This window comes from Haplochromis burtoni, unplaced genomic scaffold (assembly GCF_018398535.1).
Source record: "Haplochromis burtoni strain Fernald_Lab_line unplaced genomic scaffold, NCSU_Asbu1 Contig_7, whole genome shotgun sequence".
In the NCBI taxonomy this organism is placed as follows: Eukaryota; Metazoa; Chordata; class Actinopteri; order Cichliformes; family Cichlidae; genus Haplochromis; species Haplochromis burtoni.
The window spans coordinates 262,790-317,811 of NW_024582368.1; the positions used below are offsets into that span (position 1 = coordinate 262,790).

The 55,022-nt window shown below is 40.9% G+C and overlaps 4 protein-coding genes across 5 annotated transcripts; 3 read left to right on the plus strand and 1 right to left on the minus strand.

The window, feature by feature from the left end:
* The first annotated feature begins 607 nt into the window (after nt 1-607).
* LOC102289943 (metal transporter CNNM1) lies at nt 608-16,541 on the plus strand. Its single transcript, XM_014336463.2, has 10 exons — nt 608-2,122; nt 6,585-6,728; nt 7,825-7,965; nt 8,080-8,249; nt 8,467-8,566; nt 10,066-10,211; nt 10,684-10,927; nt 12,939-13,043; nt 13,925-14,026; nt 14,407-16,541. The coding sequence occupies exons 1-10, from the start codon at nt 676-678 to the stop codon at nt 14,484-14,486; spliced, it is 2,679 nt and encodes an 892-aa protein (XP_014191949.1). The 5' UTR covers nt 608-675; the 3' UTR covers nt 14,487-16,541.
* Nucleotides 16,542-16,619: 78 nt separating this feature from the next.
* got1 (glutamic-oxaloacetic transaminase 1, soluble) lies at nt 16,620-29,218 on the minus strand. Of its 2 annotated transcripts, XM_042224603.1 has the most exons (10): nt 27,999-29,218; nt 21,484-21,573; nt 19,914-20,095; nt 19,706-19,829; nt 19,305-19,417; nt 19,108-19,212; nt 18,791-18,941; nt 18,265-18,430; nt 18,014-18,156; nt 16,620-17,819 (listed from the first exon to the last, which is right to left on the minus strand). In XM_042224603.1, exons 1-10 carry the CDS (start codon nt 28,072-28,074, stop codon nt 17,680-17,682), a joined length of 1,290 nt encoding a protein of 429 aa, XP_042080537.1. In that variant the 5' UTR covers nt 28,075-29,218; the 3' UTR covers nt 16,620-17,679. The 2 variants fall into 2 exon arrangements, with proteins under 2 accessions (XP_042080537.1, XP_005913955.1); XM_005913893.3 differs by lacking the exon at nt 27,999-29,218 and having other exon boundaries at nt 21,484-23,374.
* A 1,394-nt stretch (nt 29,219-30,612) lies between these two features.
* On the plus strand, nt 30,613-33,187 carry nkx2.3 (NK2 homeobox 3). Its single transcript, XM_005913894.3, has 2 exons — nt 30,613-31,319; nt 32,080-33,187. Exons 1-2 carry the CDS (start codon nt 30,929-30,931, stop codon nt 32,721-32,723), a joined length of 1,035 nt encoding a protein of 344 aa, XP_005913956.1. The 5' UTR covers nt 30,613-30,928; the 3' UTR covers nt 32,724-33,187.
* Nucleotides 33,188-36,077: 2,890 nt separating this feature from the next.
* nkx3.3 (NK3 homeobox 3) lies at nt 36,078-40,456 on the plus strand. Its single transcript, XM_005913895.2, has 2 exons — nt 36,078-36,700; nt 37,330-40,456. Exons 1-2 carry the CDS (start codon nt 36,457-36,459, stop codon nt 37,863-37,865), a joined length of 780 nt encoding a protein of 259 aa, XP_005913957.1. The 5' UTR covers nt 36,078-36,456; the 3' UTR covers nt 37,866-40,456.
* The last annotated feature ends 14,566 nt before the right edge of the window (nt 40,457-55,022 follow it).

Genomic DNA, 55,022 nt, shown 5'->3' on the forward strand with positions numbered 1-55,022 from the left:
GTGAGTGTTCTTTTAAAGTAGATTTAGATACAGCGACACTGTGTTTTAATTTGTTAAGGGATGCGGTTACTGAAACACAAACTATTATAACAGAGATTTTAGAAACACATTACATTTATGTGTTTATCCTGAAAGACAACAAGTACAGTTTTTCAAACTGTACTGCACCGAAAACAGGTGGCGATGCTGCCATCTAGTGGGGAGTTTAAAATTGTAAATGAAAAAATTACTAAAAATAATAATGAAGTCTGAGCTCTGCACTAACGCACAAACTGGCACACAACACAGCGCAGCATTTCTTTGTATTCATTTGCTTACTTGATACACATCCCAGTTTTTCTCATTTAGTTTCTTTTTTGTATTCAGCTTGTATATCTCTACTATTTAGCAAGTAAATATCTTCCTCTGGCGTAGCTGTAGGGGCTCTATCGCATGAATCATAAATGATTGGGCATTTCCTGCTTTCTATTTATAGAAAGCAGCAGAAAGCAAATAAGCGAGGCTTACGTCAGGATTTGTCATTTATATTTAAGGTGCCAGCTCACAAACACACACACTTGAATTCCTCTCTCTCTCTCTCTCTCTCTCTCTCTCCATGTTACCCAGCTGCTCCATCCATCCCATCCGCAAACCACGTGACCCAGTTCTCCCGTGTCCTTCAGCGGCTCATTCAGCATGATGGCTGCGGATGCTGCGGATGCTCTCTGCAGCATCCTGCATCCGCGCCGGCTCTCCCTCCTCTTTCTTACCGTCACCATCTCCTCCCTGCCGGCCAAGACAACGGCGCTGCTCGGCGTCCGGCCTGAAGACACCCAGAGCGGAGAACTGTCCGTGCAGGACGGGATACTGAGGGCTATCGAGGGGACCCGCTTCATGCTGAGGGTTTACTACTCCGCTTCTCCAGGTACCGAAAATCCCAACAGCCTGAACATCAGCGGCAGACCGGACGCAGCACCTGCCGCCCCGTGGATCGCGTTTATAGAGGAACCAGGTGGGGACAGTGGAGATGCAGAAAGTCCGCTTCTGTCCAGGGGAAATCCATGCGAAGAGGAGAATGCCCGGAGCTCAGACATCGAGCTGCTGGGTTCCTTCAGATCCACCTCAAGTCATAACTCAGTCTTAGTGGAGCTGCTCGCCAAAGACCTGCGCAGAGACGAGGTGATCAAATACTACTCCATGTGCGCGTTCGATGGAGTGAAATGGGAGCACTTGAGCACCAAAGACTTCTGGTTGGCGGTGGTGGAGAGACCTCCAGAGGCAGATGCTTGGCTGCAGGCAGGAGTCTCTGTGCTCTTGTTGGGGCTGTCTGCTCTGTGCAGCGGGCTGAATATTAGCATGCTGTCTCTGGACCCGGTCGAGTTGCGGGTCCTGCAGAACAGCGGCACAGAGAAAGAACAGAAATACGCGCGAAAAATAGAGTCAGTGCGTAAACATGGCAACTACATCCTTTGCACTGTGGTGCTAGGTAACGTGCTTACAAACACGTGTTTTGTGGTGTGGATGTGCCAGATCTTAGGAATGACCGCTCTCTCCACTGCCTCATGCACTTTGGGGATATTTTTTATTGGCGAGATTTTACCTCACTCGGTGGCATCCAGGCACAGTCTCGCCATCGCATCCAAGACCCTGTGCGCGACCCGCCTGTTGATGCTGATATTTTTCCCCATCGCCTACCCGGTCTCCAAGATTCTGGACATTATGCTGCACCAAGAGATCAGCAACTTTTACACGAGGGAGAAACTGGTGGCCATGCTGCGTGTCACAGACCCCTACCACGACCTGGTCAAAGAGGAGCTCAACATTATCCAGGGAGCCCTGGAGCTTAGGACCAAGACCGTAGAGGATGTGCTGACACCGCTGTCAGACTGTTACATGCTGTCCTCAGATGCTGCGCTGGACTTCTGCACCATGTCGGATGTGATGCAGAGCGGTTTCACACGCATCCCTGTTTATGAGAACGAAAGGTCCAACATTGTAGACATCCTTTTTGTCAAAGATTTAGCCTTTGTGGATCCTGACGATTGCACTCCTTTGAAAACAATTACTCAGTTTTACAAGCATCCCATGCACTGCGTCTTCAGTGACACCAAGCTGGACGTGATGCTGGAGGAATTTAAGAGAGGTAACTCACTTCACTTTAAATCATATCAGAGGTTTGGTCTCTGCAGTCTTCATATCTCCCTGTGTGTCCTGTCTAGGACCTCTACACAACTTATGAGTAAGAAGTCAGCTGAGCATGTGAGGCACCATATGTTTTAAAGCAACCTCCCACCAGTTAGGAGTTAAATGTTCTTTGAAGTGACTGTGCACTTAAGAACTACATTTTCAGTCCAGAAGTCAATGTATACATCAGCCCATTGGCTCAAAGTGGGCCTGCCAGTAAAGCCCTTTGATCCCCAGAGCAGTGAGAGACATATGTGAAATCTGATACTGTGTCACACAGTGTGTTTGGTTCAGCTAGAGTTTAGAGGCTACCATAATAGGGTTATCTTAAGAATTTATGTGATGAGAGAGATTTAAGTCGCCTTCCCATGACAACACTGTGAACTTCATCTGGCCCCAGGCTCGGTACCCATTTCTATGCAAGTATCAGTTATCGGCTCCTCACTTAAAATGCTTGAAATGCTAAACTGTATCAAAAAAGGAATTTTGCACGATTTGCCTACACCAGAATTCATCTTTCTCTCTTCTCTGATAGCCATCTTTGCTGATAAGTGAATTGACAGCATTGCCGCACATGCAGTGATAACATCAGTTTACTATAGAGGAAAAGTGCATTGCCTCTCTTTAGGGACTATGTTCAGTCTTGATAACATTAAATATGATTCAGATTTAGCGCTCAGTAGCGAAAACCTCTGACTCCTCAACTGAAAGTGTCAGATTGTAAAATAAAGACACACTGCCACAGCTGTTATGCAAGGAAATCTGTTTTATAGACAAAGAAAGGGCAATACATGTCTGCTGAATGCAGCTGGCCTTGGCAAGGTAATGAATTATGTTGCCACTTACAGTTCAGGAGGTCCACTACACTTCACCTTGCCTGGGATTATGAAATATAGCTTTGGTCTGGCACAAGTGATCCATGAGCTCACACTTGACCCACATGTGTGTCAGCATCGCTTGTGTGTCTCTCTTGGGTGTGAAGCCTGGTTTCACCTTTAAATTATTTGTGCACACTTAATTGTCAGCCCACTGTGACTTTGAAGTTCCTTCCACTCTGTAGGTCATCGCCAACCAACCCTGCAGAGCAACCATGAAAAATTCAGCTCCAACCTTTCCCTTCCTCTCTCACCTCCCTCCGACTTTGCTTTCATGGCTAAAAGCCTCCTGCTGGTCAGGAAGCCTGGCTGGAAGCTGTGATGATGTCTCACTGAAATGGTTGGTGGGCAGAGGTGAGGTCTGTGTTAGAGTAAAGAACGGAAATGTCACCAGGAAGATACTATCGTCTGCAAACATACTGTTGAATGGAGAACTTAGCCATGCAGACAGTTAGCATTTTTCAGTTTTTCAGGCCTCATAAACATTCAAGTTGAAATAGAAAGATTCTCCAGTCTCAGCTACAATTATCTTTTTTATTTTTTAAAGTTGTTTGGTAAAAAGGTGACAGAGCAAGTGAAAAGATAATGCAATCAAACAAGTAAAAATCTATCAGACAAATATAAGTCTTTCCAAAATCGATAGCAAAGAAGCTGCTTTTCTTGTGGATGTTCATGCTGAAGAAAAACCCCCCTTTATGATTGCACAGCAACTCAAAAATGCTTTCCACAGTGTTCTTTAGAGGCATGTTTTTCTTTGTCAGCCATCAACAAAGAGAATACTTAATGACCACAACCTCAGACAATTCAACACGAGATACAAAATTCTGCAAACATCTAAAATAAAAAAGATGGAATGCACTTTACAAAAACATACAAAAGGAAGGCCGGGGGAGTCGTGGAAAGCAAATCCTAAGGATTGTTGAAATAAACATCAGGCTCTATCCAAATGAAAGAGGAAATACCAGAGAATAAAAAGAAACAGTTCATGAGTCAAAGCATACCACCTCATATGTCAAGCATAGTGGTATTGCTCTTATGGCTTGGGTGTGTATGGCTGCCAAATGAACAGGCACGCTGGCTTTTATTTATAACTGTCTATTTATTCATTCTGCTGGTGAAGGGCCAGGATAAGTAGCCTGCTCACTCTGAATCATACGCATCAAAACTCTCAGGGTGAATTTTTATCATGCAACAGGACGGTTATTCTAAACACATGACAACAAAGAAATTTTCAGGGTGAAGAGGTGGGATATCCTTAGCTACCAATAAGCAGAATCAACTGATTCCTGAAGACCAGAATAAAGATAGTAAGACTTCACAACGAGTATGGCTCGTTTGAAGATGGCTGCAGTAAAATCCTGGAAAGCTTTACCATGGCACCTTCTTGTGTTTGTGGGTCAGAGCCTTCAGGCTGCAAAAGATTTTAAATATGACAATTATTATGTTATCGTTCATATTATTTGTGAACATCCAACCCTTGGAAAGTACACTATAAGAGGATTACATTCCCAAACAGTTGCTCGTATATTGATGCAAGCCTGCTCAATGTAAAGCATTTGGCAATCAAATTGACTGAGCTGATGTACGAAACCTGAACAGAGCAGACTTCCATTTATACATTTAGGCTTTTGCAGCCAGTGTTTTATGCTGCTGTAAATATTAGATTTTTATTAGGAAAAGGCAAGGTTATTATTCTTATATTATTCTTAAGTAATAGTAGCAACACCCCTATAAAAACACTGCATTATAAATTTTACTAGAATGCATTAAAGATAATAGGTTTTTCCTTTTAATATTGCTTTTGGTTGAACTCTAAACAACATTATATAGAATTATAACACATTTATCATGTGTGTGTATATATATATATACACACACACACACACACAAAGTATAGACTTGTATCTAAAAACAGAACTGAATAGATTCAATTACACATATTTTGGAAAATAAGCCACTTTAATACAGCATCATCCCTGCAACGACTCAATAGAGTGAATGTCACAAGAAGTCAACGCCGCAACTACACTACAAAAAATAGGCTCAGACTCAATTAACAAACCACAGAAGGTAGACACAGTTTAAAGCAACTGTTTTCATAAGCTGTTTGTGCACCAGTGTAGAGGAAAATTACTGCTCCGGAGACATAAAATGAAATATTTTATTCCAGATCTCATTTTGGCTTTAATGCTGTGGTTAAATAAGCAGATAGAAATAGGTACAAACATGCGCAATCTAAAACACAGTTTTCTAACATAGACTGACGGAGCCACAGAAAGTGGTAGAGGAGAAACGTTTTGCAAAAGGGACAACCATGGAGGACCCAGTTTTGCTCCGGGCATGTGTGTCTGCGTGTGTGAGTAAGTGTGCGTCATTCTGCAAGAGTATTATGTAACATATGAATGATGTAATGCGGTGCCCAGGCACATCAGCAGCTGAGAGCAAATCCGTCGCTGACTCACCTGAGCTCTGCAGAGACATAGACCTGAGTGAGTGCAACCTCACCATCCCAGTCAATCCCTCACAACCCAGAGGTTCATGTTTGGATATGACTGCCAGTCAGTCAATCAGATTTTTTTTTTTCTCTTGTTGCAGTGGATTAAAGCATTTGATCCATTTTATCCCTTGGCGGTGATCCCCTAAATCGGCCCATCTTATTTGAGCCACAGATTTTATTCAAAGTGAGGCTGGAGACTTTTTTTTTTATGTGTCTGTTGGAACCTGTGGTCTAGTGACATCATTTTGGTTAGGTAACTTATTTGGTCACCAGACTAACTCGTGTTGATAAAAGCAGAACAGACTGATGAGTTCAGCATATTTCAACATATCTGATTTTTAAGTGAGTGGAACAGAAAATAATGATAATAAAAAAAAATATCAATATAGAGCAACTTGTTTGTGTTGATAATTATTATTTTTTTTTACTTTTCTGTCCTTGTATGTTCAAGTTTGGTTGCGGCGTTGACTTCTTGTCACATTCGCTCTATCGAGTCGTTGCAAGGATGATGCTGGCGAGCTACGTCATTGTGTCCGACAGGCTTGTCGCGTTCAGCTAAACACAGTCGCAGTGAGCCCTCGGTTTGCTCATGGATGTGTACAGATGTGCTGTGGGTGTGTGTACGTGTGGGCATGAGTGTTTACCGAGGCGGCAGCAGCATGGGCAGTTTATTCAGCAGATGCAGGCATCCCCAGACTGATTGTGTAATCTCTGTGTTTACGTAAGGAAGCCAAGTCGTCCAACTGTCAAAGTGTCTGGAGACTAATCCCCCAATGTCCACTTTCTTTTTGTCTGAGAACACAAACAAGGGCAAGTCTGGCATTGAAGTCATTTTCAATTTAACCTCTGGGATAGATCCCTCAGGTTTTTAGTTGGTGAATTAATGCTGATTTTCATCTTGACTGCACAGAGCCAGTTGGAGGCTGTTGACTGGAGTTATTTTTATCTGCTCACTTTGCCTCTCAGCACATTGCACGAGCAGTTTTTAGCCCGAGCTCCCATTTTGAAAACATTCTAACCTGTCCTCTTCTCTTTTCTGATGACTGCAGGAAAGTCCCACCTCGCAGTGGTGCAGCGGGTGAACAGCGAAGGCGAGGGAGACCCCTTCTATGAAGTGATGGGCATCGTCACCCTTGAGGACGTTATAGAGGAGATCATCAAGTCTGAGATTGTGGATGAGACAGATCTGTACAGTATGTATAAACATAGTGTTTATGAAGCTCTGCATCAGGGCTATCTTATTGCTTCCAGCTCCCCTACTGAGAAGATTTTCGCTTAATTTATTGCAGCAGCTGTCACATTTTGTTCAGCTTTGTGCTCTCCAGCAGTCACTGGAAAATGCCCAGATAATCAGCATAAATTCCCATACCAGTTATTAGGACTGCAACTAATAATGCTGTAGTATGAATTGTGAATGGAATGGGTCTTTTTGTGGTCCATCTACTTTGCTATTTTCTCATCCCGCTATTGGTTCCACCTTCTCTCCCCTGTTGTTCCCAGCTCCTTCCTAATTCTTAATTAAATAATGTGACTAAATGACCCAGTCTCTTCAGATAATCGCCATAATCCCCTTATTTTTTAATTGGCTGGAAACACTCTCCACGGATTCAAATGAATTCAAATGCAAAGCTCCCTTCATTTCATATCTAGTCCAGTCTGCACCTGCTTTCGCTCACTGAATTTTAGTTTCCTTTGTTATTCTCCTGTACGTTTTCACAGCAGCCCCTGCTCTCAGAAGACAGCAAGATATAATATAAGTGTGCTGCAGCTGAAATTATATACAGTGTCTAAAGCAGTTTCTGTGAGTGGTGCACCTGTGTGTCTGCATATAATGTTTGTGTGTTTATATATAGCACGAGGGACCTAATCTCTTCGAGCTTTGTCATACAGTTTTTTCATGAACCCAGCTGTTCTAGAAATAATATTGTAGCAATAATGCATTTAATGAAAAATATATAAATATATATATATATATATAATACTCTGCAGAGGATAAGCCAATTTATCAGTCAGAGGTTACAGCACTGGATAATCTCCAGCTCTGTACAGCTTTAGATGAATATACTAAGCATGCAGGATATAGAAGTGCACCAATTAATTAGTGCCACATCAGAGTAGTTCCTAATTAATTATAGTGCAAACAAAAACATTGACCTCGCTCTGCATATATGGCACATTAAGTAATTAAACCTAATTAATGAGGTAAGAACTCTTTAGCTTCTCTAACCTATCATCAGAGAAAATGCTACATTTTTTTACGCACTTTCTCGGATTTGTTTCTGTTCATAGCTGATAATCGCACAAAAAGGCGCGTGTCCAACCATGAAAGGAAACAGCAGGACTTCTCTATCTTCAAAGTGGCAGAAAATGAGCTGAAGGTGAAGATCTCGGCCCAACTGTTGCTTGCAACACACCGTTTTTTGGCTACAGGTAGCATTTGTGTGTTTGTCTCCATGAGCTGAATGCTAAGCATTTGCAAATAACATGAGAACAAAGGCCAGGGGACGTGGTGTTTCTCCCTTGACTTGTGTTGTTTCACAACAGAGGTGGAGCCCTTCAGGCCGTGTCACCTGTCAGAAAAGATCTTGCTGCGGCTGATCAAACATCCCAGCGTTGTGCAGGACCTAAAGTTCGACCCCAAGAACAAGCACGCTCCTCAACACTACCTCTTCCAGAGAAACAAACCTGTTGACTACTTCATCCTGATCCTGCAGGTACTTCTAAACTGATAAAAAAAAGGGTTTGAATAAGAATTAGGAAGCAAGCAACAATTATCTGTGTGCTCAGCGTTGTTCTGGCAGTGAATTTGCATTTGAATGTGCATTTTTCCCTGCGTGGGATGCTCCATTAGATGAGTAATCAATTGACTGTTCACATTATTAGCACAGTGCTCAAACCTAATCCATGTAAATGGCTGTGTTAATCTTGCAGGGACGGGTGGAGGTGGAGATAGGAAAAGAGGCTCTTCGGTTTGAAAACGGAGCATTTTCCTACTATGGCATGCCAGCGGTCATCCCACCACTGCCTATTGGTAATTCACTGGAAATATGAAGCAATATGGATGAGTAATTTTGAAGGTTCTCGCATGATGAAAACATGCAGTGCATTGGGGGAGGTGAAGTGTATTTCCTGCCTTAATGCCACCCTGTGTCTGTATAGTGTCAGCCTGCTGAGCAGCAGCAGCCGTGGGAAGTAAGTAATTAAAAGAAGAGATTTCAGAGAATTTCCCAGTGGAAGGACATGACCTGCACAGGATTATATGAAATCCAGCTAAGACTGCAGAGCAAGTCTTTTGCTTTCTCTCCCTGGTTTCTTGTGGCGGTAGTGTGTACATTTTTTACGTGTGATGTTCAGGGTGAGTTTAAGCTATTTGCGAGGCCTCATTAAAAATCTGAAAATCCCTACTTAGGACATTTCAGAATTTTCTCTCAAACAGCTGCACAATCATCACATCTCAAAAGAGCAGCTTTTTACAGTTTTTTTTTCTCTCTTTCCGACTCATCGCTCTGCATTGAGCTGACAAAAATAGCTTTTCTCGCTATTACACTAGACAGTGCTGAACACAAAAACAGGCAGAAAACAGTGTAGATGAATTAAAAGGACATGCATGACCTTCCGTAAAGCATGCTCAGTTACTATTCAAACACAATTTTACTGCTCTCTTGTAAAGCAAGAGAGTGAGTCACTTAAAATGCATTTGGGGTTCAAATATGACTTCATTTTCCAAGCATGAGGTAAAAGATGAGGGTGGCCAGTGCAGCATACAGCACCATGGAGGGTCCTGTTGGACCACTTCACCCACTGTGTGAGCAAAAGTTGCAGCACAAGGGCTCAGTTTTTGACTTTTGCCTGTATTTTTAAGTTGTTACACACGAATCACATCATGAGAACGATTGTTGACGCTTTTAATTTTTATCAGTCCTAGAAGTCTTTTTTTAGCCTATTTTTCTGACAAAGACATTACCCGTGGCTGCTGTGCTACACTGAAATAAGATGATTAAGCCAAGGAGCTGAGCCAGTGTGTGTCTTTAATGTAGTGACAGCAGATTGATTAAATGTGGAAGACTGGCATGCACTGTTGAGATCGTGCCTAATTTCTCTTGACAGATTGCTGGTTATTCATCATTTGTTTTGCATATGAATGGCTCATTAAATGAGGACCTTTTTAACACTGAAGGAAAGAGATTAAAAAAAAAACATTATTATGCAATGGTTTTATTGTATAATAATAATATAATTTATGTTAGCTACAATTAAAGTACCTCAAGAATAACTAAAACTTGAAGGAGAGTTATGAGATTTGCTTAAATGAGCTTAGAAATATAACTCAAGACTTTTTCCTAACTGACAATTGAACATTTTGTTGAGGTATATAGAAGTTGAGGTATATAGAAGAAAAAGACATTATAACTTGGACTTGTTTGTGTGAACTCTTTATGCTTATTCTGGTTAAGGATTTTGACCTTTACAAATGATGTATGTAGAAAAAAACAGACCTCAAAATATGTTTCCTTCTTCTGCCCTGTTCAGGTCAGAGGTATAGCTCCCGGGCCAGCAGCCTGAACCAGTCGGATTCATTACTGAGCGGAGGCAGTGTGGGTCAGCTCACTGCAGGTGGAGGGGTCTATTTACCAGACTACTCAGTCCGGCAGCTCACAGACCTGCAGATCATCAAGGTTACAAACGGCTGCACACACATAACCCAGAAAAATATGAAGAAAACCACTGTTATTATAGGCTAAATTAAATCTCTAATTTCCTGCGCACTGAAGGAAAAACTTGGGACCACAAAGGAAGAAAATTTTTAAGCTCCCTCCATTTAATCTTAAAATTTCCCAAAAATGCTTCCGCTGCTGCTGGATTTGCCTTTGATATGTCCTGATCCCCATTTCTGACTGAACACAGACATCCTGTCTCTAACTCTCCCACCACACAGCCTCTTTCCGCTAATCACTGCGGATAATTGAGCTCCTTTTCAAGCATGAATATCTTAACCTTAAATGATACATGTGCCCTCTCACTTCACCTCGCCTCCCTTTTCTTAAACACAGTGCACGTTTCCTCTCGGCCAAATGCGCAACTCTTAACGGTGGCTGCACACACAGATCTAACGCTGATGATAATGGCAGATTTCTTGGCGGCCCACAGATCACCAGAAACCACTACCACAACGCCCTAACGGCCACCAGGATGGACAGCAGCCCACAGACACCAGAAGCGGTGGACCCTGATGGCAAAGGGAGGCCTCCGGTCCCAGAGGCCCGCTCACACAGCATCGCCCTCCCCCTCACGCACACACACACTCGACTGGGACTGGCACGCCTTGCACATCTCCATCCCCATGGTGGCCTTCGCAGCACCTCGCAGCTCAATGAAAGAAACCGTATTGTTCGTAAGTAATATAGATGCCTTTATTTAACAAGAAGTCAACTAAAAACTGTAATTTGTTCATGAGATTTTTCTCAGGCAGCACCAGGTTTTTACACCACCTAAACTTGAAGTATGAGGAATTTCCTTGTGTTGGTCAAATTTTCTTTCAAAGAGGAAAACAAGCTTTAAATGCACAAATTGAAGTTTGTGCATCTGAAAGCAGGGATAGAGAATTTTAAAGAAACACCATTGATTCATTTAACTATTTTAAACAAACATACTGATGGCCCGTGATGTGGAAACACAGCTTGATGTTCCCCATGTTGTTATTTGAAGATGAGCTATATAAATAATTATGGCAAAACTAAGAAATTAAATGAAATCAGCTGCTCATAATAATAAAAATTCCATCCTCTAATCATACCCTACTTGTTCATAAGTATGCATGTGTGAAATCAGCACATAACTTGGAACAAATAGTTTATTTTATACAGTACAAAGACTTCTGTCCCTGTACACCACTGCAGTGGACTGTAAGTCAACATGTGATTGAACTACAGACTTTCAACTTCACTTCAAGGGGTTTTACAAAACGTGTGCGCAAACTGTTTAAGAATTGCAGTCATTTTTATACACACTTTCCCAATTTCAGAGGTTCAAAACTAATTGGACATGCTGAAATAAATTTAAAGAGGTTTTTAACCCCTTAGCAGTCCTATTAGTCCCCTAAACCATCCAATGTCCCGTGGGCGGTACGTCCGACTGCTAACAGTTTAATACTTGAAAAATGAAAAAACTTGGCTGCCTAGAACACGCCAAACGTTACCAAATGTGTTTGCTCCCTTGAGATTCTCTGCCAGGCCTTTTCTGCAGCTGGTTGTTGCTTGTTTGTGGGTCATTCTGCATTCATCACGCACTGATGAGTTGAGATCAGGTGGCTGACTTGGCTGTCAAAGACTATCTAATTTCTTCACCTGGAGAAAGTCTTTGTTGCTTTTGCACATAATGAGCAGATAAACAGTGTGGCATGCTCTGGATCATGAGCCCTTTCTCTCCTTCTCCACATTTTTCTCTTCCCACCATAACCATACAAGTTCATCTTGTTTTCATCTGGTCGAGTGATTTTCTTTTTTTTTTTTTTCAGCACAGTGCAGGCCCTTTTAGAGGTTTTTTGGCAAAATCTAATCTGATCTTTCTATTCTGGAATGTAAACGATGCTTTGCACCTTGTTGTAAACCCTTGAATTTCCATTCATGAACAAGTCTCTTGATTGTAGGCTTTGACAGTGATACAAAACCTCCTCGAGACAGTTTTTGACTTGGTTAGATGATGTAAAGTTGTTCTTCAGCTAGGCCTTTTGGTGTTGCTGAGGTTACCAGTGCATTCACTCTTTTTAAGAATGTATCAGATTGTTGCTTTTACCATCTCTGTGAGGTTTTTACTGTCTCTAATGATGCGAAATGATGGTGTTTTTTTTACTTGCATTAACATTTCATTGGGCCTCATATTTGAAATCAGAGAAAAGCTTTAACACAGAAATTCAACACTTTGAATCAGATTCATTCAACATATTTATGGAGGGCACTGACAGACGTAAAGAATGACTCACAAACGGCAAATATTCAAAATGACTCACTCACAGGAGTCGTTCAAATGTGACATCAACCAATCTGTACTTGTTTCGAAGCTTAAAGGGGTCCCACATACCATCTGTCTTATGCAGTGTGTAGCCCGTCACCCACTTTTGTGTGCTTGTTAGTTCCATTAAGAAAAGTCGCGGACAGATGGCTCCACTCTGGTTGTCAAAAAAAAAGTGTTTACAGCTTTAAATTACCATGTAAGAATGAAACTTCCTCTGCTAGTTGTAGGTCCTCTTTTTTACTTTTAATCCTACACTGGGTACTATTTTTAATATTCAGCCTCCTCTTGGAGGCCCCCAAAACACTTAAATAATACTAAGCTCTCTAGCTCCCTCTTCAGGTAGAGTTACAAATATGCTGCTTCTCGTTTACTTGTTTAATTTCATTTTACAGGCAGTAAATCCGATGGGCAGAGAAGTCCAAATGATACCGTGTTCCTTCGCATGGATGAGATTCCCTATATCCATGAGGACCGGCCAGAAAGTCATGGAGAGGATGGTGAGTGCCGCTCGATACAGCCAACAATCAAACATTTAATTTTTTCATCTTCAAATGAAAAAAAAAAAGTTTCCAGAAAACGTTTTTTTCCATAAGTAAAGAGATGCATTCACTGGTCACTTTATTAGATACACCTGTTTCTGTTTAACACAAATATTTTTTCATGTAGCAGTAATTAGGCATGTAGACAATGTCTGGACAACCTGAGCATCAGAATTGGGAAGAGAGGTGACTTGTGTTGCATGGTTGTTGGTGCCAAAAACTGCTGATCCCCTGGAATTTTCCTACACAACCATGAATGATGATCAGAAAAAGAGAAAACATTCAGTGAGCGATGATTCTCTGGGAGAAAATGCCTTGTTGATGTCAGAGTTCAGAGGAGAATGGCCGGTCCCCTTAGTACCAACGTTTATAGGATAATGTGGCATGTCACAAATCTCAAATGATGTCAGACTGTTCTACTGAACATGACAGTGAGTTCACTATACCCAAATGGCCAGCATAGAGCTGAATCCAATAGAGGTCCATTTGGATGTGATGGAATGGGAGATTCATATTGTGGATGTAGAGTCAACAAATCTGCAGCAACTGGGTGGTGTAATCATGATCATTCCATAAAGAATTAAGGCAGTTCTGGAGGCAAGAGGGGGTCCAACATGGTACTAAGTGTACCTAGTAAAGTGGCCAGAGCGTGAATATAGCTCTGTATTTCCTGGTTTTCAAGCTGTGGAGGATGTGTTCATTTTTTTACTTACGTCACAAGTTAAGGAATCTCAGTTTAAAGCTACTCTACAAAATCTTTTGCAGAACTTGTCACCTAGTGTGGGCCGTGTATCTACGTAGCACCCCCCTCCCTTTCACTCTCGAACTTTCTCCCTCAGATGTGCCTACAGAGTCTCAGCCATCCACCTCTCCCTTCATAAGCTCTTTGTCTCTGTCCAGCTCTGAGGAGAACATTGGCAAGAAGCTATTGCGTAAATTGAGTGAGTAAGCCATTTGTCATAAACACTAATGCGACAGCACTCCCACACATGCTGTCAGATGTGCCCCAACTTTTCTGTCAGACATAGCGACGGTGCCGAGTGTATCTTAGCAACAGGTGATGTGCTACGTCTTTCTCAACAGCCTGCTGCTTCCTGCAAAGCTCATTCTCCAGATGCAACTAAGCCATTCTGGATCACATACAATATAACACAGTTACTTTTATCTATTTATTTGAGGCTGTAGTTCTGCTGTACTGTACATCTGATGTTATATCAGTTTGTGACAAGTTTAATTTAAAAGTAGTACAAGTATCATGCTTTTGGTCTTTATAAAAATGGGAGCTGCTGCATTTTCACAACATGTTCTCATCTGTTTCTAGGTAACAAGAGGAGGAAAAAGTCTCGGGATGGAGAAAACAGTTTGGAGGAAGGTTCAGAGCAACAGCCAGTGACGAGCTAGCACAGTGGCATGTAGGAAGAGGGATGACGCACACATCCTCTTCCTCTTTATCATTCACAAGATTAACTACATTAACTACAAACTCTTCGTATACCCCCTTCAACTCTCAGGATACTGAGCCATCTTATCTGCTGTAGCCATCTAAAATACTCAGGTCCCACCCTGGCCCACTTGATGTATAAAGCGTGATTGGACGGATCTAAACAGTAGTATTTGAGTTATCCAGCTTTGCACCAGTGCATCTTTTGTAGTTACTGGCACATCCTTCTTTTATATGTTAGCTCTATCCACAAGGTTAACATTTATTCATAACATTTAAACTGTAACTTGTTTTTGAATTTTGTCACTATAAACCCAACAAGGGCCTTAGATAGTATCTGAGCCAACTGATACACTGATATTTATTATTGAGTTGTCATGTTAACAAGGCAGTTTCCACATACTGTACTGAAACCACTGTTTGCACAGGGAACTGTCCTAATGTTGCCATAAGGCGGCAAACTACTGCCACACAACCCAACACACACTAACCAGTGGCGGAAATAGAAAGTCAAACAATAAGAGCACAACTTTTTTTTAAGAGAAACATTGTAACTATATACCTATATTTTAAAAAAAAAAAGCCACCAATTAATCCTCAGCTTGAAAGACTACTTGTTGTATTCAGTGACTCAGCAACGTAGAAGGTTATAGTCATATACCCGAGTTTTTATATGGAAGTGTGAGGAAAGTAATTTAAAGATAGCAATATAAGTCCTCCTAAATACTGTAAATCACTTGGACTTATCACTGCACTCCACGTTCATTCATAAAGTTCATAAATGTAGCTGTACAGACACACCTTACGTGTTTCTATCAAGCAACCACCATTCCACCTTTTTTCCTTGGTGTCTTCATATTTTAGATAAACAGTCATTAATCTGTTGTTTGATTGCATTCAGTAGAACACATTGTCTTTTGTGCATTTCTTAGGGAGCATAGAAAGTTGTCTATGTACAGTTCATTTCGCACAGGGTCACTCACTAAAGCTGCACACACCAATTAAAAATAAGCTAGGGGTTTATGGGATTTGGATCTTTGGGTTTGGGGATTCAGATGAACATTAGGGGCATTACTGAAGAAGAAGTTGCTACTTGCATGTTTCTCTGTGCTGCTTTTACTATAGAATTACCCCCTGCTTTTCCATATGCATGACTACGATGCATGACTAGGCTGCAGTACATTCTCAGAACTGAGACACTGTTTGACTTTCCTGAATCCTATGTAGATTTTAAGATGGCTTACACATAGGCAGCAGATTTTGGGTTTTAATTGCTAACGTTGAAAAGAATCAGCAAATGCTGCCAGCTAATGGAGAAGCACAAAACAAGGCTGCAGACTTCATTGAAGGTTCTGCTTTAACAGCTACTAATGATGTACACGGGGATTGGGGAATTCAGAGGAAGCACAAGAAGGCTGCTCAAGAAGGAACATTTTAATAAGAAACAGGAAATAATCTCCTACTGCAATAATAAACGAATTGATTCCATTTAAATTGTGAGTTAGTCCCCCAGTGGACTACGCTGATCTCTTTTCTTGAAATCTTGAACCTGAACAGAGGGAGATTTGCCTGACGAAAGCAATATGACATACACTGACGTCAAGCCACCGCCTCTTTTCAAATGCACACAAAGGTGGTGTTCTGGTACGCTCAGTGATTTAATTCAATCTGCCTGGTAAGGCTAAGTACAAAGGTTATTGCACTGCTAAGCTTTTTACAATGACCCCGCTGTACCAAACACGCTGGGGGAGTGTGTTTTGATCTGTTGACTCTAAGTGTGAATCTGGAACTTTAGGGGTGAGGCTTTTACAGAATTTGCAGTTGGTTTTCACCTCTTTATATTTGTAAGGATTGATGTAGTGTTTGTTTGGGGTAAACTAACAAAGATACATTTTGTAATGCAAAATTCAGAGGAATATATTAGCAACCCAAAGATATCAAGAAATGGATCAATCATTCTACACAAGGGTAAATTAATTTACTAATAAATCTACTGGAGTATTGCTCTTGTCTGCTTCATTTGTCTTGATCTGCAGGGCCTGCTAAAGGTCAGTGCTTATATGCAAACACTATCACTCAGTTTCACACACATCTGTTTGACAGTTTTTTATTGAAGTAGTTCATTCATTTGATCAGAATGTCTGAGGACATTTTCATTGCTAAACAATACGTCTGTTTCGTAAATGCCCTGCGTAGTAGTGCGACAGCAACCTGGTTGATCATTAGTTTGTTTGTGCTGTGACAAACGAATGTTGCGTAACAGTGCCCGGCTGCTATGAACAGTCAACGTCCACTGGCAGGTACCTGACAGAACCAGAAACATCAAAACCCTTCAGCATGCAGTGACGACCCCAGGTTCACGGCACCTGTTCAGAACGCTCAGTGTCATTTGTGCTCACTGAATGTCAACTGGAAGCAAAAAAAAAGACTCTACAAATACAGATTAAATGTGAGGTCATTAGCATAGAGCCTTGTCATGAATATGATTACATAGTTCAGGCTTAAATCCTCCTTAGAACATTTGTTCACATTTAATCTAGAAATGACAAACACTGTCTCTTTATTCTTCATTCATCGTCGGGGTGGTAAACACAAATATACAGATTAGTCATGTTAATATTCTCTTTTTCTCATTCCCCTTAACAACTCTTACTGCTGTCCACACAAATACTTCTATTTCACACTTTGAATGGATGAGTCATGAACAGTATAACATTTTTAGACTGTAGAGTCAGTGCTGCTGAGGAACCGTAATACAGCCACAGACTTGCTTCTAATGATGCATAAAACTTGAAATACCAAACGCATATTTTGAGCTACAAACAATACATTGGGGACTAAGATAAGGGTGAAAAATTATGAACACAATTACATAAGTACTCCAGAGTTTGGAAAATTGTGGCTCTTAAAAAAGATCCAAACGATCTTCGTGCAGTCTATAGAGAACTTGGTCCCAGCATGCATTTAGCCTAGCATAGCACAAATACTGAAAAAGAATGAGAAACCAGGGGCCTGTGAGCTCTCTGTGCACATGAGAAATTGTATTTGCTCCAGAAAAATCTGGAAACCTGGATGCAAACACATTCCCTGTGATCAGGATGGATCAGGAATGCAGCAGGAAGTGGTGAGAATTGGAGATATGGTGCCGTTCTTCTACTGGACCTTGGTGACGGCCTCGTGGATGGACTCGGCCACGTAGTCGATGTTCTTGGTGGTTAAACCGCACATGTTGATGCGACTGCTCGCCATTAAGTAGATATGTTTCTCCTTCACCAAATATTCCACTTGTTTGGCTGCAGGAAAATCACCAGATACTGGTTTAAGTTTTACTGACTGTGTTTGAATCTTTTAAAGATCTTTTTAAAATCGACCCCCCAAAAACTAAAACAACTTGGATACCATGAAATTGTTTGTTAAACTGACCAGTGGAATGTGCATTTTTACAGAGCTGTGATTGTGTGCAGAAGGAAGTGATTGCTGTACTCACGGTTGAGGCCTGTGAAGCTAAACATGCCGATCTGGTTTGTGATGTGGTCCCAGGTCCCTGGTGTCCCCAAAGCTTGGAGCTTAGCTTTCAGCTGAGACCTCATCAGCAAGACCCTGTTAGCCATGGTCTTCACATTCTCTTGCCTAAAGTCAGAGAATGAAAACACTCTGCATGTCTGATATCGACTGCTTTTTAATATTGCCTCATGCACAGGTATGAGTCATCGTTTAATGATGCTATTTTACACTTACCATTCACTAAAAAGCTCAGGTGAGGTAAGAGTGATGGTGACAATGCGAGCTCCTTGAGACGGTGGGTTGGACCAGGTGATCCTGACAATCTTCTCCATCTGGGAGAGAACTCGTTTCAGGTTATCTGCATCGCGAGCCACAACGGTCAGGTTGCCCACACGCTCGTCTGATGGGACAAAAACATGTCACAGTTAAACAATACAGCAGCTAATACCTGTTACCTGATGTGTAGGTGCAGTATCTGATAAACAGCTCCTCCTCTGGTGAATCTGAGACTTGCTTAATTTGAATTTTGTGGCTATTCCTTTCAATTTAACAGAGTTTTTGATGTATTCTGTGCACATTATACTCAGCATAATCTGAAAATAAGACCAATGTATATTAAGATGACTGGATGACTGAGAACCTTCACAGACAGATGTATATTAAGGTTACTCTTCCTGCAAAGTTTAATCCCTGCAGTTGATTTATCTTGGGATTTTCTGTAGATTCATACCAAGCACACTTTACACACAGGATCACTCACTGTAGAGTCCGAAGTTCTTGGAGAACGACTGGGCACAGAACATTTCAAAGCCCGAGGAAACAAAGTAGCGCACCGCCCAGGCATCTTTCTCCAGACTACCTGAGGCGAATCCCTGATAAGCCGAGTCAAAGAACGCAAACAGCTTCCTCCTCTGGGAGAGAACCGGATAAAAGATCAAAGGGTTATCATACTGAGATAAACACTGTGCATGCAAAATAATATCCTGTTTAAAATGACACCTTTTTGCCAGTAGTGGCAGTTCAGACCACAGTACAGACAATTTGTATATGTTTGCATGCACTTTATACGCATGTTACCATCATAACTTCAGCGATTTGTTTCCACTGCTCCTGCGTGGGGTCTGTGCCTGTCGGATTATGGGCACAAGCATGCAGGACAAAGACTGAGTGCTCTGGACAACTCTGTGGGAAACGGAGATATGAAGAAGCAATGTGAAACCCAGAAGACCAAAATGTAGTAATAAGTGAACAGTATGCTGCCACGCAGTACTTACTTCCAAGTCACCAAGGAAGCCAGCCAAATCAAGGCCTCTTTTCTCCGCGTCCCAGTACCTGTACGGACGAACATCCTCGAAGCCAGCGCTGCTGAACACAGCATTGTGATTTTCTGAGAAAAACAGTAAGAAAAACTCTGAGGGCAGCGTTCGATTTTTATCATTGCTTTCATTAGATAAAAGAGTGAATAATGCTTTTTTAAATACTCCTCACATCCGACCTGACAATACAGCCAGGCTCACTGATAACATGCAGCTGTAAGAAGACATTTATCAATAGAACACTTTATCAACAACTACAGTTTAAAGTCTGGGGAAAGTTCACAAAACAACCTGTAAATTAAAGTCCTCTACAGGTGTGTGCTACTTCACTGCTTGTTTGTGTGTGTGCTTGAATGTACCCCAGGTGGGTGCAGACACATAGATGGGTGTTTTGGTGTTGTTGCTCCCATTGTAGAACCGCCTTAGAAACTCTGCGCCTATCTTCAGAGCACCCGTACCACCCAGACACTGGACAGCCCCGACCTGGCAGTGACATTCGAACAGTCAGTTTAAATGTAAAAACATTAGAAATTCAAAGAGTGTCGTTTGGCTTTTGACTCCACAAACCCTGTTTTCCTGGATGGCAGGGCTGTTGTCTCCCAGTACTATTTTGGAGGCTGAGGATCTGAACTCAGGCAGGCCCAGGATTGGCAGGTACTCATGGTTTAGCCTGTCATCATGCACAATGATCTTCTCCACTTTTTTCACCACCGGCAAAACCCAGGGCTGGCCTTCATCTGTCCGATAGGCTGCAAGGAACAATGCGATTTAATGTTAAAGAAAAAAGTGAAAGAATGGCTTAATATAGTAGGAAGCGGCCCTTCCCTCCTGCATTGATATGTTGTTTTTTTAGTGAGTTTTAAGCAAAAAGAAACCTCTAAGTAAGATTAAATATAACATTCCTTAAATTGCTCAGTAAACAGATACAGCAGACAGAAGTGGTTAGCTTGCGAGCTTAACACCTGTACCTTGGTAATCCTGATGTTTGTGACTTTATGGGACTCTTGAGTCATAACAGAAGTGCAAAGATCACAGGGTTTTGTGACAGGCGCACTTTCAATATCTGTTGGGTGATTTAGCCAGGCGATGTCGATGATCTACCTTTTTCTCTCTGTTATGTCCACTAGCTGGAAAGGCACTGATTATCTGTAATAATACATCTAAATTAAGATCTAGGGCCGGTACTATAGTCACGTGTGACTGAAAAGTCACAGAAAAGCAGAAAATCCTTACAGTCAAGGATCTTTTTCAGATCTCTGTGTTTTTTTAGGTAGAGAGAAATGTGTGGCCTACATTTCCCAGCTGCCATGTAGCAGCTGACCATCTGGAGAAAGAAAGGGATTACGAGGCCTCAGCCTCCTCTGCTAATCACAGGACTCAGGTATCCTTGTCCTGCCAAAACAGAGCTAAGCGATCAACGCTTCTCACACTGTTCCTGTGCAATTCAAGCAGCGAAGAAATGACTCCTTGCAGAGAGGTTAGCACAGAAAACAGCTGCTCTCAAGGACGAAATGTGGCAGTGGTTTGTTTCGGAGAGAAGCACGACTGAGCTGTAATAAATTTAAACTCCTGCTTGTTCTTGTGTAATGACAGAACAGTAATCCAATCAGCTGCCTGGTCTGCTGAGTGAGAGGTGCAGGATAGCAGAGGACAGAGATGATTCAGCTCTCAGTGTCACACTAATTGCAGAACAAAGATATATTATCAACAGAGCTGCAATCAGTAGTTGGTGGGTGTGTGATGACTGAGCAGCCTGTAGCGCGGCCAGATTAACGGATACTCACAGTCTCTATGTTAATCCGAAAATGAATTTAAGCAATAGCAATAATTACAGCACAGGTGAACCATCACCATTCTGGACTGCCTGGTGTACTAAACTGATTAAAGTTACATCTAGATAGCTTCTGTTTCGATTTTACAGCTCAGATATCAGTCAGCAGGCTGTTTTAACTATTGCTGTGCTTAGTTTGAGGCTAGCAGTCAATTTTGTGTGACTTTCTGATTATAATGACAACAACTTGTTAGAAATTCATATGAGGGCACCATCATACAAACATAGATGAACTCGGTGTAAGACAGGCTGGAGAACCTTTCCCTCTGGGATGCAATGAATGACTGACAACAATGCACAACTTACCTCCTACTCCGAGGTTCACCTTATTTGGAAACTGGTCGTTATTGAAATCCTGCGTCAACTTGAAGACAGCCACAGGGGCAGCCTGGGGGACTTCAGAAAATAGCGACATTTTTTAAAATAAATATATATATATATATTTATTTATTTGTTTACTTTTTTTTTTTGCACTGTGGGAGGCTGCGGCAGCACGAAGAGACGAGCTGTCACTTGATCAGCTGGCTGAGCGGGATGATGGAAGACTTTCACCTTCAACTTGGATTTGGTCACTGCAAAGTGGGTGTGAGTGGATTTACCAATAGAAATCGCTCTCGGCGTTGATCCCTGTCAGTTCAAAGGTCAATAAAACAAACGCACAGGCGCTGTTGCCCAATGAACGCCGCGGGCAGGGGATTGACAAATCCTCTAGCTAATGTGTGGGGTTGAGGAAGCGTCACTGCGAGTGGGCGGTGCATGAGATTAGCGCATTTAATTTCTACGCCACAAGGTGGTGCTATAAACCTGCTTTAAAGCTCATATCTAGAGCATCTAAACAGAGCTTTAGTTGGCATGACTTGGTACAGAAAGAATTCTTCCATTAATAAATAATAGAACACAAATTAAGGTCAGAGCTCACAGACTGATTGCTGTATCATCGTCACATCATAAATGTAAATACGAACTCCGGCTGATCAGACAGCTATCACGCTTAGGTCACCACGCTCTGCAGACGAATATGTGCAAGTGTCCTAATCTGTTCTGTCCTGAGGGCCTAGGCTGAGCTGTGGTGTAAACACACTGGCTCCTCTGTGCTCTCCCCACAGCTGTCTGCAGGAGCTGAAGTGGTTGATAAATGAAGGCCACTCCAGCCTGCTCTCCGGGACCAGGAGGGCGACTTTGTGGGAAGACAAGACTTAGTTATGTTTTCTGTCTGGTATAATAAGAGTGCAGTTGCACGGCTCGACTTTAGTTTTTGTAGTTCAAAAGTTTCGCATTATGACAAATGATGGGTTATAAAAGTTTATGTGGGGTGAAATTAAATACACATATTTTTCTAGTACTGAAGTGCTGGCTTTGAGTGTTTTCATGCTACTTACATCTTTTTAAATAAATTATTTTCTTTTTTCTATTTTGTTTAACTGTAAGCCATTTTTAACATATCAAATTAAAAGATTTAAAACATGAACAATACAATCAGATGTTCCCATGCACTGATGGACTGTTATAGTTTAAAATGCTCATTAGAGTACAAAATACAATTTAGCTCCACTTTCTGCATGGACAACATAAAAATCACACTTACATGTCTTGGGTAATAATTTGTAATGTGCAACAATTTGCACAAAACGTATTTTAAGGAAATATATTTTTAACATTAATTTCTAGATTAGGAATATTTCTCTTCTCACATTAACAAGTGTGCATTTTAGCCTTTTTTGCAAAGGCATCCATACTATATTTGTAACAAGAAGTAACAAGAAGTATTTTGTGACAAACCAGTTATGTTGGTAATCTTATTGTAAGGAGAAGTTATATGTCATTAATTGCTGTTAATGTCTCTGACAGATAAAATAGAGAACACCACACGGACCAAGCCAATGTAGTTAAGACTGTGCTTATTATATTTCTATACTACCATTGGCTCAAATGACACCACCAAATCTGAAGCAGCTCACTTATAAACGCACTGACAACTGTCATCCTGCACTAGTTCTTCGTTTTTCTTTGTTTTGCTCCTGCAGCTTTGCTCTTTTTATTCAGTCCCAGGCCCATCTGCCTTGATTTTAGCTGCAGCAGGATATCTTCACTAAGAGGTTCTTACAGATCTCTTGCAAAATATTTGCCCAGCACTAAACAGAAGACAGACAGAGTTGGCAATGGTTATAATGAAACGTAATTGCTATAGATGATTTTCCCCCTCCCAGTACTTAGTGGAGACCACGAAAACAGAACGGGATTAAATACAAGCAGCAGAAATTTATTGTTATCATTAAATCATGTGATAAATATGTACACAGGTGTAAATAGTCTTAAATTGCTATAAGCTGATAATATACTGATATTATTTTTGAATATTGCTTCTGTTCCTACAGTTAACCAGGAAAAAATGCTTTAAAAAAAGTTTGTGGAATCCATTTATTCAAGGCATTCATGCTTTATGACTCAGAGAAGCACTACTATAGACAACCTTTTAGGTGGAGCAGTGGTTTGCTCTGTCTCCTCACATCGAGAAGGACTCTAGATTTGAACTTGCAGAGGCCTTGCTGTGTTTCAGTTTGCATGCTGTCCTTGTGATTTTGTGGGTACAAGAAGTACTGTGGGTGCTCAAGACAATTCCCAAGTATTTGTCTGGATTCTTGCATCCAGAGAAACTGAATCAACCTTCTGCAACACTGTAAGCATTCCTCCTTATACAAATGCATGGCTGTTATATTAATTAAGTGTGAATATGAAGTAATGCTTTTGGATATAAATTTGTCAAATTTATTTTCACAGTCTTCACCTCCTACCCTACCCCTCCTAATAAAATAAAATAAAATAAAATAAGATAATGATAATAACTAGCAACAAAGTCTAACTTCTGATCTTTCAGCCATGGACAAATCATTATTTAAGCCTTTTTATATCTTTGGTTAAGCCTTATGAACCCCTTACAAAAACATTCCTAGCTAAAGTGCTACAGTTAATCCCACACCTTGCTATCACACAACACCCAGTTACTATTTTCCCCAGTGTTTTGTCCCACATGTTGCTAACTTTCCTCACCACTTGGTCCCACCCCCACTCATCTCCTCACTTCACGCTGACAGTAGATGTTTTCATTCTTTCCAACCAGGTGAGGGTGTCTCATATGTTAGCTATCACTGTCAGCTCTGCAATTATGGGATTTGAGCTCCCTTAGAGCAAGGCTTGGGGGCCTGGGGCGGGGCTCAGTGTGTGCATACAGAGGAGGCCCAGGGCCACGATCTGGGCTGTGATGTGAAGCGTGAGTCAGAGCAGGGAGTGACAGAAGTAGCCTCTAGCAAGACAGTTTCTCCAAAGAGAGTGTGTCACAGCTAGATCGATCAATTACTCAGCCCAACGTTCACCTGCACTTTCTCTGCATTTCCCTGAGAAGGAAACACAGAACATTTGTTTTGGCATCCAGCAGAGTAACACAAATATGACAAAAAAGTCAAAGTGTGAATGGGGTTTTGTTTAATCTGATTTTTTTCTCTCTTTAAAATTTTGCATGCAGGTTATCAGCGCTGCTTATAGGAAGCTGACACTAAAACACACAAAGGCATTCAGGCACAAGACAGTCACATTCCAGCTGCGGTATCACAGAAACACAAACAAGAGCGTGTGCGCACACACCGCTGTGCATTCCTAGGGCAAAGTTTCAGCGCCGTTCACATGTTGCTCTGGCCCCGGTGTCTCTGGGTCAGAGAGCTGTGGTGAGTGACCACCTTTTTAGCTTCCCGCCTTGTTTGTTTTCTAAAGACAGTGTCATCAATTCTCTAACAAGGAACTAGACACAGCAACAACAAAGAGCACAGGACCTCCCTGTTGCTCCCTGAGCAGATCAGTGACTGACGGACCGTGCATGCAGTAATAGATATCAGTAATCTCTGTGTCAGACTACATTCCAACCAGGGTGCATGAGCGTTTGTCTGTGCAAGTTTAGGTTGCAAATGTCTTTTGTGCTCCATTTGATATCATGACATAAAATCTCCTTTTTTTGTGTGCATGCAGATTTCTACCCTGCTGACAAAAGATGACAACCTACAACTGGACTCAGTGAACTACCGTAGTATGAGCCACGAATACATCCAAGTGCAAACTTAGTTGAATTGTACTGGAAGATGCAAAATCTCAGACATCTCATGCCTAATATTGCTTTGACGGGGTCTGTATGTTCCACAAGTTCAAATGTATGGAACCCACAGTTAACAACATGGAGGCAAAAAGTAAACTCACTGACATAAGGGCTACACACCATTGGAAGAAGCCTGACAATTTAAGACTGCATGTGCCACTCACGCAAAATAAAACAACACCTAAGCACTAGTGAGCATATTTCAGATGGATAAGGTGATATATAGTCCTCTTGCACCTGACAATGCAGAAAAGGGCAAACTGCCAGTAGTTAGCTTAACACAACTGCTAGAAACAGATAATAAGATACAGGAACTCCTATATTTATTTTACATAACATTCTCCTGAAATTTGTCTTAATTAATCAAACATTTCCAAAAATACAGAGGTAAATTAAAAAAAAACATTAAAATGCCTTAGCTGTTTTGCTTGAGTATAAGTTGGTATGTATACATTCACATACAGTGAATAAGAAAGTGTACACACGGCAGTATGCAGTCTTGTGAAACATTCAGAGAAACTGCAGACAAACTAGAAAGCTAAATCTCAGACTCTACAGACGTTAATTAGCATGTTAAATGTTAAAGTTCACGACAGTACAATTATGAAAAGACTGAATGTGTATGGCTTATTTGGAAGAGTTTCCTCTTTCTAAAAAAGGACATGGCAGGATGGCTTAGGTTTACAAAGTTGGAGCTTGCACTCATTGAGTCGACATTGAACCCCTCTGAATAGCAAAGTATTGTAGAAACAAATGTGAGGCCATCTGTCTAAAAGCTAAAGCTTCGCTAAAACTGGGTCATACAACAAGACAGTGATTCCCGGCACAGCAGCAAATCCACAGCAGAATGGATGAAGAAGAAAAAAATAAATCAAGGCGTTGCAATGGCCCAGTCAAAGTCCTGACTTCAACCTGATTGAAATACTATAAAGGGATGTGCATAAATAAATGCCCACATGAACTGAAGCAATAATGTAAAAAAGAGTGGGCCAAAATTCCTTCTTAGCGATGTGAGAGACTGATAAAGTTAAAAAGAAAATTATAACTTCGAGTTACTGCTTCTAAAGGTAGCTGCTGAATCATTGGGTGTACTTTTTAACAGGACTGCATTTGGACTTTGAAGGAATATTAAAAATGGTTGTGTCTCATTGTTTTTCGCTGATGTGGCCTTCAAGCTGGGTGGAACCTCAAACACAAGGTCTACGTTGTGTTGTTCCACTTGATTGATTTTGTCTTTTTACCAACTCAGGCACTTTGGCTTTATACAAATATGCACGCTAAGACACAAAGACAGGAAGTGGAAGATGTTTTTTTACTTTTTTTTTTAACCCAAAGTACTTGCTTTTTTGTCTGGATTAGGTAAAGAGACACAAATATGATAAGTGACAAAGGAAACAAACTTTATCTTTCATGACTTCTAATTATGTTGTATATTTTGAATCCAGATGGGGAGACCAATTCTCCCTTTTGCTAGGAGGTCAAAGTTCAGGGTCAGCTACAGATCTGGGACTCTGTATCTTCATATATGAGGATGAATGCCTGCCAGCGCTGGAGCTTGTAGCAAAGCTGTCCGATTGAAGGCCTGGTCAGCTTTGATCCTAATGGTTAATCTGAGCATCAGCATTGCCAAAACCCGCTGCGTGCTGAAGCTGCATTGTTAGATATTTTATACAGTTAGTATTTACAAAAATGGGACTTTATTGATAACTAGTCAGATATTTGCCAAAACAGTCTGTCACTTTGATAGAAATACCACCGCGGTTGCTGGACAGATGCTAATATTTTCTCTCAAGGATGTTTACCTCTGGAAGCCAGGATGCACGCATACTTTTATTTTATGGTAACATTGTCCTTCCCAAGAGAGCTGTTACTGATTCAGCAAGTTAGAGAGAGTTCCTCCAGCAGCAAGCTGAACTTGATTCAACCTTTTGATAATTTTTAAAAAAAAATTTCACCAGCTCTAGCCAAGTGGGACAGCGTATATAAGCAACTAGAGGCACCTACATCCTCTCATTTGAAAGCCTGCCTCCCCGCACTGTCTTTATCTACATTGACTGCGTGGCAGCAGAGAGGATAAGCATATTTAGGTTGCTTGTTTCCTCCCAAACTACATTCCCAACACCGTAGATCATAGATATTACAACCCTTACATCCCCCTCTGTTCGCACTCATATATACAAACACACACCTGCTGGGGCAAGGCCGTCTGGGAGGGAATTACAGCAGCCTAATTTATGAGGCCCAAGGGAGGGCAAAGGGCAGGGGATCCAGACTGGCCTGACCTCACTTCCTCTTTTCATGGTCTCTAAGTTAGAACTGTGATACACAGAACAAGGTGTCAGCTCTCAAACAAATCACCCTCTCACTGTCTTTCAAACAAGACAGCTAATTAGGGTATCTTTTTTCCTAACCTGGTTAACACAATGAGCCCTGAGGGAGTGTTAACTATTATCATAGGCCTGCCTTTGTGGACTATATGGCTCTATCAGAGTCCAAAGTAAGTGGGTGAGAACAGGGTTTTTGCTGAAAAATCTGGCCCGACGCGGGCTCGCCTTTGGCCTCCTCATTTCCTCCAATGAGAAGGTGCTGTCATCCGTCACTCGGTTCCAGGCAGCGGCACAATAGCACAGTCTGGGTCCTGGCTACTGACACCACCACATGGGTTGCTGATAAGACTCACCTTCCGGGACCCAGAAGAACTGAGACATTACTGCCACACAACAGTTTGGTCCACTGCCATTCTTTCTGTTGACCATGAAATTAAAGGAAAACGGAAAGTTAATTATGAGCTACATGAGGCGGACACACTCTGTATCTGCTCTCACAATCTTTTCAAGTTTTTTTTTTCTGTAATGCACAGCCTCATTATTTACATATTACATGCCCTAATGCAAGATGATGGGGAAAGCGTCACACCCAGTTAAATAATCCTGTTGGACTTGTTGGACATTGGGGAAAACGCACTTGAGCTAATCTATTTTCCTAAAGTAGCAATCTATTGTTGTTATTGGCTGATTAAGAGCACTTTAAGACAAATGGATAGTCACACTTGAGTTCCTCATCACACACAGGCTGTTGGTAGAGCCTGTTAATAATCACCTCCATTGTAAAAGGATTGTAAGTGCTCTTCTACACAACTCTGTCAAGTCATAATTCTCTCATAAATAAACAGCTGTTTGCATCAACCAGTCAGACACAAAACCCAGAAGCAGCGATGATAAATGTTATTTCTTCAAACGTCTGGTCTGTGCTCTGTGCACCCTGTATCTCAGTGGTGTACTGTACACCTGCCCCTCTGATGCCGAAGCCCTGCTTCAGTATACGTTAGACTGCCAGAAATATGGAGATAAGGAGGGAAACAAGAAGAGACACGTTAAGCGCTGCTTGGCAAAACACTAACTTTGAAGAACTCACCAGAAAGTGAATTGTGCGGAGTGACTGAAATTTGACTCCCACGGAGGCAGAAAGCTGATCGGGTTTTTTTTAAGTTATTTTTCAAAATCCATTTAATTTTTTTAAGGCTTAGGCCTCTGCAGCCTGTATCCGCTCTGACCTCTGCTGTGGACTCGACCTTACCGAGGCTATCAAGACGATTCAGAAATGAAGATGATGTATTGGGGAGTCGCATTCACCAACGAGTCGCTCCTTGACACTCTCTGGGAGTCTGGGTTTTGTTAAAGGCAGGAAACAGACTCTTCCGCTCCGTAAACACGAGTCTTTACTTGGCCACTTTTGGACTGCCGGTGGCACGCGAAGCCCGTGATGATGGTCAGTGGGGGGCTTTAGAGGCCCCGCGCACTCTAGTTCGAAAGCGTGGTGACTCTACTCGGACCCGTGTACAAGTAATTGTTTTAACCGCGTAATCTCTTTTGGGGTATTAATAATTTTCTCCTAAACACTTTAAATAAAACAAAACAAAGCAACCCCCCCACACACACACACATCTATTACGCATTTATGTCTATGTTTGGTATTTTTAAATTATTGCACTCATTAAAAAGGAATGGGTAAATATTTGGGAAACAAAATGACCAGATTTACTGCCCTTTGGGTTGCTTTACGAGCTTCTATCACGTAAATTCCACCTAACTCGCGCAAACTTCCACTGTGTGGAAATTACTTTTCCTTATTAGCAAATCTTGATAAATTATTTAATGTTTAAATTTGCGTCCAAGCAGCACTAAGTGACCACTATATTTTTTCAGAGCGCACAGAGAGTTACTGTGGCCTAAAAGCTTTTCTTTTTTTCAGACTCAGTTCAGCTCTTGACTTAAACTACTCCACTTAAACCGGCCTTTTTTGAATAGACGTGCATCTCCATGGGAGGGGGTGACGCTATCCATTTCTAAACAGCGCCTTGTTGATGGTGAGCGGATGAGATTATGTGGACATGCTCTTCTTTTCTTTCCACACGGTTTGAGAGCAATGGGTCCTCAAACCCTGGCGCCTGGACCTGGCCAAAGATAGTCGACCAGAAGAGAGGTGTCTCGTTTCAGCACGTTTATCCCTTAAGCACAAAGGTAAATTAAAATGAAAGCTCATTAATTTACCTATAAATATACAATATAATATAATTGTTAATATAATATAATAATTATTATTTTCTTTCCTTGTAGCGCTTGAAGCTGATCATTTATTTATTTATTCAAAAAAGTTTTTTGCTTTCCTTTTACCAGTGTCAAGAGGAACTATTATTGTGGCCACATTTTCGTGGCCAAATCATCCTAAAACTTCCACAAATAAATAAGCCATAAATAATTCACAGACAACAATTTAGCACTGAGCATTCTTTATGCCTCTCACGGTTGCCGGATTCATCTCATTTCCCACACTCTCGTTATATGATATTATCAAGGAATTGCCGAGAGGGGAAAAAAAGATAGGCCTAATCTTAAAAATCGCCAATGCGATGTTGAGGGACCGTCCAAGAAATAAGTGAAATTCTTTAAAAATAATACATAAATAAACGAATAAATAAATATTGGTTCCGCCAAGTTAAGTATTTTTGTGGGCTATTTGCATTAAACTACACAACATAATATGCTTTGCCTAATTATTACAATTGTGGGACAGCGTTGATGCAGAAACATTTAAAGCATGAATTAAGAAGTTCCTTACCTTTCAAAATATTTCCCAGTCTGCAGTCGATGGCATCAATATTATTTCATAAATTAGGGATAACTTCCTGACATATGTAGGCTACACCTAAATAGAACAGAGAGGGAAAGGGGGAGGAAGAGTGCGAGAGAGAGAGGGAGAGAGAGAGAGACCCTACCAATCCCTCCCCCGCTTCAGGACGTCACTGAGAGGGAGAGGACAGCATCTTGGCTGACCCTCTCTCGCTAGATAACTGAATTCAGCCAACCAAACGGGATCGATCCTTCTCTTTCTCTCTCACCCATCCAGCCACAGACGCATATGAAACTAAGAGGGATGTCACAGCTGAGAGAAAATCAGTTGTCTTCGGTGTGTATGCAAAAACAACAGAGCGCGGCCGTTCCTCGGGTTTACGCACGCCTAATTTTCTTCTTTTGCGCGTCCGGAGGCGAATCGGTCCCGTTCTTGGACTGCTGATCGGTATATTTTGTCATCTCTTTCTTGGTGGTAATAATGATTCCTAGTCCGGTCATAGGTTCGTCCTCCACGCCTTTTTCCGTGAAGGACATTCTGAAGTTAGAGCTCCAACAACAGTCTCAGCAGCACCAGCTACAGCTGATCTCCTGCTTCGGTCTCTCTGGTGCGCTCTCACAGCCTGGAGCTCTGTCGAACAAATCCTTCCGTTCTCACTCGCCGCCCTCCTGCATGCTGGCGGGCAGAGACACCCCAAGCCCCATCAGCTCCTGCCTGTCGGAGAGCGAGGAGAGGATGGCGTACCTCAACTCACTGAATGTGCAAGACCGACTGACGGACTCCGGTATCCACGTGGAGGTGTTCGGCAACCTGGGGCAAACCCACTCTGCAGACCTCCGGCCGGAGACAGAGCAGGACGAGCATGACGGCAGTGAGTACACAGTCTACTGAAGCGAGTTACTCTGAGGATGTTAATTGTATAAAAATGCACATGGACGAAAATGCCAAAGGAGAAAATCAAATCATAAAATATGAATTAAAGTTTCCTACGAGACAAAAAAAACGGCTCATCAAATCTGACATTAATGCATTTGATGAGCAGTTTCTGGAAAAACGTTTTCCGATTTTTGTTTAAATTATTATAAATTGATCACCTAACACGGACAACAAGAAAATAGGCCCCTGGTTAATAATATACATAATATATATTTTCATAATAGGACCAAACAATGGACGGCAAAGAACAACAACAACAAAAAGATTATTATTTCATACAATTCATTAGCTGCCAGCTAACTGAGTAAGACTGGCGGAGATTAAAGTGTTTACATTTGCAAGCTGCTAATTTATGTTTGCTGAATATATTAAACTGATGATCCAAATTGTCACGCATTTAAAAAGACGTAGACACTTCCAGAAACACAAGACAGAAACTATATTTAGCCTCATCTGATTTTAATGTATCAACATTCACGTTTAGTTAATGTTCGTATATAACATGACGTCATTATTAGTATGCCTCCCTAATTTTATTTTTTAATACATTTTACTAGCAATTTTCAATTAGACCACTTCCAATACACTTGTACAATAAATAATAATAAGAAGAATTAAATTTGTAATAAATATATACTTGAAAATAATCAAGATGCTAGCTCTGATGTGTAATTGAACATGGTTTCTCCATGCAGAGAGCTGCGGTGTCATGCCGGGTGAGTGTGAGGATCCAGACTCGGAGAAGCCGGCCACCAAGCAGCAGAGGACCAGACGGAAACCTCGCGTCCTCTTTTCCCAGGCTCAGGTGTTTGAGTTGGAGCGGCGCTTCAAGCAGCAGCGTTACCTGTCCGCCCCGGAGAGAGAACACCTGGCCAGCTCCCTTAAGCTCACCTCTACCCAGGTCAAGATCTGGTTCCAGAACAGGAGGTACAAATGCAAGAGGCAGCGGCAGGACAAGACCCTGGAGATTGCGGGTCATCATCACCACCATCACCACCCACCACCGCCTCCAAGGAGGGTGGCTGTGCCGGTTCTCGTCCGAGACGGGAGGCCTTGTCTCGCTGGATCTCAGAACTATAATCCCCCTTACACAGTCGGAGCTCCCAATCCGTACAGCTACAACGGCTATCCAGCCTACAGCTATAACAACTCGGTGTATAGCAACACTTACTCTTGTACTTATTCTAGTTTCCCTTCTCTCCCGCCCAGCAACGCCTCTGCCAATGCTTTCATGAATATGAATTTGGGGAACATTAGCGGACAGACGCAAAGCCAGGCTCCCCAAGGACCAAGTGTCACACCCTGCCAAGGAGCTCTGCAGGGCATCCGGGCATGGTAGCGCGGTCTTTGCGCACAATCAGAAGCCTGTCTTGATGGATAGACTCGAGCATGTAAACATCTTCAACTAATGCCGTGAAAACCACAATTTCAAATTCCGTAACACATTACAGAGCGCAGGGGTCAGTTTGTTCTAACTCCACAGGCATATGAAGAAAAATGGACTGAAATAAAATATATCTATTATAATTTTTCCCCCCTCTGAGCCACGTGTTTAGAAAACTTAGTGAAGTTGTTGTGTTATGTTTGACGGATTAGCCAAAACTATCCGTAATGGTTCAAAACTGATGTATTGTGCTTAAAAAATAAAGGAAAATCCCGTGTAAATTTTCGGTTACGCAAAGACCTATAGATTTCATTAAGAAAGTGAAGTCTTTCGTGAATTTTATTTGGATGCATAAAGTTGCAAGAAATTAACATGGATCACAAATGCAGGACAATTTAGTATTATTTCTATTAAGCTCCCCCCCCCCCCCCCCCCTCTTTTTTTTTAAATTTGTGTGACTTGGGTTTAACCTTAAGGCTTTGTTTTTTCACTCCAAAACTAAGTGAGTGACACTGAAAGCCAATGAACTGATTTAAAAAAGAGGCGCTCAAATAAGGCTGTTTCTAGGCTCGAGTTAAAAACCACAAAACGATGCAAGTTATCAGCGATCGTGGAATTAAAGAGCATAATAACTGTCATGGCACGACTGATTGAAGTGGAGTGTGCTTTGTGTGTGAATCTGTGCGTGTATCTGTTCTTTTTCTTCTTCTTTTTTAATGATGTTGACTGAGGTTTATTCCAACATTTCTTATCGTCTGAAATCTTTTCTCAAGCCAAGAAAACGTTTTTTTTTTTCTTGTGTGAGAAAGCTTGAGCTAGACTTCGGCTTGAGACAAGAACCAGAAACAGAGAGAATTTAAAGGCGAGCTAATGTCCGGTCAGGATTCAGAGATGGACATTAACCAGACGGCCAGCATCCCCGGACCCACAGAGCATAAAAATGAGAAGAACATTGGACGTAAGAACATACTCTTACGACTCCTCTTCTTTTGCTAAATAATAATAATAATAATAATAATAATAATAATAATAATAATAATAATAATAATAATAATAATAGATTACCTAAAGCTGTGTCACATTTATAATTACAATAATGTCATAATTACATAATAAATACTGATCTGCACTCACTCACAGTGAGGCAAACCCAGACCACATATATACTCTTTCTTCAACTCTCTCTAACACACACACACACTTCGTTGTTTAGCGATGGACTTAAGCAAAGCCTTTACCCACCAGGCACGCCGAATACCCTGACGCTATTAATGGAGATAAATGGCAAAGTAAACAGCGTGTTTGTCTCCCCTGATAGCCTCACTGGCCACTTCCCTCGGCTACTGCACTGCCGGTAGGACATACCTGGTGTCAGCTCTAAGTGCTGCAGAGTCACTAGTGTAAATAGAGCTGGCGACAGGACGGCGATGCCTGAGGACGCGGCTTGGCCACGGGTTCTCTGACAGACACTGCCGCGATCGCTATCTTCTGCTTCCAAAGATAGCAGCTCAGCGGCTCATCGCTGCGCTGTATAGGCGTGGAGTTTCCTAAAACAAAGTGTCTAGAGGCAGACACTCAAGGAGCTCACAATAGAACCGAGGCCCAAATATAGAGAAGGAAAGAAAGCGGGAATAAAAGCTCTATCATTGGGTTTCATTCTGGCTGCACCCTGTCAGCTGTGCTAGGACATGTTTTCATGTCTACAGCACTATTACCAAGCATACTGGAACCAAGAATACTGGAACATTAATATTCGGTTTAGCGTAAAACAATAATAAGTCATCAAAATTCCGCGTGACTTGACTGGCTTTTATCTGATATAGTATTAAATATTTAAAAAAAAAAAAAGAAAAAAAGAAAAGGTTTTGACTGAAAAAGGCAGTTGATCACAAGTCCACAAAAGTTCAAACGTTATACTCTTTCTGTGTGAGCACAACAGTAAACTAAATCTTTCCTCACAAACCAAATCTCATCAAAAATATCTCTTTTGGTAGAACATATGCACTTGCAGAATTTCACGCTTAATGCTCCTCACTGGACAAAGGTAAGTAGGGTCGAGGCTTTATTTAGACACGTGTAATGACGTGTGCGAGACTCCATAATTATAATCAACATGACGCCATTGATTTCAAACCGTTTTTGCAAAATGAATAATAAACTGCATTCCGAAGCTGATTTGCAGGATCCAGATGTTCTATTTTGAAACTGACATGTTGTGGTTTGGACACAGGAAACTGCGCTAAAAATTTAAATTTATCCCTCCCAGGCACTTAAAAACACCCTGGAGGGTAATCTGGCTTTGAGGTACAAAGGGAGATTTTACTGCAATTACTAGAAACAAAAAACATGGAGGAAGCAGCTCGCCGCATCTGTCAGTACATCTCCTCACCTGAATGGTAGATTGTGTAATCCTGGTCTTTATGGGAGTGCGTATGTGCATGTGCGTAGCTGTTGTCTTTTATTTTCACTCACGTGTAACTGCGATGACCAAGAATCCTGTCCACATGGCGGCGCTAGACACCTGTTCGAGCAACAAGGCAGAACCAGCAGACGTCCATCTTCACACTAGACTGAAGATGTGTTTTATTATAAAATATTTAAACATGCAGGTCTTTAGGATTCAAATTGTGCACAATTTTATCAGTCACATAATTCGCAATGATAAAAAATGGACATTTAGTTTAATTAAAACTAAATAATAGATGGAAGAAGCCCTGCGACAGACTGGCGACCTGTCCAGGGTGTACCCTCTCGCCCTATGACAGCTGGGATTGGCTCCAGCACCCCCGCGACCCTGAAAAGGATAAGCGGTAGCGAATGGATGGATGGATGAATGGATAGATGGAAGATTTTTTTTTAAATCAAACTAGTCCTTTTTGGATTAGTTTAGACTCAAGTGGAAAGTAAACTTGAATTTTCAAAAGAGTTATTTATGGTTTTTAAATGCACATTCCTGCATTGTGAAATGCTTTAAAACCAAACTCACAGGTGAAAACCAGAACTGAGCAGCATTTTTACGCACGCTTAGTGAACGTAAACCGTCGGGTTTTCACACATGTACGTGACATCTGATAGTTGGTAAACCTAAAGGAAGCAGCCTAAAGAAGAAGAAGAAGAAGAAGAGAAAGAAGAGGAGAAGAAGAAGCTGTTAAGCAAACAAAGCAGCTCTGTGCGTAAAAATAACTGAAAACATTTTCCAATGGGTCTGATTCATGTTTAGTATCAGATAGCATGTTAAGAATAACCAGAAGGTTCTACTTATTTTCTTTGGCTCTTACAGATTAAACTAGATTGATTTTACTTTTTTTTAAATCACAGTACTCATACCGAGAGCTAAAAAAAATAAAACCATGTAGCTTTGGGAATCAATGTCCTTCGTCCTTCACTGACACTGAGCAAAGAGGCCAGCGTTAAAGCTGGGCGGTGCGAAGGAGGGACCAGAAGGCACAGATAACATCCTATCACAACTTAACTGAAGCTGCAGTTGAAATACTGCTTGACAGTCTTGACAGATCCTGATATAGGCTGCTCATTAGCAAATTAGACTGTTCGCCGCAATTAAATTACAACGCGCAAAAGAGCGAATCAGTAGTGAGGGCTTGTTTTTGCTTTCCAGTGGCGGATTTCTTGATGCCTCCCAAGAAATCGCGCGCGAGAGTGAGGAAATACCCGTGCTCTTATCTGAATTATGACATTAAGTTTTTCATCCTTTTCCATCAAAGACATCCTCACCGGACTCGATGCCAACGGCAAGCCGGGAACCGCGGGGGAGTTCTGCGCAACAAAGGCGAACAACACGCGCACCGGCTATGGTGGCAGGGATGGCAACCAGGTCTACCCGGAGACACTTCCCACACATCCCCGCGTTATAAGCGCCCAATCGGAGGTTTCTACAGAGGAGGACACAGGAGAAGAGTCAGAGCTCATAGAAGGTGGGTTTTTTTTAACATCTGTAAAGAGTATCGGGAAAAAAAATCTTAAACTGGTGTGTAGGCGTTCTCATCTAAATTATATTTGCACAAAGCATCATGTTGAAGGAACATAAACATTCATCACAAAACTCGAATGTGTTTCACGCCATAATCACTTTATCGAGTTATTTATTTTGCATAAGAAACCGTTTTCACAATAGAAAAAAAATCCCGTTACCGTGTGTTTAAATTGAAGAACTGTGTATTATTTCCCCCATAAAAATACATCGATGTGTAATTTAACTAACTACAGTGTAATTATTACTGTCTCAAGAATTTGTATCTATTTATTCATGCCCCATGTGACTTTTTTGTGCGTAAAGAGCACATCGCTTGTGGGAAAATAAAAACTATAACACTGCGTCGTGGAAATCTGTGGGATTTGTTTAAACTTGTTCAAAGTATTTATTCAGGTACATCCCTTAACTTTAATATCATGACAGAAATACAATAGAAAACTGTCATATTGGCCAGCATCAGCACCTTGTTGGAATGACCTATCAGCAAAAAACAGGGGCCTTGTGCTTTATCACCCTGACGTACAGAGGCAGCACATTTACTTGTGTTCACGGATTTATATTTTATTTCAGTCGCTGCAGATGACCAGGAGCAGTGTGAGGAGCAGGGCGAACAGCAGAAAAGACTGCAGTGCGAGAGTGCAGAGGAGGAGGGATGTAACCGCGGCGGGGAGACCTCCAGCTGTTCGCCGGACGCGCAGCAGTGCAGGCCCAGTGCAAAGAAGCGCACCAGGTCGGCCTTCTCTCACGCTCAAGTCCACGAGCTGGAGCGCCGTTTTAGCAATCAAAGGTACCTTTCTGGTCCCGAACGGGCCGATCTGGCAGGAGCCTTGAAGCTTACAGAGACCCAGGTGAAAATCTGGTTCCAGAACCGGAGATATAAAACCAAACGTCGCCAGATGGCGACCGAAATGGTCGTATGCAGCTCCCCAAAGAAAGTGGCTGTAAAAGTTCTGGTGCGGGACGATCAAAAGCAATACCACCAGGGGATTGGAGTACATATCCCCATGACTGTGCCACTGTACCGGGGCTATCAGTACTACCCGTACCTGCACTACTACTACCACCAACCCTGGAACATGGACATGTTTTGTGGAGGGATGCTTTGAGGCTCCGAAGCAAAGAAGCAAAACTGTTTTCAACAAGTGTCGCTTCAAATGCAAGCGTTCTGCTCTTTAGGAGGTTTCTGCTGACTCGATGGATTTTACGATGTAATTGGACATTTTATACAGAAAATCCTCCATTTTTAAATCGGAATAAGTAATGTAGTTTAATATTTTGTCAGTTTCATATTGTGTAACTATTTGCAAGTTAGAAAAAAAACATTTTAAAGGGAAATACTACTGATTTCTTCAAACCTCTTATGTGACAGGTATATCTTTGGCCAGGATCATGACTTTTAAATATTTCTTTTAACTTTTTAAAAAGTGATTTTATGAATTCTATTTCAAAACTTTCAAAAGTAAAAAAAAAATAATTATTAACTACAATGTTATATTTCAACCTTTTCTTGTGGGATTAATAAAAGAAAAGAAAAGAAATACAACAAAGCAAATCATTTTCATTGTGTTGACGGTGGAAATCATGAAAGTTTGAACTTATTCAAATAATTCTATAGGAGAAATTATTTCTCTCACGACCCTAAAAGTTTTCTTTACTCTGAGTTCTTCTTTCTGTTCATAAAAAAAACCCATTATGTCTGCAACAGATTTGTAGATCACCCCTTTCTCCATGATGCACCATCTCAAATACTCCATGTTTTTATATGAAGATTTTTATTCGGGGTTTTTATAATCAAATCAAGGTCACAACAGTGATAAATATAAGAACCGTGTTTTTTAATATCTATATAAGGATATGGATGAAAATAAAATATAAATAATGTAGGTTCTGTTGTCATATTTAACCTCATACCTATACTACGGTGTCAGATGGCGCACAATATCTTAAATGCAATTTAGAAATTTGATGGGGTCATCTCTGCAGTGTCTTAAAATGAAGTGCTGACTGGGTTTCTCACAAGTTCATAGGATGATATATATGTTGTTTTTTTCTTCTTCCCCCATGACTGCCAGCAACAGCTCATTGTGAGCGACCAGACAGAGCAGAAAGGAATCTGGAAGTTATACAAACCCAACAAGAGAAAGTAGCTTATCTTGATGTGTGAGAAGCTTGACCGAGGCCTCTGACACTTTTAGTGGGCATTTATTTTATTTATGGGACACCTTTATTGATCGTGAAACTTAACATTAACACCTGCAAGAAGACATTCTTCTTTTGCACGGTACTAAAGCAACAGATTAGAAAGCAATAAGGCTTCTTCACACGAATGTACTTCTAACATTCTGTATCTCACACGGATAGAGTTTATGCTTTTAAAGTGTCTGTTTGGAAATGGGTGTTCATCTAGTTGGCTGACTTCCTCCTCTAACATTTCAGCATTGCACAAACCTTTACGTGATATTAGGAAGAAGAATCTTTGCTGTTGTTTTATACAAAAATTGTGGGGGGGTTTCTTAATCCTTCTGCATAGGTGTGCTCTCTACTATGTGCTGCACTAGTCAGAGATGGTTAATAGACCGTGGAGATGTTGCACCATGGAGCCAGGCTGCACAAGACAGTGCACATTAATCATGCTTTACTGAAAAGACTACACCCTCATCATCACTCTCAAGGAACGGCACAGTGATCAGACGCCATAGGAAAAAATGTAATTCCTATACAAGGGGACCAGCATTTTAGTTTGGTTTTTAACTGATTGCATTTACCATCCAGAGGGAGTTAACATCTAGGCCTGTGTTTTATCAAAGGAGCTTGCAGATGGTGGAGAAAGGATGGTCAGATAAAATAATTTATCTTCCCCCAGGAATAATATTTAAAAAAGATACAGTTTATGTAACATGTTTACTGATCCCCTTGACACTGCAGGGTTACAAAAGGTTTGCAAGGTCTAAAAAGCACCGCAGTGTCCTGTCTTTATAATCCTAAACAATATTATCATTACAGTACTACAACATTAAAGAGACATCAAAGAACTGGGATGTAACAGTGCTTCAGCTTCCCTTTTCCCAACGCAGGCAGCTTTGGCAGAGATGATCACCTTTTGCTGCACTCTGGCTCCAGCCCAAACCCCATCTATCTCTTGTATCAAAACAGCACTTCAGACTACAGTAAGTGGTTGGCACTGTGCGCAGCAGGTTTCAGGGTGGGAGGAAAAACACATCTTCTTTTCGATGTCTAACCATAATTCACAGATAAATTATTTTCATTTGCGCACACTTGCTTTTAAAGACTTAAAAAAACAACACTTTTCAGCAGAAAAGGTCAGGGTGTAACACTGTTGCGCCACGGTACGCCACTTTCTATGTGCTCTGATTATTCACATTGTGCTGGTAAATAGTTGGTCTAGTCAGAGCTTTCTACCGTGACAAGATAAGAGTTTTTCTTTTCCTGCACCTATTCTGTGATGCGTCACACTCGTGTAAATTTCCACCCACAGACAACAAAACAGGCACGGTGAAAGGAGACTGCGACAAAGGATAAGTTTAAGGTTTTAACACCAGTTAAAACTCATTCACAGGTGAGCTTCAGCTAAAAGGTCAATTTACCTTACTTTACATTATGACATTGTCTCCATCAAAGACACTGCTGAGCTGCTGGGAGCTGTACCTACCATTCAAAGTTCAAGGTGCCCCCTCCCCCCCCAAAAAAAGGGAAAAAAAGGGAAAAAAAGAGCACAAGCAGTCAGACATCACAGAGGTTAGAAAACCAGTCAGGGGTTTATCCACAATATGTAAACTGCCCTATATGAATGCAAAACTAAAAGTAAACACATGCATCATCTCTATTTGCATTGTAAAAGCAGCATGTAAATGATATACTATATTAAGAAGGTTAGGTCAGTGTTGGGTCAACCTGGTAATGTTATTTGCACCTGATTAACTTAAAAAAAAAACAATGGAAAAGATCACCAATGGAAATAAAATGCCAATGTTCATGTCCCCTCAGAATGAACTTCAATTACTGGATTGACCTTGGCCCTTACTAGTTTTATCAGGTCAGTTCAGTGGTTCTGTATTTAGTGAGATTACATCCATGCACTGTAGTAATTATCAAAATATCGTTTGTTTGTTTGTTTGTTTTTTCATGGAAATGGACTGCCTGAGCTGCATTTCACCATATTTAATCTGTAACCTAAGATGCTTGTCTTTGAATCGTGCCAAGAGGAAACCCATGCAGGCACAGGGAGAACATGCAAACATGCAAAAAGGTGTGAGAGTGCTAACCACTGCATCACCATGGTGAACATAATTCCGAGCATGGATTTAGCTCGGTGCCATATCATAACAACAATACCAGCATAAATTTTTATGTGGTATAAAAATGCCATGTCATGATATCATTGGTATTGTACTGCCATGTCCTAGTGCACGCAACACTGAGATAAGCCCAGGCATGTCTGAGAGCAGGAGCCGTATGTCACCACCATTAATGATTTATTACCCAAAAAGGAAGCTGCTTCAGCAAATTCTAACAAAGCACAGAATTCTGAAAAGCATAGGAAAAAAAATCTCCTGCTAAAGGTGGACAAAACAAATATGTTTCATCAAAAAACAGGGCTGAGAATAACCAGGCTATGAAAAAGGACAAAATTACTGGTAATGGTTACACCATGGAAAACCAGAGCTTTAAGCAGCTGGTTAAAAAACGTAACCCAAGATACAAGATGCAAGGTAGAAAATATTTTTCGGTTTTATGACAATATTGTGCAGCTCCTGAAGAGTTGCAAGGTTCAGTTGATTTATTATTTAGTTATTGTTAAACTAAAGTGTTGTACGGTTATTTCATACTTTTTACTTCAAATTCCCAGAGAAAACACTTACCTAGGCTAGTTTTGTGCTCACAGTTGACTCATACCGTGTCCCTGGATATAAGTCTGTGTTACCATTATTGCACTGCAATGCTGCTTCGGCTGCTGGCACTTATTTCAGCAGATTTGCACTTAACATAGGAAGTGTCATCTGTGACAGTAGCTGTGGTAATGCTAACTGGCATCAGGACTGTGGATGCTTTAACTGAATTTGGAGATCTACAACTGAAGCTGCTCACAGTCTTTGTGATACTTTTGGAGCATTTTAAGGCTTTTACTGCAAACAATGTAGTACATTAAGTTAATTTCTAGTAATATGTTAATTAGTAGTTTTTATGTGAATTAATTTCCAGGTGTCTGAATGTGTGTAGTGACCCATGCAAAAATCTTACCCTGAGCATATTAATAATACTTAAACTACTACTGTAGCTGATTCCCATTTTTATATACAGTCTATTATACATCAGTGTTTTAAACACAAAGCCTTGCTTGAGTGGCGCAACTGGCGTCTCATTTTAGCATTTTTCACATAAAATGCAATGATTTCCTAAAGGACAATCCCACTGCTCTTATTTTGAGTGTTCACTTATTATTAACCAGCTACCCCGAGCCCTCGCTATCTTGTGTTTTTCCTACCAGCCTGTGTGCTATCGAGGAGCTCTTCCATGTCATTCATCTGTTTCTTCAGAGAGGATCTGGTGTCGACTCTGCAGTTGGTGTTGGCAGCTGGTGTCGGTAGTCCTTGTTCTGCTCTGGAGAGGCTTTTCAGTTCATTTGTTTATGTAGCACCAATTCACAACAACAGACACCTCAAAGCCCTTAATGCTGCGAGTTAAAGACCATAAATTATTAGAGCAAAAACCCCAACAGTCTGATGATCCCCTATGAGAAAACACAAGGTGACAGTGGGAAGGTAAAACTCCCGTTTAATAGAAAAAACAAAGAAAACCTTTGGCAGAACAAGACTCCTGTTGACTGAATATATGCATATTCTGATCTAAACAGATCTATACAGAGGTATATGATGGCAGCCATTGGTAACATCACATTGGTTATCCAATGCAAGCATCCTAGATCTCATAATTGTAATACAATACTGAAACTGGATGAGATGAGCAAGGGCTAGATCTGGCTAAGATACCGAGGAACCCAGTGCACTTACATGGTAGAGACTTGTCAGCAGTTCAAGAGGGAAGAGTTGAAGTTCATCTGTGGGATAAGATAATCACTGGAAAAGCAGCTGGTTACACTGCATGGTTATTTCTTTTAAATTATCTGATGGAGTAAATATAGAGATCTCTGCAAGGATTTTAAACCCCATTCCAGACGATTGTGGCCTAAGTAGCAATTAGTGCATGCTTTACTAAGATAACCATAACATAGGCATCGCTTACTCAGTATCACTTTAAACACCGTCATTGACAGAATGTGCAATTGACACCCATGAGTTTACCCAACAGGTAGCATCAAATTAAGAATTTTTTGATCACCGTCAGCTATTGAGCTCCATAACTGTCATTATGGCATCTGTAAAACACAACTCATTACATTAATGACTCCTTTTACTGCTCCACTTCTAAAATTATACACTGGGGAGTTAAAAAAAAACTATCTCCGCACTCCTTTGTCATTATCTGATAGCTCCTTGATTCGTAACCATCGTACCAGCTTCACTATTATCACCAAAGTTCAACAATTGTTTAGAAGTGCTTGCCACCGTTTTCTGGGTAGGTCAGATGTTCTGTGGATAAGAAATTCAAACTCGTTCCAGGTACAAAACCGGAAACAACAGCTCTTATCCATTCTTTATTATCACTGCAGTGAATCACTCTATGGTCACATCCTTTATCACTTCTTTAAGAGCATTTGTGCCCGGGAATGTGCTCCAGCCAGTAGTCCACTGAGCTATGAAACATTACTCTAAATGCGATGCTTAAGTATATAAACATTTTGAGTTGTGCTTTGTTTTTGTGTCTCCTCGCGAGCACGTCCGGAGACAGCAGAGAGAGAGTGAAAGAAAGGGAAGAGACGACCAGACAGCGGTGCAGAAGAACGTGTTTGTCCGCCTCTTTGAACAATCACTCGCACCAGCTCCCACAACTTAACAGAGTATTAATAGCAGATTTAAATAACACTTAATAATGGCAGTGGAAACAGGTAATTACCTGCTGTCTTTTATGTTGCAGAGGAATGCCTTGAGGGTGGGGCTGCCTCTGTAGTGTGCAACACAGGAATGGCAGTCCTCACATAATCCATGCTAGGCTGCGTTTTTAAGATACAGATCTATTGACAGAGCATTCTCACAAGGCTCCTGAGCAGCAATTATGCATGCATTTCCGATGCGCCTATTGCAATAGGAATTATTTTCTTAAGGGCCTTGTTGATTTAACAATACCACGGTCACATAACGGTTGTTGGCACCGAGACTTCTCGGTGAAATGAACGGATTTAGAGCTCACGCCACACTGAGACTGGGAGAGGCTGCCCTCTCACGAGTGTGCCAGTTGTTGACTGTACTGTCAGAGACAGCCAAATGTCTTTTTCTGCTTTGGGAAGAAAATTGGAGCAGCAGTGAGGTGCTGTTAATGCGCTGCCCCCCCCCCCAAGGAGGCACAGGCCAGGACTCAGGAAAGAGAGGGGTCATGGTTAATCCCCAAGTATAAAGACAGATCTGCTTCCCTTTGACCTGGTCTCTGTCTTTCTCTTCCTCTCTCTTTCCTCTGTCTCACAAACACACACTCACTCACACACACACACACACACAACACACACACACACACACACACACACACACACACACAAACACACACACACACACACACACACACACACACACACACAGCAAATAATCCCACCCAGAGGACTCCTCAGGCTTGTCCCAGAAACTATTAGCAGATAGCATCAGTGCAAGTAGGAATGTAAACATTTACAGTAAAACCAAAAGACATCAGCTACCCCAGGGGAAGGCCCATCCATCATAGGGCAACCACATCAGCACTCACAGGCCTCGTGGTTTCAAAAGGAATTAGATATGACACCTTTCTGCACAATTTGAGCAGATTCCACATAATCAGTCCTCATTGTTCCTCTGGCATACTGGTAAATTCGTTATGTTACGTGATCACGCAGCAACGTAAGAAAGTGAGATGTTTTGATGCATGCTCAATCATCCAGGTAAGACAATCCCAAAAACTTGATTCTGTTCGAATCGCTACGTCCAGATGAACAGAATCAACTTTTTGGGAAGAAGGTGGCATGTTTTGTTTTTCTTACCAATGTTTGGCATTTTATGAAAATGTGCTCTCTTTTTTTGTTTCATTTTATCAGGGATATTTTGTGTGTTAGGAAATGTAGTTACCCCACCGCTGTGTTTGTATGAGTGGGGACAGAGGTCATGGCAAGGATTAGAAAGGATACAGAGATGAGCCCACCCAGATCTTATAAAGAGCAGGGCCATATTTAAGGAAGTAGGTCTAGTCTTTATTGTTTGTGTGTGTTTCTACATGTATGTGTGTGTGTGTGTTTGTGTGTGCTGTGTCCATTAGGAACAGACACAGATAGCTCAGGGATGACGGTCTGAGAGTTAAGTAGGAGTGCAAAGGTAAAGCTTGTGAGAAAGCAAGTACCATAAATGGATTTGCCCCTCAGCACCTCTCAGTTGCATTTATGTTTCTATGAACAGATTATATATGTATTGTTTAATGTATTTAGATATGAAGTGCTATTACATATGATGAGTAACAAATAATAAAACAGATAAAAATCATTTTGGAATATTAGCCTGAACATGCAGAAACCACAGCTGTCTCTAAATAAGTCTCTGCAGAAACAGCATGTCTGTCAGCTGTTGATAGCGAGTATGTGTTGAGCCCTTCTGTCCATAGATGGACAGGAAGTCTTTCAAGCTGCAACATTTCCTTCCTTTGACTCCTCTCCGCTCTCATGTCTCCCACGCACATGCTCAGACACACAGCAACTCCTCCAGAGCCAGCCAGAAGAATCCAAATGTTTTAATTAGCGGTGATAAGCAGAGACAAGCAAAGCATTGAACAGCTCTGACACACACATACACAGTCGTCTCCTATCAGCGAGTTGATAAAGGAGCTACTCGGGCTCCACTTATGGGCTCTCAAGCTTCCCTCCTCCTCCACTTCCTGGTCTACACCTCCAGGTTGTTAAAGTTTTGCGGGGCCAGGTGTCATCCCTTAGATATCATATGCCTACTTCCCAACAAACACCAACGAATGCAACGTGAATTAGGCAGATCCTGCCTGGAGCTGTTTGCCAGAGAGTGAGAAAAGAAAAAAACATTTTTGGACATGAGCTGAGATAAAATTTATGATTGTCACCTGTCCTGTAACAATATCTTCCAAGTACAACACCACAAATCAAAAAAAGAAAACTATAAAATGACAATAGCTGTCACTGGAGTTGTTTTAGACAAGAGTGTGAATAAAACTTTTGAAATGGTTTGAGAGCTTCCTGTGAATAAATGAATAGCTTGTAGTTTTTGCCAGACCAGTTTGTGCTGACTAGAGCTTGAAGGCATAACAGTTAAGCTTATTTGACAGGAAGCAAAAGCAGCTTTCTTTTCAAGATCATGTTCAAAGGGCAAGAGCGTTGTTTCTCCCTGTGTCCCTGACTGCACCTGTGTTGCTTACACACACACACACACACACACACACGCACACACACACACACACGCATGCAAGGAATATTGTCCACGCTATTTTCCCTCCGCTGACAGACAAATTCAGTTTTGGTCTAAGTTTGCATGCATTAGCTGTTGCACATCTGTTGTGCAGCGGAAATTTTTAATTGTGCAGGTGTTTTTCCAAAATGTTTCCGAGATGGTTTTATGACCTCGACCACCTTTTATTCACAGAATTTGTCACAACATTCAAGGCAGAAGGAAGGTCTGAGGAGAAAGAGTGCTGGACACCTGCAGTGATCTGTAACAATGCTGCAGTTCATCAGACCCTGCCAAGGCTTCGCTCCCAAAGGCCCAAGGGCTTGCGTGTGCACGTGTGTGTGTGCACGTGTTCGTGCGTGCGTGCGTGCATGCGTGCGTGTATGGCCTTTGCTTTGATCATGACAGAAGCATGGCAAAGTAAGTTTTTAATTGGTGGATTCCTCTTGAGGCAAAAAATACATTTCCATCTTTAAACAAAGAACCGTTCCACAAAGCATCGTTAGGTCTTTTATAGGCCATTGAATTCATTTTTTTTTAATAACACATCTTGGCTTTGTTGCTCATTTTAAAATATCAGCTTCCATGTTGTAGGAGGATTACCCGCCTCTCCTTATTCTGGCCCATTAGCACTGGCATTTTACTATACTGTAAACACTTGGCTTTATCAAGGAGCTTTGTATTCAGTGCAAGTCTTGCATGTTGTTCTTTTATTGCACGACAAGTGAAAAGGATCCCGTTTCAAACTAACACGCACGCCAAAGCCGCCCAGAACATCGCCCCGTTGCTTGTGTCTTTACATCCCTGAGTATGAATGCTCAGAATCAAAACAGCTGGTGTGTCTTTATCTCCAACCTTCTCCCACAGATTTGCAGAGTTACTATGTGTGAGCATGTGTAAGCATTTCATTGCGTTTCACTGATCATCTTGTATCCTTGCAGTGGTGGGAAAATGTTTCCTCCCCTACTTGTTCTCTTAAGTGATGACAGGAGCTGTGTCTCCCCCGTATCACAATTCTTCATAGCTCTCTCTCACACACACACACACACACACACACACACACACACACACACACACACACACACACACACACACACACACGCGCACACACACATGCTATGGGAGACATTCAAGTCACAACTGGCACAGCAAGTTGGTGATCTGTGAGCTATTTTAGTTGATATTTTGTTTGTTTGTGCTTCATATTTCACCCCGATTGCCATCTTTGGAGTCATGTCTGAGTTAACAAGAAACAGCCAGAAACCATTTGTCACTTGTCTCTAAAGGTTGAAAGTGGTATGTTTGGAACTTTGTGAGAACATCTAAAAAGAAGCGAGACGAAAAATGTCTGTTCTCATGGATTTATTCCAGGAATGATTTTGTGTTTAAAGAATCCGGGCTTTTTTTTTTCTTCATTGTATTTTCATGTGTAAACAAAAAAAAACCCTCAATATTCCAGCTGGAGTTTTCTTGAAGAAATTTGAAAACTGTGGCACAAATCTTATCGAGGTTTCTGAATGCTACCGGTGAATGTGGGTCTTACTAAACAAGACAAAGTTGATCAGACAAATGTGGGAAGCATTTAAGTGTTTTACCATTTTTTTGGAGCACTGAAAATACTGGAGGCCAGCTTAGAGCTGATTTGTAGAGCCTTCTGCATAGGGACTTGTCAGTTTGGAGCTTCATGTGAATGAAAAGACTTTGAATGAAAAGACTGCAGGTCCTGTGACAGACTGGCGACCTGTCCAGGGTGTACCCTGCCTCTTACCCTAAGACAGATGTGATAGGCGAATGGATGGATAGAGACTGGATGCAGTGACTTCTCTTAACCCTATTTCCGACGCTACCTCTCGTTATCCTTAACCCAAATTAAGCCTCAACCTTACCTTAAAGCATGTCTTGACTGTAAAATGTCGTGATTTATGCAAAGTGAATGTGTCATCCATTGGATTTTGTCCCATAGTGCTGTGTGTGCACAACACAAATGACCAAATACAGAACATGCAAGAACCTCATGGAAAAAATGTATTTTCAGCACTGCAAATCATCTTCCATTCAAAGAAATAAAACACCACCTTGTAATCTGGCATACAAGCAATTTAAAGACAAATGAGTGTGTGCCATATTTTAGTTTAACTGTCTTTAGTAAATTTGTCACATGTCCTTTCTGGATTCCTTTTAGTATTCCTGCTGACTGAGAGCTATCATTGACATTTTGTCTGTTACGCTTACTGTCTTGTCTGTTTATTCTCTTATTATAAGAATAAACAGACACTCAGTACTGCTGTGTTTGTCATTAAGGTGTTACAGTAATTAAAGCCAACACCCTGCAAACCTCACTTCAAAGGTCTGGATTCATCTACAACCCATACCTAACACCAACATGACACCTTTAGGTACAGCCTGCTGTTTGTATCAAAATGCAATTTTGAGTATTTTATGGTAAATGGCCTGTATTTGTATAGCGCTTTACTTAGTCCCTAAGGACCCCAAAGCGCTTTACAATACATTCAGTCATTCACCCATTCACACACACACATTCACACACTGGTGTAGGCAAGCTGCATTGTAGCCACAGCCACCCTGGGGCGCACTGACAGAGGCGAGGCTGCCGGACACTGGCGCCACCGGGCCCTCTGACCACCACCAGTAGGCAACGGGTGAAGTGTCTTGCGCAAGGACACAACGACTGAGACTGTCGGAGCCGGGGCTCAAACAAGACGAACTGCCAACTCTTGAGTCACGATCACCCTTTTAGCTGATATCACAAACGAAGACTTAATATTTTTAATTAATAAGGGTAATAAGGTTTTAAATATCAGCATTTTAAATCACCTGGTCCCTAACAGGTTTCAAAATTATTTCAATACAACCTGATATCAACAACACATGACATACTACACTGTGTTATTATTTGTGTAACAAAAGCAAAACCACAACACAGAATCTGTGTGTGGGAAAACTATGCACACTCCATAATTTAGAAGCAATAACTCAAAGTAACATTGTTTTAAATAGTTTTCTTCATTACATTGTTGTTTCATGTAAATGAGGTTTGCATTTTATTATTATTGTTATTATTTATTCATTTATTTGTTATTTTTTGCACAACTCTGTGAAGGCCCCTTTTCACTCATTGTTTGAGGACTAGTTTGGATTAGTTCTCTCCTTTTTTCAGCCATTCTGTTGCTGCTATGTGGGAGATCATTGTGCATACTTTGGCATACAGAGGAGTTCATGTTAGACTCAATAAGTGTAAGCATGCTCAGGTCCTGTGGTTACAAAACAAACTCAAGTCAGCAGGTGCATAAAACCTTAGGATTAAAAGATGGGGTGCTTTCTTTGTCTTGTGACTATATTTTTACACTCATGTGGATTTAAATTCTGAGACTGAGGGGTGGGGGTTAATGCTTCAGCATCACTTTAGCAAATGAATTAGATTATGAAACTCCAGTTAGCACTCTACTAGAACTGTGGATATAAAAGAAGAGATAACATCTCAGTTCATGGCTGCAAAGTGATTTCAGGTTTTACAGAAAGCCAGTAAATAAAGCAATCTAAACAAATTATGCCAGCCATAAATGGATATCATATGATCTTTTATTCACTAACACCAATTATGTTAGCTCCTTTCTGCTTTACCGGTTTCTCCTCCTCTCTTGGCTCCTTGCCTTCCCTGCAAATCTGCCTAGAGCAGGAGAGACTGCAGCAGCCAAGGGGATTACAGCAACAGCTCCTTTATCCAGCAGCACCCCCAAGGAGCGTGAGATCACAAACTATATGTGTCTGTGTGTATCCCAGCGAATTAGATGAAGAGACCATAATCACACCTCATTTATTATCTGTTGGCAAGTGTGGAAATAAGTGGACATTATGGTATAATCCTGTATCACCCTGTAATTCATGCTGAGTGGTCCAGTTGCGATTTAGCTTAAAATATGGAGAGAGATCTGACAAGAGAAACAACCAAAGAGCAACACAAGGGGAGAGAAGACTACTAAGCTACTAAGGGAGAAATCTTGTAGGGGACCTGAGTCCTTCAGGCGTTCACACTCCTAATACCCTTGTTGCGTGTTACTGTGTGTGTAAAAACACAGCTCCACAGGTGCTTGCTGTAAGGGGCTTTGACTGCAGGCTTGAGTTTCCAAAACATGGACTTACGCTAATGTGCAAGGGAGGTTATGTATACCAGCCCTTCAGCATTTTGTAATCTTTTTCACCAGTCACTATGGTGAATTATTGTAATAGAAACACAACTGCATGAATGTGTGTGTGTCTGCCTTGTTGTCAAAGCAGTCGTGCAAGATGTCCTTAAAGCAGAGGTAATATTCAGAAGTGAAAGTACTCCAGGTTTGTTTTAGGGCACAGCAGCTACTAAACCACACACTTACACATTATGCGTAACACACACACACACGCACACACGCACACACACACGCCCACTGGGTAAACACCTCAGCTTAATTATGACTGAAAGTGTAAAGGGCGTAGCACTGTATCTATATAAATGGGTAATTGTGAAAGTAATTTGCGCTGTTTGTTGTGTATAACTGCTGTAATAGGTGATAACATATTAATGATCATGTTGGTACCCAATATTATCAGAATTACAGTGCTCTATTTAGAGGCTGAGCTTTGTAAACGCTTAAATGTTTGACATTTTAAATAAACTGCCAAACATGTGAATGTCTTTCTAAGTCAGGTTATCCAGTGTTTTGTTTCTCACTTCCATCTTTGACTCAGCAATTTATTGGAGCTCAGTCTCACCATAAAACCGGCCTGTGAATGAAAGTACGAGTCTGACAAGTTTGAACACAACTTTTTATTTTAGGTATTTGCATTATTTTTAATTTCTGCACTGAATGAAATACTGAGCATACAGAAAGTGTAAAAAGTAGTTTGAATTACATTCACTGGACACTTCATTAGGTACACCTCTCTAGCACATTGAGCTTTGTTTGCCGTCAGAACTGCTTTAATTCTTCATGGCATAGATTCCACAAGGTGCTGGAAAATTTCCTCAGAGATTTTGGTGTTTATTGAAATGACAGCATCACACCATTACTGCAGATTTGTTGCATATCCATTACGTGAATCTCTTCCTAGAGAGGCTCTGTTTGATTGGTTTGGAGACCATTTGATTGCAAAGGGATGGACACAGTCAACAGAAAAACTCAGGTACTGCATTTAAACAATGCTCAATTGGTTCTAGGGGGCTCAAAGTGCATAAAGAAAATATCCTCCACACCAACTACCACCTCCCTGATCTGTGGATAGAAGGCAAGATAGATCAATGCCTTCATGTGGTTTACACTAAATTCTGACCTGACCATCTGGATGCTGCAGCATAATTGAGACTCATCAGACCAGGCAGACATTTTTTTTCAATATGAAGCTTAAACATAAGTTCAGTAAGGAAGATCTGTATTCACTCATTTCCCTACTCTCCTGGTTGTTCAGGCTGCAAGTCTATTCTTTATATCATTTCTACATGCCCACGCTGTCAAACTCAATACTGACATCATTACTCATTAGTTGCATCTTCCTTCTGCAATAGAATCAGCCTCTAAACTTCTATTATCCCATTTTGATGAGCCTGTGCAAATTGTAGCCTTAGTTTCCTGTTCTTAGCTGACGAGAGTGACACCTAGTGTGGTCTTCTGCTGCTTCACGGTTCGACATGTTTGTGTTCCAAGATGCTCTTCTGTAACTTCAGTTACTGTTGTCTCACTTTCAACTCAAAGGAGTCCGGCATATAATAGGTAAAAAAATGAAAATGATGTGTGTTAATTAGGAACAAACACACTTAATTACCACAACTGTGTTGGAGAAGCTGTGGAGATGTAAATGTGAATCATTCCCATGTGTTCTGGTTCTGTCTCAAGATCGCAAAATTTTGGGAAGATGTTCACTTAGTTATGGGTAATATTCTGGGTTATGCTGTATCTAAGTCTTGTACATTATTATATCTTGGTGTCATTACGGGAAATGTGTTGAAAGAGGATAGATACGTATTGAAAATGATGCTTGCAGCCTGTAAAAAGGCAATCGCAAGAAAATGGTACAAGATAGACCCACCATTGCAGGATGAATGGATCAAAATTATAGACAAAATACAAATTATGGAACAACTGACTTATAGAATAAGGACTCAAGCAGACCTTCTTCAAGCAGTGGTACAGGAAGAAGTCTGCATCCTTCAAGAAAAACATGATTTTCATGCAGGACAATGCTCCATCACACGCGTCCAAGTACTCCACAGCGTGGCTGGCAAGAAAGGGTATAAAAGAAGAAAAACTAATGACATGGCCACCTTGTTCACCTGATCTGAACCCCATTGAGAACCTGTGGTCCATCATCAAATGTGAGATTTACAAGGAGGGAAAACAGTACACCTCTCTGAACAGTGTCTGGGAGGCTGTGGTTGCTGCTGCACGCAATGTTGATGGTGAACAGATCAAAACACTGACAGAATCCATGGATGGCAGGCTTTTGAGTGTCCTTGCAAAGAAAGGTGGCTATATTGGTCGCTGATTTATTTTTGTTTTGTTTTTGAATGTCAGAAATGTATATTTGTGAATGTGGAGATGTTATATTGGTTTCACTGGTAAAAATAAATAATTGAAATGGGTATATATTTGTTTTTTGTTAAGTTGCCTAATAATTATGCACAGTAATAGTCACCTGCACACACAGATATCCCCCTAAAATAGCTGAAACTAAAAACAAACTAAAAACTACTTCCAAAAACATTCAGCTTTGATATTAATGAGTTTTTTGGGTTCATTGAGAACATGGTTGTTGTTCAATAATAAAATTATTCCTCAAAAATACAACTTGCCTAATAATTCTGCACTCCCTGTATAGTTATAGCATATTCATAACATTCCTTCATACCGTGTACATTATAACATACCCATAATAAACCCATATTTTGTACCCTCATACCTAAAACAGACCCATTTCTGTAATATATTTATAAATGTATATTATTGCTAATATATATTTTGTAATATATTTATATCATGGCTAAAGCACTTCTGGATGGATGCAAACTGCATTTCGTTGCCTGTACTTGTGACATGTGCAATGACAATAAAGTTGAATTCTATTCTATTCTATTCTATTCTATTCTATTCTATTCTATTCTACATTGATAATGAGAACTGATCAATTGTAGAAACATGTTGACCCAACACGTTCTTTTTTCAGCTGTTTTATTTATTTATTTATTTTTATTTTTTTATTCCTTTTTTATTTTTTAATTGAATTGAATTTTATTTTATTTTTATGTTCTGTTTCATTGTTACCCTCTATCTCCCCTGTATAATGTTTAAAGAAAAACAATAAAAAGAAAGTATCCAAAAAAGAAAATGATGTGTGTTTTTCCAAGTAGCCACTTTTTGAGAGTTTTGCACAGACTTGATGTTTTCTCGACCACCTTCATGATGTCATCAACAGGATGCAGTCTTGAATGACTTCACACATACAATGAGCACTTATTTTTCCTGCACACTCATCCCAATCCACCATCAGCTGGGATAAGGTTAGGTGATTGTGGAGGCCAGCAAAACCCATCTCCCCACCATCCCCCTCCTCCTCAATGCTCCATGATGAAAACCACATATGCAGATACCATCAGTTCACCATCCCTTGTGTTTCTTGCTTAAATAAGTCCTCTTTTTCTTATTGGTCTCTTATTAGACTGCTTGCTTTTTGAACTCTAGGAAGCACTGACGGGGTTTCAATCTGAGATGCCATTACCTGCCAATATAAAACTATAATTAACATCCTTGGTACCACAGAGGTAACTATTTTCTTTAAGTGATTTTGCACTGTTTTGTTTATCTGCTGTTCTTGTCATAACATAGATTAAAATGTGTTTGCACTACCTTGCCATAATACAGTTTACATATTATGTTTATGTTTAGTGCTGAAATGCTATCTCAAATTCTGACTGATTAGAATGAATAAGTTACTCACAAAGTATTAACCTGCTTTCATCTAGTTGGACAGAATTTGCAGATCTATGCAAAACTCTTAAGTCTAAAAACAAATTTTTGCACAATGATTCACTTGCGGTGCCGAACGAGGCGGAGGTTAAACTGCGCAGATGTCATTTTTTAAACCCAACAACTCACAATTGTTTACACTTGTTGCTAAGTTCAAAGTGCTCAGGCTGGAAGGGTGTGTTGAAATTTGAAACCAGCAGTGAATGGAAACAATCCGAGAGGCAGATGAGGAAGACAAGGAAGAGGAAGAAGTTTCAGAATAGTAATATATGATTACGTTTGAGCAAGGGCTGTGGGTAATGTTTTTTGCTATATGTAACGACAGCCCATATGAAAGCAAACTGAAGAAATGTAGAGAATGAGACATGATTTTTTTTAATTAAAATGTCCCATTTCATATATTTCTTACATAAAATAATGGCTACTTTTAAAATTATAATATGAGACATATACCCTATATGAGATTCACAGTATAGATAATAGTAAACAATAACTACATGTTACATTCTTGAGTAAAACACAGGCTCATACTGTCAAGAGTGGGAAAACAGTGGTTTCTTCTTAGCTCACTTTTTTGTGCTTTACTTTATTTCATTTACTTGAAGAGAAGAGAAGAGAAGAGAAGAGAAGAGAAGAGAAGAGAAGAGAAGAGAAGAGAAGAGAAGAGAAGAGAAGAGAAGAGAAGAGAAGAGAA

Coding starts and splice junctions, on each gene's coding strand:
- LOC102289943 (XM_014336463.2), top strand. CDS start 676: ATGATGGCTGCGGATGCTGCGGATGCTCTCTGCAGCATCCTGCATCCG. Junction 8,250..8,466: donor ACTTCATCCTGATCCTGCAG/GTACTTCTAAAC, acceptor TTAATCTTGCAG/GGACGGGTGGAGGTGGAGAT. Junction 14,027..14,406: donor GAAGCTATTGCGTAAATTGA/GTGAGTAAGCCA, acceptor ATCTGTTTCTAG/GTAACAAGAGGAGGAAAAAG.
- got1 (XM_042224603.1), bottom strand. CDS start 28,074: ATGGTCAACAGAAAGAATGGCAGTGGACCAAACTGTTGTGTGGCAGTA. Junction 20,096..21,483: donor GGTGAACCTCGGAGTAGGAG/GTAAGTTGTGCA, acceptor TGTTCCTTGCAG/CCTATCGGACAGATGAAGGC. Junction 19,830..19,913: donor CTGCCATCCAGGAAAACAGG/GTTTGTGGAGTC, acceptor TGTCACTGCCAG/GTCGGGGCTGTCCAGTGTCT.
- nkx2.3 (XM_005913894.3), top strand. CDS start 30,929: ATGATTCCTAGTCCGGTCATAGGTTCGTCCTCCACGCCTTTTTCCGTG. Junction 31,320..32,079: donor GCAGGACGAGCATGACGGCA/GTGAGTACACAG, acceptor TTCTCCATGCAG/AGAGCTGCGGTGTCATGCCG.
- nkx3.3 (XM_005913895.2), top strand. CDS start 36,457: ATGACATTAAGTTTTTCATCCTTTTCCATCAAAGACATCCTCACCGGA. Junction 36,701..37,329: donor AGAGTCAGAGCTCATAGAAG/GTGGGTTTTTTT, acceptor ATTTTATTTCAG/TCGCTGCAGATGACCAGGAG.